Source organism: Chanodichthys erythropterus, chromosome 13 (assembly GCF_024489055.1).
Source record: "Chanodichthys erythropterus isolate Z2021 chromosome 13, ASM2448905v1, whole genome shotgun sequence".
Classification (NCBI taxonomy): Eukaryota; Metazoa; Chordata; class Actinopteri; order Cypriniformes; family Xenocyprididae; genus Chanodichthys; species Chanodichthys erythropterus.
Genome location: NC_090233.1, coordinates 30,365,086 through 30,426,033, shown reverse-complemented (window position 1 = coordinate 30,426,033; position 60,948 = coordinate 30,365,086). Strand labels below are relative to the sequence as shown.

Sequence of the window (60,948 nt, the reverse complement as noted above, 5' to 3'; positions counted from 1 at the left end):
CCTGAATACACTTTAAACTCATAAAACCTCTAAAGAACAAAACAGAAAGACACATGATTCAAAATAAATAGGGACATCTAAGAGGTTATTCACAAAACACACAGTGAGAGGTTTTCAGCGAGGTCTTCATTATCACAGCGCAGTACATATGCGTAGCGCAGCGTACAGGTTGATTTCAAAACCATCGCTAAGGGGCAGCATTGTATCATTTGTATAATTTTGGAAACTAGAGTTTTTTCTGCTTATATAACAGTTTGACAAGAGATCGTATGGCATCCTACAGTATAAAAAAATTGTCCAATAATACTATAATGATTTTGCATGGAATAGAAAGAGTATTTTTCTGAAATTATTGGTCGTAGTTTAAAGGTTTTTACTAAGTTGTGCTGAAATTTCTTCACCACAAGATGTCGCTCTTACACCTGTGCATAACTGAATGGGGTCCACTGAACAAGTATATCAAATTTTTAGATTCAGCAGTCACGACAGAGACACAATTAAAAAATGTTATCTTTAGCATGTCACCGTTAGCATCCCCTCAGGTACCCCTCTATACCTTAGCTACCTAAAAGGTGCATATACTATAATACAGCTGAACGATACTAATAATATGCATCCTAAGGATAGGTGTACCTTTAAAGGAATAGTTCACTTTCAAATGAAAATTAGCCCAAGCTTTACTCACCCTCAAGCCATCCTAGGTGTATAAGACTTTATTTATTTATGCATTTATAAGCTCCGTGGCCTTCTGAAGTGAAGCGCAAAGCGATGCGTCTGTTTAAATTAAATATCCATATTTAACAAGTTATGAAGTAAAATATCTAGTTTCCGCTAGACCGCATTCTGTATTCAATGTACGAAGAAAGTGTAAAACTCTTGCAGTTCAAAAAGCTTACGCTACGTCCTACGCCTTCCCTATTCAACTTACGGAAAAAGTGTAACTGACGCGACGCCAGTTTACACAACTTGAATATGGAAGGCGGTCTGGCGGAAGCTAGATATTTTACTTCATAACACAAACGCATCGCTTTGCTTCAGAAAGCCTTTATTATTGGAATTTAGGTCCCATTATAACCTCTCCTTAAATGATGAATATATCGCTCCCTGGTTTTTTGAAGGTTTCAGAAAAGAGAAGGGAAATGGAAATAGATACAAGTTAAGACTAAAAAAAAAAAATAATTAAGATCACTTAATAGAATATATTTAGAACTCTGCAGTACAGCATTGATATGTCTATGTCCATGCACTGTCCTCCCCTTGCGAACTTCACATCACAAGTGACTGTTTGGATGCTGTAGATGAAGTGGGAGGGAAACCCTGCTCTTGGAGCGCTGCAGGCTGATGATGCGAAAGCTCACAGAGCCACAAGTAGTTGCGAGCTTAACCTTAAACCGAGAGGCATACCCAATGAGCGCACTCGAGCACCTCCCCAAAATCTTCTGATTACAAGCGCTAGATGTTTACACATGACGTGTGCGCATAAAGACGACAGATGAGCAGTGCCGCTTCAGTATACAGGTACAAGAAAGGGATGGATCACAGACCGGCGGATTTCACACTTTGTGGATGAGCACAGAAAACATTTTAGTGCAACCGCATCCTGGAATATTGTTGCATCCACATCTCATTCTTTCTCAGTTTGCGCTTTATAAATCATATTTCTCGCGCACAAACATGTTTTTGTTGCTAAGATCAGTTCTTCTTGTTAACGTGTTCTATGCTCAATTGGAAATTGTGAATTCAATGCAGAGTCAGTTTTGCGTGCCGGTCAGACTGGATCATGTCAAGAACAGTTTAGTCGGCGCTGAAGACAACACGTTGGCGCAAAAAGTTGTATTCAAAATAAGTGCATTTGAACAAGATTTTGTACTCGAATTGCAGTCGGACTCCAGCTTCATTGCTCCAGGATTCTCAACGCGCGCCGACTCAGCTGCTCAAAATTCCGCGCACAGCGAAGATCTGAGCCGGTGTTTTTATGCCGGTGAGGTGAATTCTGACCCATATTCCTATGCAGCGCTCAGCTTGTGCAAGGGGCTGCAGGGCGCATTCGGTTACGATGGCTGGGAATATTTCATCACTCCGGCTATTAACGACACCGACCGGGACAATATGGATGCGCATGTCATCAGGCGCAGATCTAACGCCAATATGAGTGGAAACTCCACGTCAAGGTGCGGCGTGGACAGCGATGTGACCCACACCGTTGCACAGTCTTTGGCGAAGTTCAAGCACATGAAGGAACACATGAGTAACCTCACTATGTCAGTTCTGAAAAACCGCTCGAAAAGATTCGTCTCCATTCCGCGTTATGTAGAGACATTAGTGGTGGCCGATGAATCTATGGCCAAATTCCACGGTGATGACCTCAAGCATTACGTGCTAACCTTAATGTCCGTGGCGGCTAAGCTTTACAAACACCCCACCATTCTCAACTCTATCAGCATCGTGGTTGTCAAGTTTATGGTGATTAACGAGGAAGAGAAAGGACCCAAGGTTTCCGGGAACGCGGCGATGACCCTGCGTAATTTCTGCACCTGGCAGAAGAAGCTGAACAAAAACAATGACAAGCATGAGGAGTATTGGGATACGGCAATCCTATTCACAAAACAGGTAAGGTGTAATGCGCGTTTCGTCAATAGGGGGGGGGCAGTTTGAGAATCAGCGAATAGAATGATCCTGCTAATGTATCTTGTGGTAATTATATCAAGATGGCTTGCAACATGAAACAAAACTGAACACAGACGGCTGCAATTTACTTGCTCAATAATCAAACCAATTTAGACATGATTTATGATGACATTGTAATCACAGCTTTTAAGTCCAAAGGTGCACTGCATAAATATCAATATGGTGTTTTATTCATGTGTTGTTTGTAAAAAAAAAAAAAAAAAAAAGAAAAAAAAAAGTTTTTATTCTAAAAAAAAAAAGGAATATCAGATCACACATTGGTATACATAGGTTTTTCAAACTCTGAAATATGTTTTGTGTCTCTCAGAGTAATGGGCAGGCTGCAACAAGAGCGGCCTCTCCAGTTAACCTGTAGTTGCCATGGGCTTCCCATCATGTTTATAAGTGTTGTTAAGGTCATGGGTCAGGCCTGCCTTGAAGCTACTGCCCTGTATTGGCAATGCGAGTAGGAATGTGTGCTCTGAGTCAGCAGAGATACCATTCACATTTGCTGAGTGATAAAATAATTTGCTTATTGATCTCAATGAACTTTTGGACTATTATTTTTAATTGATAGCATTTCGAGCAGGATTTGACACTGGATGTACAACTTCTAAATTTAAAAAAGGGCAATGTCTTCAAATTAGCATTTGCATTAGGTCAGATCTAAATGTCACAACAACTCTTGGCTGGTTTGAGAAGATTCTTTTGGGAGAAAACAGAAAGAGTGTGAACTTTGAAAGTAAAGGGATAATTCACACAAAGATAAAAGTTGTGTTATCTTTTGCTCACCCTCATGTCATTCCAAACCCCTATGAATCTCTTTCTTTCATGGAACCCAAAAGGTGAAGAAAATCTTGGCCACTCTTCTTCATACCATTAAATGAATGGGGAAGGGTGCTGTCAAACTCCAAAATGACCTTAAAGTTGACCTCACAATTCATGCACTATTATACACACAGCAAGATTTTCAGTCAACAATTATTTAAATTTCAGATTTTTTTCATACAAAACTTCCATTTTCATACAAAACTTCCATTTGATTCCAGAAGATTTGGAATATAGTGCTAGTGATATGTAGCCTACCGATTTAATGATCCTTTTATATAATGGATTTTTTCAATTTTGTCAATTAGCCAATTTTGTTTAAATCAAGGACTGCAGAAATGAGATTTAATTCAACAAATGTATAATATTCTAGTACTTAGTATGCCCTCCATAATTTTGAATATACTGCTCTGACCCTTCTTGGCATGGAGTGTACAAGTTCATGACAAATCTGTCATCTGTCTTGTTTAACTCCTGGATGATGAGCTCCTTAAATGCCCTGATCTTTAATGGGGAGTGTTGCTCAACTCGTCTCTACAGAATCCCCCACAGATGCTCAAGAGTGTTAAGATTGAGTGCAATACATGTCCACAGAAGGTTTTTCACTCTTGGAGAATGCATATTCTCATTGTCATTTTGAAAAAATGCCCAACAATGCAGGGAATGAGGAAAGGGTAACATCTGTTTCAAGTTTGTGTATTAAATTACACAGTGGTGTTGGAATTCTTGACAGCATTGATAAAGCACAACTCCCTCATACCTTCAGCACTCATACATCCCTATATAAGTGCTTTACTACCACTGAACTTTACTGTGGGAACCAGGCACTTCTCACTGTACTCCTCCTCTAGCAACACCACAACATTTTGGATGCTGTTAGATCCAAAATGATTGAATCGGTCTCACAAGACCAGAGTATTGATTCCCAGAATCTATATTTTGTAAATATGGGCATTGGACACGGCTAACTGACTTTATTGTGCTTTGGGTACAGTAGGTAGTTCCAGTGAGAACAACAACCATGCATGTCATTTCTGCAGGCTGCATCTTACTCTGTGAGATAAACAGTCACTCTTTTCATAGCTTTTGCTGGCTCTGAGACACTCGCTTGGTATTTCTCCTGCTCTTTGTCTAGCAAAAAATCCCTCATCACTAAATGAAAGCTGAAAAATGAAGGCCTGATTATTTCAGGGGCCTTGTTACATGTCTATTGTTTTTGAATTTCTGTGTTACTTTTGCTATATTTTCACACTTAAAACAATGATTTAGTAATCCTCTTGTACCACTGTCCTCTTTTGTGCTAAGAAATAAGTCTCTCTCCCAAGTGATTCCATTGTTGTCAGCATTAAGTCTGAGAATGAATCAGTGGGCTATATAACACTTTTAATATTCAAGAAATTACTTCTCTTTAAATGTTTTGTTCAACTTACTTGATCAAACATTGCCTTAAACTTACACCAGAAATTTTTTATTTCATTATATTTTGTAACTTTTAGGAGGGTGTGCTCATTTTTGCTACATTTTATTACCTTGATAAGAAAATCTTATTTTCCTGAATAATTTAGACATGCTTCTTTGGTAATTGATTTAGCAGACTTGCTGGAATGTTATATCTCTAAAGAATCCCAACATGTCTCTCATTATGCTGTGCACTGTACATTGTCAGAAAATTCCAAAAACATACCTACCTGTACATACAAAAAAAAAAAAAAAAAAAAAATGAACACAAGTGGTAATAAAACACCAACAACCTTTATTCCGTTTCACATAAATTATGGTGGTGTGCAAATTATTGATTAATAAAAACTTATTTTTTGCATGTTTTTTGACTGAAAATGACTGACAATCTTTATTGGTTACCAAACCTGTCTGAAATTCTGCTTGTTAGTGTCTGTATTGTCCTTCAACTTCACATCTTCCTGCCCTTATTTAACGCCACTGCAGAATAAAAGTATCTCCTCACAAACAGAGCACTGTTTCCATTCATTTCAGCTGTTATCAACTGTTTTCAATGACATTGAATATTAAGGAATGGCTACAAAGCTCAGCATTCAATCCCCAGTCTGTCAGTTTATGCTTTTACTCACACAAACTCCTACTTTGCACCGACTCACCCTTACTAACCCGCATGAACTCATTTTAGGCTGTCAGCTGTTTTTTAGGAACACTTGTATTTGTGAAAACAGCTCCAAAGACGCCAGATGAGTGCAGCCATTGTATCCGCTGGTAATCTGCTACAGTTACACATGACCTGAGCTGGACATCCAGACCAGTTATGTCTGCCTAGTCTGGATGACAGCTGTAGTGAATCATTCTTAGGGGAGTAAATGTTTTATTGTTTCTTCTCCAAAGGGAACTTATGAAGCATTTTAGCAAGAGAGCACAGTTACTCCCTACATTCTTCCACTCGTTATGTTCATTACTCCCTGTGGACAGAGAGAGATTGTTGGGTTTCTCCATGGTCTTGGATGAGTCAAGAAGATTTGGAGAGGGGTTAGACTTGTACATCTGCAAACCTACATAAAAGAAAAAAAAATTCCAACCTTGAGTAAGTTGTGATTATGCAAGTCTGCATAAATAATACAGAGTGAAATATGAATGAAATGACAAATATCAATTGATAGACAGATGAATGCAGAAATGGATGATGGATGAACACTACAGCAGGTATGTCTTGAACATATAGACATACTGCAGCTATAAAAAATGTAGATTCTGCAGACATTTAAATGGAGATTACAACATAGTTAATGCGTTGGTAATCCATTATGCTAAAGGGATAAAATAGGGAGATTAACAAGCCCAGACATTTTTTAAGTGTGCAAGTTGCTTTTTTCCATTCTGTTAAAAAGAATGGGGACTGGAGCTCTCAAGCTTCAAAACGGACCAGAAAAGGATAATAAAAGTCGTTCCTATAACACATGCACTATATTTCTTATAAGTGCATAGCTTCAGAAGATTTATAACTTATTCACTTTTCTGCTCTGAAAGAGTTCATGTGAGAAGTAGCACTGTCTAACTTGTGAATCAATCATACTTTTGAGTCAGATCTTTGAAGATCATTTGAGTCAGGTTTTGAATTGATTTGATCAGGAATCAGACTGATCCAATTCTTGAATTAATGATGATAAGGACTTACATTCTGGACTTCTCCTCACACAAAACTATTATAACTTCAGGAGACTTTGAATGTATTGTACTTTATGGTTCTTTTGCATCCTTTTTAAAGTTTTAAAGTGTATTTACTTGAGTGGAAAAGTGTTACCAGTACATTATTTTATTTATTTTTTCTTTTGTGTTCATCGGAAGAAAGTCAAATGAGTTTTGAACAACATGAGGGTGAGTAAGTGATGACAGAACTATTTCTTTAAACTGTTTATTTCAGCAAGACCAAAGAGGTAAATGGAGTTTCATACAGGATTTTGGGAGATACACTAATGGGAAGTGTCCAGTTTTGAGGGGAGCTTCCCCTAACCACCATCCCAGCTGTGAGAGATTGGACTCTTTACCCCTCTTTCTCCTCCTCCCACCCCCTTCCAGTCTGTTCCCCATTACTATTTAATGAGGGAGAGGCTGAGGGTGGTGAACAGCAGAGGAAGATAGAGAGAGAAAACCTACATGCCTGCTGTTTCCAGGCCCACCTGCTGTAGAGCTCCAATCCCAGCTGCAGCCTGGGAATAAAACGACATATCTTTCTAACCACTCTGTTCTGTTGTGACCTCATTTTCTGTCAAATGATGTAGTGGCATCAAAACCAGCAGTGGATTATTGTAGGTATTTTTAATCACCAATTAAATATTATGGCAGCAAGTATGTTTTTTTAAGAAGTACATTTGTTGCAAGAAACAAGAAAAGTCTCAAAATGAGTCATTGTTGGCCAGCCATGCAGAATTGCAACAGTTCATGTTTAATAAAAACCAGAGCAATAATTGTAACTAGGCCACTGTTGCAAGAGAGACGGAGAGTCATGCTATGGCAACATGAAATGTTACCATTACAATACTGACATAAGATGGATTTCAAAGCCTTACATGCAACTTCAGCACATGAACTACAGTTTACAGTGTTGTTAAGGAGGCAGTTACAGTTATATGACTTTTAGGCAATCAGTATACAGTCAGCTAGTGCAATAACATTAAGAACAGTGTCACAGATTTCAGAACCTGTTTCAAAGAATCAGATTAACTACCGATGTTAGCCTCCCTCTCAGTCTACATTAAATCGTAATATTTGCTGTGACGAGAGACCCGGATGCCGTGCTCCTGGGACGAGGTGGGGTGGCTGCCGTCCAGGAGGATTCGCCGCCGTCCCAGCTTTCACTAGGCTCCAGCACCACCGCCTCGAGCAGCCTCTTGCGGTCTTCCCTCTCCCGTGCTGCCCGAACTCCGCAGCACCGCGATCCCCCTCAGCAGCGAGGGCTCTCCGACAGCATGTCCCTCCTTCCTCCCGGGTTTCGGCACCAGTGTAACACAGTTCGTAAACGGGAAGAAGGAGGCGGGAACCGGCGAACGTTAAAACAATAATCTTTAAGAAAATAAACAAAGAACAAAACGAAAGTAATGCCGGCAGACCCTCGCGGACGTCTGCCGGCCACACAAACATAATAAAACATAACGTAAAGTCCAGACCTGGTCCTCTCTCGTCCTTCACTGATGTCGCTCCTCCTTTTATGCCTCCGGAGCTCCTCCGTGAGAGACTCGAGGCCGGCGCGCCTCGCAGGTGACGCTCATTATCACTCGCGTCACCGGCCTCGCGCCGTTCCCTCACGGCTCTTACCCGCCCTGCTCGTCACATTTGCTTTTTGTGTACATACACTATGCAAAATTCACACATTGCTGAAAGCTTTTTCTCAATAGTAAATATATCTGTATACTCATAAACTTCACATTTCACATAGAGCATTGCTGTTATTTTATAATGCATCCTTGTGTTATGTAATTTGAGTAATTGGTAACAGCAAACCAGTAGAAAAGTTTGACTCAGCAGTTCATCATGGAGACAGAAAGTCGCATCTGAATTTTATTTGCATTTGCTAAATGTAGCCTCCATCAAAGGCATTTCTCCACTACGCGTGGAACTAATGGAAAGTGAATGATTTGTGCTGATAGCCAATGCATTATACTTTTTAAATAACTTTGTAAGTTTTTTTAAAAGGTATGCAGGGTAGTTTCCATAACATATGTGTGCTAACATTTCTTTTCTTCAAATATTTTTGCAGAAATTATAATATAGTATAATACTGGAATGCAGAAATATGCTTTAGTGGGGTCTATAAAACATAAACATTAAGGCCCGGTTTCACAGACAGGGCTTAGCTTAAGTCAGGATAGTTCAATTAGGATATTTAAGTAACTTTTATAAACATACACTAGAAAAAACATTACTGGTGTACATCTTGGTATGGTGTACAATGGCACTGACATATTTTAATATATGTCAGTATAAGTTGCTTTCAGCTAAAACAGTTCAAACATGCATTTTAGTCTAGGACTAGCTGAAGCCTTGTCTTTGAAACCGGTGGTAAATGATCTATAAGCATTTCAGCGATTTTTCTGTACAATAATTATATAAAACTATACTATCAGTACTTCATAGTTATACAAATGTACTATGCATTTGTTTCCATTCAAAAGGATGGAAACTGATAGAAAAAGACTAACTTTTTGTATCTTTGAAGGCTTAAAAGATGAATTATCCTGTGGCTCCTTCTAGCGGGAAACATTCAAATCACAGTTTGCTGTTAGCCTCCCGAGCATCATAAATTCATTAACCTAAGCTTGTTTGCTCAGATTAGTTCTCCACGTCATTTAATGTTGAAGAAAAGATTGAATGTCTAACAAACTTCTAATATCAAACCATCTTTATTGCAGTTATAATTACATTTTTTATGTTGAGATCAAAAGAAAGCAACTTTTATGCTGAGATCATGACAAAATTAAGTTGAGATCATGATCATGAGAAAACAACTTTTATTATGTCGAGATCTCAAGAAAACAAGAAATAAAAAATAATAATGCATGGCTTCTTAAGGTTTCCGTAAACTATTGCTAAAGTTACCAGCATCAAACATTTGCACAATCCACATCTGCCTTCTCAGCTATGTTCCTATGTTTTTAGTTGGCAAATTAAAAGTAACCAACATCCTTGGGCTACATAGGCCCATCTCCTATTTTTATATAACAACATATTTGGTTTGAAAATGATCACTAGCTTGGAGCTTGTTGACTGCCATGTGAGCTTGTTTTTTGCAGTTCCTGTGGTTCTCAAGTTTGTCACATGGTAGGATTCAAGAGAAACTTTTTTATTGAGCTTGTTGGGCCGTAGAGTATCAGAACAGAATGAAACAACAACAAGATGGCGAAAACTAAATGCCTCAAATAATAATTGGGAAATACACTGTTGCAATCATTAGACGAATCATCTCAATTTTGTAATTTTGAAGCACTACAATTTGATTGCTATGTGGCCTGTATTTAATTACGCGCCTGTTTGCACAGACACTCTGCTGGAAGTGTGCATCTAACCAGGTTGCTAACCATATAACCACTACTGCCCTGCAGGGGTAGGGTAAGATAGTATATCAGAGAAAGTACAACAATGATATTGATAGAAAGTGCGAAGGAAGGCAAGAGTTAGTGAAATAGAGAGAGAAATGCACATATGGAACAGTTTGGGTTTTATAAAGGCATAATGAAAGTCGTATGTTTGCAATGTTGGATGCCAATTGGGTCAGCACTGCTTGTGGAGAGTATGGGCAAGTCACCCCCCCCCCCCCATTTTGCAGATGATAAAGAGATTTCTGGCCAAACATAGAGGATGGATAAAAAACAGTGGATAGATAAGTTGCTTGAAATGACTTGGAAGTCTCTCATTTCTTATCTAACATTGTGAAAGCAACAGACCATTAGCTTAACCATGACCTGAAAAAGTCTGATTTTGTTTCCTCCACCTGGCACAAGCAGATGGCTAGAATCCAATGAAAAGGCCCATACCTCATTTTATTACTAAAGCATGTCATCTGGCACTTGGAGTCTGAACTTGGGGTAGGGGTATAACTAGGTACAATGGTGTAACAAGAAACTGATCAGATAATATCTTAAATGGCATCTGATTAAAAAAAAACAAAAAAAAAAAAACAAAAACAAAACTCATTTGCTCTTTTTCTTCATATTTCAACCAGCAGTCCAACAGATTTTAGATTTAGGTCACACAAGTACAAGTTTGTCAGGACTGGGGTCCGGTTTACAGTGTTTCTAATTTCTAAAAAGATGTTTCATATTTTCCACTGATCCAAACTTGTTTTTTAAATGTGTGTTATTTTACTCATGTAATTTTCATTTGAGTTTAGAAAACCTGCAAATTATAATAATAAATTAACACAAAACACCAATTCTCACAACTGAATTGCTAATCATATGAGCTAAAGAGGTCAACTGTGTCATGAAATTTTCTATGAATATTTGTTTATAATGGAGTGTGTAAAGGAGTCTACTTTGTGAACTACATATGACCAAAGTAATAACCTAAACACCATAACTGTGAACAAATACAATTGTTCATGTTCTTTTGTAATCCAATCAGCAAACCTGCCAGTCTGCTTTCAGATTGTGAATATTTGTAACTAGAGCAGAGTGGCTAATTTAAGCACTAATGTAAAGTTAAAACCCCTTGTGCATAGAGCAGCTGGTGTTGAGCTAGTGGTGAATGGAGTGATTTAGAAAGAGAGGTCACACCTTTCCTGTTACATGCATTTGTGGGAACAGGCCATGTTGCCTTCATTTAATATTGATAATATAGGCTGCATTTAATTTTTTTTTTTTTTTTTTTTTTTTTTGCAACTTTGCTGTATTTTCATCCTGAGTGTAGAGTAGTCTCATGGTTGTTATCTGTCTCCAAGTGTGGGATCTGCAGGTCAGAGTAATGGGTGTGCAGAAAGGTAGGGGGCATGCCAAAAGGTCTTCACAATTGGTCATGAAAGCTGCCTGTTAGGGTGTGGGGTAAGCAGGGTTGGGCAAAAATACATCAAAATGTATTTTAAAATAAAATACCAAATACCTTAATTTTAAATGTATCAAAATAAACTACAAATACAGCAGCCAAACCATGTATCAAAATAAAATACTGTATTTTTGTATTTTAAAAATACTAAAAAATACTTTTACAAGGGAGCATGAAATTTCTTTGCAAACCTTGCATCAACTGGTGTATGTGATCTATCCCATCACCATTACACTGACTCAGCTGATTAAGTAAACAATGTTTGATAGCAGCTTTTCTCTGCCCCAGTCATGCAATTAATCTGACATATGCAACCAGTTAAAGGCACAATATGCAAGATTTTTAGATTAAAATATCCAATAACCACTAGAACAGTGTTATATATATTTTTGACTTGTGTACTTACATTATCCCAAAGGTTTCCAATAATGTTTAAATCCAGAAGAAAAGCAATTTTACTGAGGACACGGACCGTGTCCGTGTATCACCTATCAATGACATCATATCCGCGTTACCCTCGATTTCCGTGGAAACATCAAAGACACTTTAATATATGAAGAGTTTCGTTGCAAAACGAGATAAATCCGTTTTTAACATTTTTGTCAAAACATGTTTATTATTATGTTATCATGTTATTATTTTGTTTTATGGTGCTACTTAGCTGTATTTTTAAGTTATGAAGGTTTAAATCAAAACAAACCAACTGCAGTTGAATTGATATTAATTGGAATGCACAACCAAAAAACAAGATTTTTGAAAAATTAAAAAAATGGATTTATCTCGTTTTGCAACGAAACTCTTCATATTATATGTTTTATTAGACAGGGGCGCAACTGTTTGGATACATTCGTTGACAGAAAACTAATCATGTTATATAGTTTAGTCTTATTGTTTAAATCTTGGTTTCTTGATTTACCACAAGTACAATGTTTTACCATGACTTATATCGATCTAGCTTACTGCAGTATTCAACAAGTGTCTCATAGCAGCTGCCGAGTGAACACACAGAGTAGCATTATAACAACTTTCAACGCACAAATGTATCTAATATGATAAAACAGCACTGATTTACCCCACATGCACATGACCGGAAGAAGCATTTCTGTTGTAGCATTGTATACCTTTTGGCATGGCCATTACGACCTGCAGCTATCCCTGTCTCTACTTCTCACAGATTAGATGTCACACAAAATTATGACTGAAGAATACACTCCCAAACACTTCTGGCAGATGCCTGACTACAAGGCAGTACTTTGACCTGTTGAATGTTTGAATGAGGCATACATCGTCAGAAGGTCTAAAAAGATTCAGTGGAATTTGTTTATGATTAGCCCCATGATGATCATTAGGAGTTAGCAGCTGGATTCTCACACATAAAGAAATGCAGAAAGGATGTGAAAACTAGGTCAAATAAAAAAAATAAATAAATAAAGAGAGAGAGAGAGAGAGAGAGAGAGAGAGAGACCAGAAGAAACCCCCTGTCCTTATAGGTTGTCTTGAACTTTTACATGTTCATGTATAAGTATATGAGCTGTAACCTAACACTCACACTGACAATGCAATTTAATTTATGGTCTAAGCTATCAGAGCAAAATTTGAGTGTTAAAGGAGTTGAATAAACATAATCTCTTCTGAATGTGGTGAAGCTTCTGTTCTCTTTAAGTGTGTTATGGCCAGAAAGGAATTCTACTTTTTAATGCTAAGGTTATGACCGCAAGCAATGTTAGTCCTTTTTTGGGAGTTGGTATAGGGTGTTGCACCATGGGATAAGATTGACCAGCAAACCTGCTATTATGATGTTGAGTCAGTAGGGCTCAACAGATATTTTGAGAAAATTCATATTAAACTGTGGTAACACAATATAGGTCAGCCGGAAATTCCTTTGGACTGAGATACATTATTTTACACAATAAAAATGAGAGATATTTTGGGTATCTTAAATATTTCCATGTCAATCAAAAGCACATTCTTCCAGCTAACTAACTAACTTTCCCTTTCATTGTGCTAGTGTGATTCTTCAGTTACATTTACCTGCATATCAGTGTTGCCCGAAAGTTTTTTTTAATCACTAATATTATTACTTTACACCATGGAATCATGCGCCAATGATTGAAACCATACACCATTGGTTTCGCCAACCATACCAATTTGTATATTAGCTAAATAAGTAATTAGATTCAGTTAACATTTAGTTTTAGATATTTACTGAAGGCTAATTTTTTTTTTCTTTTTATGTTATAATTTAAAATGACACCCTCGTATGGGTTAAATATGCGGAAATGTAATTTGTACTCAAATTGACTTATAATTACAAATCAAATTAGCATTTAAAATGTGTTAAAAATTCAGATAAGGATAATTACTACAATTTGTTTGTTTTGTTGATCTAGGACCTGTGCGGAGCCTCAACGTGTGACACACTGGGTATGGCAGATGTTGGAACCATGTGTGATCCCAAGAGAAGTTGTTCTGTGATTGAAGATGATGGGTTGCCATCTGCCTTCACTACTGCCCATGAGCTTGGTAAGTGTAAACAGATGTATAAAGCACAACAGTAGGGTTGTGGCATTTACAATCCGATTCATTTTCTCAATGAGAAACTGATTTTTAATGACAACATGTAAACATTTCAAGAGAGACCTACAGTACCATAAGCTTCAGGATTGTTAAACAGTTATTTATGCTTCTGTAGAAGCCACAAGCTAGTGTTATTGACTTCAATAAAAAAAAGTATTTTATTGCAAGATGTTCTATGAAAAATATACATTACCCATAATACCTGGCTCTCCTCAGGGGGGGGGGGGGTCACTATTTGACTCATTAGCAGTTTTCCCCTCCTTGCAGATGTACAATTACTTCATTTGCTGGCAAAAAGCTTGTTTACCTTTCAAGGAAACTCCATGCTGCATCTGACGTTGATGCTATGGGGAATGCCTCAGCGTGTCTGCATCTGAAGCACGTGTGCAACTATTCCGTTCCACAGAAGCTATAAAAGACACACAAATAATGCAGCGTTTCTGACCAACCTATTTATTATTTGTCTGTCTCATCGACCACATAAAGAACTTACACATGGCAAATAAGCTGTTTAGATCACACTACATCACGGGTGGGACACACATGATCTTTGTGTTAACTGCTTGGGAGCAGAGCATGCACGGTCAGCTCTTGAGGGGACTGACTGCACTCACTGTGAGCATCCCCCTCTTTAATGAGAAGGACACCCAAACTTCTGCCAAATGTGTCTCAATGGGTCCTGAGTACAATAGAGAAGGGGTACAGAATTCAGTTTGGTTCTCGCCCAAGATTCAGCGTGCAAGCCCAGGAGCTGGAACAGGAAGTTCAGTCTTTCTTGGTGAAGGAGGCCATAGAACGTATTCCTCATCCCAAGAGGGATTCTGGGTTCTACAGCCTGTAATTTATAGTTCCAAAGAAGGATGCGGGAGTGCATCCCATCATAGATCTGTGTCAGTTAAACCATACTCTAAGGAGATACAGGTTCAAAATGTTGACGATTCCTCTTATCGTGACTCAAATCAGATCAAAGGACTGGTTTGTCATGATAGATCTAAAGGATGCATACTTCCATATTTCCATCCTTACTCAACACAGGAATATCCTGAGGTTCGCTTTCAAGGGCGAAGCTTACCAGTATCGGGTACATCATTTTGGCCTAACATTATCCCCTTGCAACTTTACAAAGTACATGGATGCAGCTCTGGCTCTTCTGAGATTCCAGGGCATCCTTGTACTCAATGACATCAAAGACTGCCTAATTTTAACATAATTTAATGTCTTAGGGACCTGTGCTGGGGGTGTCATGTCATTGCAAAACACAACGGATGCTTCCCTTACAGGTCGGGGAGCAGTTCTAGATAGCCGCTTGACTCAAGGTCTGTGGAGAGGTCATCTCTCTTGGCACATAAATTGCCTGGAGAGGATGACTGTATTTCTAGCCCTGATGTACTTCCTCCCAGATCATAGAGGCTATCATGATCTTATTTGTACAGACAACACATCAGTAGACTCATACATAAATCATCAAAGATTCTGAGGTCATGTTCTCTTTGCAGACTGGCACACCAGATTTTCCTGTGATCACAGGGTAAGCTGTTCTCCCTGGGAGCAGTGTACATCCCTGGGTATCTGAATCACAGAGCAGACATCCTGTCAAGGCAGGGGTGGTGGTGCCCCCAGAGGGTGGCATTGATTAGGGAAAAGTTTGACCAGGCTGAAGTAGACCTGTTTACTTCTCAAGAAACAAGGAGATGTGAAATCTTTGGGTTTGGCCCCTGAGAGAGACCAACTCTTGAACTATGGTCTCTCAGCTGAGGTTGTTGAGACCATCCTAAACTTTCTAAAGTTGAGGATCTTTATGGTCCACACTTTATGGTGCAGAGAACACCAATTTTACACAGTTAAATGTCCAGTGGCTTCAGTTCTGGAATTCCTTTAGGATTGTTTTTCTGCTGGTCTAGCCCCCTCCAAGCTTAAAGACTACGTGGTGGAAATAGCTGCGATGGGTCTTTTACACCATTTAGTAACCCATGGGTTGCTACCATTTAGTAACCCATTTCCTTCATGGCACTTTGAGGTTAAAGCCTTCAGTTCATCTGAAATTTCAAGCCTGGGATTTGGCTGTGGTTCTGGAAGGGTTGTCCCTGGCACCCTTCGAGACCTTGGACTCAATTTCAGAGAAATTACTAGTACTAAAAATGGCATTTCTGTTGACTCTTACATCCCTTAAAAAAGTAGGAGATTTGTAGGCCCTGTTGGTTGCCTCCTCCTGCTTAGAATTTGCCCCAGATAGGGTCAAAGCCATCTTACACCCTAGACTGGGCTATGTGCCTAAATTGGCCATGAACATAGCACATTATACAATTTTGCAGGCCTTTCATCCTCCTCCTTTTGTTTCAGTGGACCAAGAGAAGCTCAGTCAGCTTTGCCCAGCTAGGGCCTTGAAACTTATGTTCACAGACTGCCCAGTGGTGTAAGACTGACCAGCTGCTGGTTTGCTTCAGTTCACCCAGACGGGGTTCCCCAGCTTTCAAACAGACAATCAGACTATCATTAATTATATCTTAACACTCTGAGGTCTGAGGGTATCGCCGGCGATACCACCACGTTTTTTTTCTTACTAGTGTGAAAGAGACTCAAAATACTCAGTTAATGTTGCACATACAATTAAGAGTTACACACCATTTTAATCTGTGGAATATCTTATTTTATTTGTGTACACTCAGAGTAAAAACAAAATGTTGTGCTTTTTGTAAAATAAAGAAAACTATCATGATGCGTGATCTCTCGTCTCCCTCTGAAGGAAGTCCAATCTGATAGTTCTCAGAAAATTAACTGTAACTTAGTGAATACTAATCACAAAAAAATTAGACTTATGTCTAAAAAAACGTTGAAATGTCAGGTTTTAAATCGTGTAAGTCAAATCGGAAACAAACATTCTGTGTTTATGTAATCTGTATGAAAAGAGAACCATGTCAGAAATCCGTGATTCAGCTCATTATCCGCTAATGCGGCCACGCCCACGGAGGGAGCGCTATTCAGAGGCAAATTCAATCAATACATGCATTCATCGTCTCAATCGTGTATTTATTGTCTTGAAAAGTGTTTTGAATAGCCATAGTTAGCTATCTCTGGCCTCTGTTAGTTCAGTTATTTCCTGGATTGCCTATTCTTCTTTAGCAGGCATTTGTGGACTAAAAGTGCACAGAGCGCCCTCCGTCTGCAAGTATGAATTGTAAACACAGTATCCAGCACTCATAGTAATGACAATAAATCCTGAATAAATACTCCTCTATATAGAAAAATTGACATAAACATGAGAATCCATCAATATTTCTTCAAATGTGCATGCTTTTAAGCTAAAAGCCTATATGCAATGCCATAGAGGTAACATAATTGTTCAGACACTTTGCATAGCAGAAATACATTATATTTTAAAGAATATAATAGAATACCATTATTTTAAATTGTAATAATATTTTTCTGTATGTTTGATTTACACCATGATGAGATTTGAATCATGATCACAGAGGGTTTTTTCACAGCCTACCTGACTGAAAGGCCTCATTAATATGCAAATCATTTCAGGTCATTATTATGTGATTCTTTTGTCTTCTTAGGTGAGAATCACCCATTATACATGATTATTCACGCCTCCACACATACTGTGTTTCTTGACCAAAGATGTTTTAGAAAATTTAAATCTCTGTATTGTTTTATATGAACAAGCAGGCAGCATAATTTTTACCTCATTTTGAAGCAAAAACTCTAGTCTACAACCTCAAATACCCAGAAGTCTTGTGAACAAAGTTTTAATATATATTTTTTGGTTTTATTTCAGTGACTTAAGTTTTTTGTTTTTTCAATAACTACGCATAAACGTTATTCCTTCAAAAACACAAACATATCCTCACATATTATTGTAGCCTAGTTTGTGCTGAATACAGTGTAATGACACTTTTTCCATTAATATGTTTATGAACAACTGAAAAAAGCACAAATGTCAGGGCATGTCAAAACTTCTCCAGGGTCCCAAAAATCCTCAGACCCCTGAGGGTTGATATATGACACACACTCACAACAGTTTTTCCTTAACTATCATTCAGATTATCGCTTCCAGCACAAACATAATGCTCCAACAACAAGCTTATTGCATTGCCATTTATTTTATTAGGAGGTGCTGAAATCATTTAACTGAATGCTTGCAAATGCCAACTCTACTCAATATCTGGAACTAGAAGAAGTAATTTCAGTCTCCAAAATCTTTTGAAAGATCTCCACAACATTGTCCCTGAGATGATGTTCATTCAGTTCAGATTAGCTCAGTGGAGCAGCTGAGGAAAGATAAGCTCTATTGAAGTGGCTTGTTTCCCTGTAGGAAGCCTCATAGGCGGTTTTGTAAAATTTTCCTCTCAAGGCCAGGGAGGAAATGTGGGGAGCTGTTGGAGGTATTGTAGAAGTGACTCAACATGGCTGTGGTCTGGTTGCTAAGAGGAAAATTATATGAAAACTATTGGAATGATTGATGATTTAAAAGGCAAAAATCTAAACTTACATTTGTATAATTGTTTAGAGATGGTTAATTTAAATAAACATGGAGTGCTGACACACATCGCATTTGGTTTTGTTTTTTCGCATTTTGTTTTTTCCTTTTTTTTTTCTCTTCTGCTGTGTTCTTATTATTTCTCACTCTTTTCTTCTCTCCTTTATTCCTTCTCTGCTGCAGGACATGTATTCAATATGCCACATGATAATGTTAAGGCATGTGAGGAGGTGTTTGGCAAGCTGGAGGACAATCACATGATGTCTCCCACTCTAATCCGAATTAACCGCACCAGTCCTTGGTCCCCATGCAGTGCTGCCATTATCACTGATTACCTGGACAGTGGACATGGTAAGTCAAAGAAAGTGATACTGTGCGTTTTCTGTTGGCCTATACTTAACCTGCAATATTTCAGGGATATGAGAATGGTGCATATGAATTTTGAAGCAAACTGAGGTGGCCTGAATACGGTTTGTTTGCAACGTGAATTATAAATGCCACTGTGCCTGCACTTTTGCATAATGCCTAAAACTGTTGGTTTGGCCTTTAAATGGTTACTGTATAAAGGACAAGGCAATGCCATGAAAGTGTAGAAATTACACTACTGAAATATAACACTATTTTTTGACATAGGATTAATCTATCACAAACCGAATATGTTGAAATTTGCCTGTACAAACATTTGTTTATATCAAAATGCAGTGTGTTTAGTTCAAAAATTTAATTTTAAACTATATAAAACAAAATAATATTCATTAAAAATATTTTATTTATTGACAGCATTAGTATCTAATGAAGTTGCATGTTTAACATGAGGGTTGGAGCAGCTACACAACAAGATTTTTAAAAAAAGAAATTAATGCTTTTATTCAGCAAGGATGTGTTAAATTGATCAAAGGTGACAGTAAAGACATTTATAATGTTACAAAAAATCCGTTTGACAAAAAAACAAAAACAACTAATCAGCACAACCGTTTTCAACTTTGGTAATAATAAGAAATGTTTCTTGAGCACCAAATCAGTTTAAAAAATCGTACTGTCCCCTTGTGAATAGTATATGAGTGAGCTCAGGTCTGGTTTTAACACCTAAGTGTTGGTTCTTTCTAAAAAGCTGTCTTCAAAGAAAAAGATGTCCCAAGGTCAACTTAAGTTACAGCTTGCAAAAATTCTGTGATATAAATTTTTGTTTAAACTGTGGCGACTGACGTAACTGTTTGACTGGAGTGTTTCTGTGAAGGTTTACAGTGGGGTCACTGTGGGCTTCAGAACCCCTCTCAGGGTTGATATTTGCCCTCTGTAGACTAAGACATATGGCTATACACTTACATCTCTGATAAACATAAAAATCTAAAGCAAATATATCATGCCCACGTTCCAGTCATCTATTCAAACTTTAGTTCCTTACTGATAGAAATTATACTTGTATATTTGATAAAGTAGTCATAAGAAATGCAGGTAAAATGAGTGCAAACAAAAGTCTCTGAAGTGTTGTAAATACAATTTACAAACTGTATATATGTAAATTTCTGTTATTATTTGACATCTTTGCAGGTGATTGTCTGCTGGATCAACCTCAGAAACCATTAGTTCTTCCAGACTTGCTCCCTGGTGCATCATATGGTTTAGAGCGGCAGTGTGAGCTTGCCTTTGGTGCCAGCTCAAAGCCATGCCCATTCATGCAGGCACCATGTCAGCGATTATGGTGCACAGGGAAGACCCGTGGGCAATTGGTCTGCCAGACAAGACACTTTCCGTGGGCAGATGGAACCAGCTGCGGGGACGGACAGCTCTGCATGCGGGGCACATGCATGGAGAAACAAGAGATCACCAAAACTAAGGTACCTTCAAACATCTCAGATACTGTAGATATAGGACACACACACACACACTAAATATACTAATATTTCACACACACATATTATTTCACGAGTTCACATATACATATAATTAGATAGAGAAAGTAATGCGTATTTGGCGTGCTGTCCAGGGGGAGGGCTCCGAGCTTGGAATTTTAGCCCGAACCCAGAGTACTCCCCCCGGATCTGGTTATGAGAGATAGAATTTAGAAGTGAGGAGATGGGGTGGTGGAGGGATGCTGATAAACTGTCAATCGAATGGAGGTAAGGCTGCAGTATATATACCTCCGTTGGTTGATTAGCTGAATGCTTCCACCTGTGATAATTAGTCTAATAATCTGCACCTGCTCCTCCCGAATTTTGTTAATAAAACATCATATACAGCTATGGAAAAAATTAAGAGACCACTTAACATTGATTTCTGAACTTGGAGTGGTCTCTTAATTTTTTCCATAGCTGTATATGTATATTTCTGCTGTTTTGGTCATGCTCACTTGCAGAATTTAGAATTTTAGATAAGGGGATTTACAGTTTTGCTGAATGAACACATTGAACACATAAGGAACTCTCACTGCATTGTGAAAGATGTCATTTGGCACAACAGAGCTTTGACACATCGATGCCAGTCAGTTAAATGTACTCCACTTGACCTGCTACTTGGTTTATTTGCCCTGTTGCTTAGAGAACTTGTACATGACCTGTGAATGTGTTGCGCTTTTTGTGGCCAAGTCATTTGGGGTTTAGAAGTAAAATTGCCAGTTGTCAGGATATGTTCAATGTTCAAAGGTCAAGTGAGTTCAAAAGACAACCCCCTATTCCTGTTCCTCTCTGTTAGGTGGATGGCAGATGGGGTAAATGGGGGCCATTTGGTACCTGCTCCAGAACTTGTGGAGGTGGTGTGCAGCTGTCTAAGAGAGAGTGTGACAACCCTGTGCCTCTCAACGGAGGCAAATACTGTCAGGGAGTGAGGGTCAAATACCGGTCCTGCAACCTTTCCCCATGCACTGACACAGGTTTAAAAACCCTTTCAAAAATGTTTTCTATCCAAAAAAATTAGAATCAATGGATATATAAAGTAAACAAGAATAATTTGGAATAATTTTTGTTTTTTGTATGCATTGAGTAAAATATACAATAAAATAACAATTTCAAGAATTCAAGTGCTTCTCTTACATCTGCCCCATTTTTTTTTTAGGCAAGAGCTATCGTGAGGAACAGTGTGAAGCTTACAATGGGTTCAGTCTGAACACTAACCGGCTCACCCCTTCTGTGGTGTGGGTGCCCAAATATTCTGGTGTTTCGGCCAAAGATATGTGCAAGCTGATCTGCAGAGCAAATGGAACTGGATACTTCTATGTTCTTGCACCAAAGGTGAGCAATAAAACTTTTAATAACCATCTACTACTTTTAGAAATTATTTATAAAACAATATAAAAAGAAGTTTGGGTTCAAAAGTATAAATACATGTATATTAGTTAATAAAATTATATATATATATATATATATATTATATATATATATATAAAATATTAATTAGGGGTTGGTGGTAACTTAACTTGGCATTTATTACTTAGCCCACTTTAACTACTCTGATACCACAGGCAAATGAACAGACTGTAAAAAGAAAAAATACTGTACACCAATTACAAGCATAGATAAATACAACATAAAGTTACAAATAAAATATAAGTTCTAACTGTTCATTTTCGTGTACAGAAATGTAATAATTAAATATAAAATGAAACAGTTCACTGTGTAAATGTAATATAGGTTAATCTTTGTTAAAGCTGTTTTGTTGTTTGATTTACATTATAGACAACAGCAGGTATTTATAGGTTACTGTCTGTCATGTATGTTGATTGGTTTCATGACACTGTCACTTTAAGAGTTAGACCTCATGCACGTGCACATCCGATAGATACACATCCGATTCCGAATTCTTTCTCACCTCGTTCAATTAAGACATAACCCAATGTGTTTTCGAGAATACATGCCAAGAGGGGTATTTTGACTGACATAATGCGTGTTTGTGACCATCCAAGTGCATTGAGGACTCAAAAGAGAAATTAATTTAGAGTTTAAGAGCTATCTGGAACGCGCCTCTCTCTTGCTCTTTGAGCGCGTGAGCTTTGTATGAGCTTCTGTGCGTACCATAGACTGTAAAAAAAATATGGATGTAGTGTCCGTGACGTCACCCATAGAGTTCTGAACAGCAGTTTTGACGTGTAAATGAGGCCGCGGCCATCTTAGCTGCACGTGACCGCACGTCACTCACAGATGACTGAAAATGGGCAAAGAGGCGGGATGTAGTTGGAGTCCATGCGACTTGTTGCTGAAACCACGCCCACCTAGATACTAGATACTATCTAAAATATTAATAAAGATAACAATACCATTAGAAAGTACTAAAATTTTACTGTCAATCTACGGTGATTTTTAAGATAACGTTATAACGTTAGATGCTCTAACACCAGTAGGCTAATTAATTTGTGTGGGGTGTGCAAATAACACAAAAAATCAACTGGGACTTCATACCTTTAATGAAAAGAGATCGCAAGATGAATCCAATCCGTTGCACTTGGGTAAAATGTCCATTTCAAAACATAAAAAAACTACTTTTTGTTCATGAAAGCGTTAAATCCATGAAATCTTTATATATTATCCATCGTTTGCATTACCTTCGGAATGATTTGCTCTCCATCATCTTCCTTCAAGAAAGGATGCAATCTGAGCATTGTTTATAATGTAAAACTACGTACATATATGGTACCATATATCTGTATAACTCTCAAATGTTCTCTCAAACTAATGAGCATGTGTATAATTTTTCAAAATAGTGCAGCAGTTTTAGTTATAATATCCAAGCAGTGCTGTCGGAGTTGTATATCTTCCTGGTATTGTCACTGTAGTAAATCTCAGGAACAAAACTTTTAGCCAATGCCACGACGATCCAACAACGTGTGTTCCGCATGCGAGCACATGTACACAGACTGACATCTGTCTTGAGTATGCAGCAAGCCATATATTGTATAAAATAATCCAGAAATTGTGCACAAATACGGCTGAGATGCCACATTCATCGGCTGGAATTAGCTGAGGTAACATGACGGCTCACAGACAGCAGCGCCAATCCACCTGTCACTCAAGTGACCACGCCCTTAATTATGCAGAACTTTAAGGCTTAATATAATTTAAACGGATGAGTTATAAAAAAATTCACCCCCCTCAGAGTTGTCATGAAGGGCAAAATTAGCAGTATAGACCAAAACACAATTTGAACCAGAGTGTAAACATGTTTTTTTCTGCTGTAAACTTGGCTGTTTTAACATGATGGTCAATGAGATTCTGCTCCCTTTTGTAGCCTGTCCCTAGTGGCCAGTCGATGAATCGCAGTTTAGGTTACTTCCGTATTGGCTTCACGAGAAACTGGGGGAGGTTGCCGCTTGGTGCGTACCGATAACAGCGCTGCGTGCGATACCATGTTAAATCCTCTTTTGCCTCTTCTAGCGCTGGAATGGTTTTGTATCTATTTAATGTGTGAAATAGCAAGACAAAACACGTTCAAATTATAACCTCTATTGTGGTGAAACTTGTAAATGATCCATGAATCACATGCGTACCGAACCGTGGGGCTTGATCCGAATGGATCACGGATCAACAATGATCCGTTTAACCACTAGAAAACACATTATTTTATAGGGTCTCCTACGGTATATATCCTGTCAGTGAGTACGGGAGATTATGATATAAAGTGAACCCAAGACACCTTAACACCATAAAATACATTTGTGATAGTTTGGTTCATGAATGGCTACACATGCAATATCAGAAACGTTTTGAGTTACTGGACATTCAAGAATTTATTGAAAGGAAAAGAATCATTAAATTAAAACCATATATTACTACATGCATGTAAGGGAAGAAAGTATGTTGTGAGCCTACCTGCTGTTTCATGGCTGCTTTACTCTTATGTCAGATGTCACTGCAGACAGAGTCGAGTGGTCAGGAAGATGAAAGATAACAAAGGTAAAAGGGCATATCTCTTGTGAGATAATCATGTGTGGAGTGAAATTGTGCAGACGCAAGTTACGTCATGGCTAGTGCATGGCTAGAGGTATGTTTATGAGACTGACATGCTGTTTTAACCAGGCTTTGACACTAAAACTATTCATTGTCTTAAGGAGACTGAAAAAAACTGTAATCCACTCAAGACATGTTTTGCCAAAGGCAAAAAAAGACTAGACAATACATTAATTCAGTAAGCCCCATTGCTAATTTGAAGGTGTGACTCATCCAAAACAAATGGTCAACAGAGTAGAGCCAGAAATAGCTTAATAGTAGACATAGGGGAATCATTTCTTGCACTTTCGACTGGACCCCCACACATACTGTCATACTTTGTAATCAGCCTTTTTTTGGAGCCGATAGCCTCGTGGGCAGCGCTCCAACATGTAGGGGGATTGTGCTTCGGGCGACCCAAGTTTGAGTCCCGGCTTGCGGACCTTACCCGATCCTGTCCCTCTCTCTCCCAGTTCACTTACTGTCTATACTATTCTATCGCAATAAAGGCAAAAACCCCATTAAAAAAAAATAAAAAAGAAAAGAAATCAGCCTGTGTTGCAAAGCTGCTCTGAAACTGAACACTTGGAAAAATGAGGATTTATATAATGTACAGTATATGTATAAATCTAATGCATACATCTTCTGTATATCTTTGTTTTAATATCTATAATTTCACTCAATTACAAATAAAAAAAGTGTAATTTATTTATCTTAATCATCAATACATGAATGACTGTTTTTCAGAGAAAAAAAAATGTTGTATAAGAATTGCCCTTGTATAAGAAGTCACCATAAAATGCTACAATTACACGGATCCACAAGATTGTTGGCATTTAAATAATTTTTCTTTGCTTTTTATAGGTTGTTGATGGTACACCATGTTCTCCTGACTCCTCATCAGTCTGTGTCCAAGGAAAATGCATTAAGGCAGGCTGTGATGGGAAACTGGGATCTAACAAGAAGTTTGACAAATGTGGTGTCTGTGGAGGAGATAACAAGAACTGCAAGAAGGTCTCAGGCCTTTTCACCAAGCCCATGTAAGTAAAGTTGTGTCAGACAAATAATCTTAAAGGGGTCATGAACTTCATTTTTTTCTATTTACATTCTCTGAAGTCCACTTATAATGTTTTCAAGATTTTTACCTCAAAAAACTAATCCTAATTTAGAAGTAATAGGTTATTTTCTATCCTGTTTTTGACCCTCTCTTTCGAACACTCCATTTTGATAGGCATGCCACATTCAAGACTTGAAAGTAAACGCCCACTGCTATGATTGGGTAACAGTTTTGCCTATATCAAAATCATTTTCAAAGTTCTTCAAAGTTCCATTACACATGTGGAATTGTTTTGAAAACTTGTGATGATGAAAAACATCTTGTTAAATAGTTGAAATATTTGCCAACAATGGGAAACATTTATGCGTATTACATATGCTTTATAATTCTTGGTTGTGGCAAATAAAGTTTAAGTACTAAGTTACCACAGTTATAATTGACAAAGCATGGCTTTGTGTTTAGTGTAAACGAAATAATGAATTAATGTGCCATTGTTTGTCACACTGTCATTCTTATAGGCTATTCATAGTTCATCTTATTCGATAAAGTGAAAAACTTATACATTGTCATTTGCAGTGTCATGTTTTAAATAAAATGAAACTTGTAATGTCTTACTGATGACAAAACAAAAGATCTCACTATTCGGGATCACAGCAAATGGCTTAGATCAAAACAAAAACAAAAGCTGTGTTATCTACGTGCTTTCTTCTGTATCCAATAATCCAAAGCATTAACTCCATAAATGCCAAAGAAAAGGAAAGAACATCAAGTCACAACTATTTAGTTTGATTGTGGCTCCACTTTATAAATACTCAGTACATATCAAATGATCTGTATCAGACAAAGCAATAGTGACACATGGTAAAAACATTGTTACTCACACTTGTGTGATGCAACATTACTGTCAGATCCAGTATAGTTGGCACTGCATCATATTTTATTTTCTGTCTCTCTGAAAAGTGTGCGTCGAACTGTGCCTTGTTTAAAAACGAATCTGCAGATAAATGAAGCAAACAAACGAAAAGTGTCTTACTGATGCTTTCTTAATATTAGGATTACAAGGACAGCAATGCAAAGACTGTTGGAACTTCAGAACATCTTGTATTCCTCAGAGACATCTCTATCGATTTGTTGCTGGAGTAATCCTGTGTTTGAGACTGTCTCATATCCTCTTCTACATGACATGAACGAATTGGTGGACAGTGCTAAAGAGGCAATGATGTAGAAGTAGCATTGATCTTTTTCTGCAGAGGTGGTCATTCATTGCACTATGACGTAATAATGTGACAAAATCCAAAACAAGTTGTTTTCTAAACACTAACAGGGAAGTTTTGAGCTGAAATGTACAGGATATTTTTTTATACAATGACCTCTTATATGTCAAAATTTATTTCTCAATTCATGACTCCTTTAAAGGGGTGGTTCAGTGTTTTTTTTCTAGGCTTGATTGTGTTTTGGGGGCACAGTTTAAGCTTAATGCTTCGTTTTTTTGAAAACACTGTATTTTTCATATATTTTGACTTCCTGCTTCTATTAAGCTGCTCCCTCTGAAATACGCAATGTGCTCAGATTGGTTGGCAGGTTGGTAGCTGGTCCAGTGTATTGTGATTCGCTGAAGCGTCCGGAAACGCCACGCCCCTTACCATTCGTAGTTACGCGCTAAGCTGGAAATGTAAATAATGGCGTCTATATTGCTGTATGAAATTGAGCCGAATTAGACCCAGATGAAGAGGGTCAATCGCAATCGCTGCTTGTAAAGGACGTTTATGAATGGTATTTCATTTAGTATTTGTGTCAAAGTGCTTAGATGCTGTCACTGCTGTTAGCTTTCAATAAACAGTTTTATCCTGATTAAAGCTTTACTGTAGCCGAATACATGACTGAGTAGTCGCATTTTTGTAAAGGTATCGCTATTTATAGCATGAACAACAGTTTGTCTATGAACATAGACGTTTGTTGGTGTTTGTTGCACTAGAACTTGGCTAACTGGCTAGCAAAAACGAGTTGCTCTTTGTATATGTCCTTGATGCATTAAAAATAGCAACAGAACTATAACATTACATTTAAAAGACATGTACAAACAATGAAATGTACTTACAGTTTGAAGCCAATAAACAGCAGCTTCTGCTTTTAAAGTTGGATTTGCTTCATCTTTCAGTAATAGCTTTTGTGCAAATCCAGCATTGAACTCGTGTAGATTCTGGAAGCTTTCTTCAGCGCCGCATCCAGTGTAGAAAATATCACAGATTATAATGGGTTCTATTATGTTTTGATGGTGTAAACAACTCTTCCGCTTTCATTATGCTGCGCCACATGGCCTCGCCCACTTAGTTGCGTGTTCCCGGGGGCAGTGTTTATGTTAATAGCAAGGGTTTATGATGTCACCAACCCGGGAAGAAGCTTGTTGTAGTCCAAACCGGCCGTTTTTGTAGGCAATAAACTGCCATAACTTTAAAAGACAATATCTCCGTTTGCATTAAACGTTCAGTGCTGTAACTTTGCAGATGCTGTTTATGCTCAAGCAGCAACATTACACACTAACCAAAGTTAAAAAAGTTAAATCGCATGTAACCACCCCTTTAAAACAATGTATGCATTGTGCTTTTGGTAGGCCTGGGAATCAATACAGATTTCCCAATTTGATTCTGAATTTGATTAGATTTCATTAGATTCTGTTTATTTAGGGTATATTTTGGTTATAATCTCCTTTTTTAATTATACAGGGTAGTTTCTTGCCATTATTTTTTTAGAAATGTTCTCACATTCAATACAGACTCACATTCTCATAATTTCTTTTTGATACAGACTGGTCAATTGGCATACTATGAAAGAAAAGATTATGCCAAAATCATTCTAATACTTTTTCTGACCTTTCTCTTCTCAGGCATGGTTACAATTTTGTGGTCATGCTTCCTGTGGGAGCCTCCAACGTGGACATCAGGCAGCGTGGCTACAAGGGCATCATGAGTGATGACAACTATCTTGCTGTCAAGAACAGCCAGGGCAAGTACATGCTGAATGGAAACTATGTGGTTTCAGCCATGGAGAAGGATATTCTGGTGAAAGGGAGTCTGCTCCGCTACAGTGGAACAGTTGGGTCCTCAGAGACTCTACAGGCTGTGAAGCCTCTGGGTGAAGCCCTGATAATTGAAGTGCTTTCTGTGGGCCAGATGACACCACCACGTATCCGCTATTCTTTCTACTTGCCACGGGAGAGCAAAGATAACAAGGTGCAAAAGAAAGAAGAAAAGGCACATGCTGAAAACAGTGTTCTTAGGGAAGAGGGCGGAATCAGTAAAGGTGGAAAGGGGGTAGATCTTCTCAAGGAAAAAATACCTGTGTATGTCAAAGATATTGCACCAAAACCAGAGAAGTGGGTGGCGGCAGGGTGGGATGTTTGCTCGGTTACTTGCGGTAATGGACTACAGAGGAGGATGGTTCAATGTCTTGGGGGAGATGGTGGGGCTGGGGTGGATTGTGACCCTACCCAAAAGCCCAGTGCCATTCGGGCATGTGGAGACCCTTGCCCCATGTGGGAGGTGGGCAACTGGTCCCCCTGCTCCAAGACCTGTGGGAAGGGCTTCAAACGGCGCCTGCTTCACTGCGTTACAAATGCGGGAAAGTTTCTTCCCAGGGAGAAGTGTGCAGACAAGAAGAAGCCACAGGAGCTGGACTTCTGTTCATTAACCCCTTGTAAATAATCCATACCTCCCTTTATTATTGCTCTCCATGGACCTTCTATTTTGTCAAAATGCATATTCAACAGAGAAAAGAACAAAGAAAAAAGACTGTATGTTCTGGTTCATAGTTTATATTTTCTCATTTGCCTGACAACAGAACAAAAATGAACAGCTGTGGGAAAAAATGACGAAAAAATGATAAAAGGGACAACTGAGGTCATGAGATAAACAGGCTTGAACAAAAATGCAAATAGTACTCTACCTCCAATTATTAAAATATCCATCACCTGTAAATCATCCAGATCAGACCAAATTCATAATCATGAATGGAATTATAACCTGATGTCATTAAAATTCATAGGTATTCGTACGTAACATCTACACATATATTTTTGTATGTTTAAATAAATGCCATAAAGACATACTGACAGCATCTAAAACATAAGCATTAACTATGAATTTAAAACAAAAATCTTTATGAATTCTTTATTTTTTGTATATTTGTATAGTTACATTTCACTATTATACCCTAACCCCACCTCTATCCTAAAGCTAACCACTTCTTAACAAAATGTATAAAAGGCAGATAAATGTAAATAATTTCAAATTAGGTTTGAGCATTAAAATCTGATGACATTGAACATACTCATTGCATTACAATTAAATTGCAATTAAACGTGCATCAAAATAGAGTGTTTGAAATTAAATGCAGTACAATTAACATATTCTATCAGTTCAATATTCCATGAGTCTAAATTTTAACCATTGTATGAATTTTAAACATTGTATGTCTAAGTCATTCATATGCAAAAAGCTTACATTTGAGATGCTGTTAATATGTCTGTAATGTACGTGTCTATGCAAACGGGTGAAAATTAATGTGATAGTACCACACTTAATACCTGTGATTACTAATGAGATGACATTGGGCATTACCATGCGAAGCCAAAACAACAGTGTAATTATTAAGCCTGGACTGCACAAATACATTGCTTTTAACTGAATGGATGATTTTTTTTTTCTTTTCTGCAGACATCAGTGTATACATCTCTATTTGTGTGAGCTAATTGATGTTTGAAATGGCCATTAATGAATGCCTACAATGAAGGCCAAACCAAGCACTGATATAGTCCATCTAGATTAACAGAAACATTCCACAGGGTATATAATAAACTAGCTCAAAAATGCCCTTGTACTGCATGGAACTGGCTGCAATCTACCATTTGATCTACCCCTTTTTTTCCTGGGGAGCAAATAGTTATTAACCAAAAATTAATATCAACATCCAAGAATGAGACTGGAGTATTTGTAGAAGACGTTAATATTTGCAAAAAAGTTTACTGGTTCACTAGTTTTTCACTTTTTCACATTGCTTAAGGACTGAGAGGAAGCACAGGCAGCACATCCTGTCAGCACATCCTTTGTATCAACAAACAGGCCTAAATATTATCATTTTTTCACAACTAGAGCAAGAAAGCCGGTTATCCCAATGCTTTACGTCATACAAATAAATGAAGTCATCTGTGTTGTAATGTAACTGGAAATCTTCTAACTACTTTCCACATGGGTTTTCATGCAATCCAGTGATCCACCTTTACTACTGCAGGATGACGTGCAGTAACTGCAGTAAATGGTCCATTTTGACAAAGTACAGATCATGGAAATGTTTAAGTCTTTGCCGATGTATTAGCCACCTTAAAACAAAAAACAGCAATGAGAAAGCCTTATGTACACAAGACCTGTGTTTTATCAGTACATTGTGTTAGCATGTTAGCGGTCTGGCTCTTTTTGTATGTCCATTCATCTCCTTTAAGTCACTGTTATTTAGTTCAGCAGACCTGCATTTTTTCTGGCCAGCATATTTCCTGCTGTCAGCCATGTTCTGTACTGCCAAACATATTGTCTCCTTGTCCAGCTTTCAACCAGAACATTTTTGTTTGTTTGTTTGTAATGCTGTTTATCTCTCCTCCTCTACCTACCACTGAGCCAGAGGTGCAGCTGCTATAATCATGCCCTGTCTGGTACAGTTGCCATTTTAACTAAGTTATTACTATTATAATAAATTTTAAGAACTGGTGGCACAAGGTTGTACAGTGTCGTGCCCTGTGCTTCAGTGGCAAGTCATTCTTTGTACACAGTGAAAATCCCTGTAATACGCCAACACATTACGTTTGTAATCAAGGTTCATCAGAGTGACCATATCGTCCATCTAAAAGATGGTTTCTGTATTACTTTAATGCATATTTTTCTTTTGCACATTCATACAGCAAAAGATTTCAATGTCCTGCATGGGCTTGTATACCATGTATACATCCATCTGGCTGTGCACAAACAAGTCATGTAAATACCTATTATGTCTTGTTATACATATTTTTTTCTCTTCATGCTTCAAGGTATTTATTCCAAATAAAACATTTAGAAATATTTTGTGGTGCAGTCTGTGTCATTTTTCTTTATTTTCTCTATTAAAGGCACAGTATGTGTTTTTTTGCCACTAGTGGTTGCATATTCAAAACAATAACAAAGGCGTAGCTTGATAACACTGTGAAAGAGCATGGAATCATGGGAGTTATCATCTTAAACCTCCACTACCAATGGAAATTAATCTGACGGGATGCACAAATCATGTTCATGATGTAATAATGAAATAAGGTTTTGATCACATGATTTAATTTCATTCTAATGAATTAGCCGCAGGTACCGTAATGTTTAATGCTAAATTACTACTCATACATGTCACTTTATTTGTCGAATGAAATGGTGGGGTAACGCAGCGCAGTTTTACATGTTCAAAACAATCATATTAAAAGTAAACTTACCCACAGCATTTGCAAAAAGGCTGACTTACTATTTATGTAACACATACTGTTTTTAATTACACTGCTATAGACTTGTTCACGAGACTTGTTGAACAGCGTTAGGAAATGTCACACTGATATTGATCCACGTTTTATTTCTCCTCTTGTCCAAATCTCTTCTTGGGTCATTTGATTCACCCATACATTTACATTTCTTTGAGTTATCTTTGGCGACAGAACCTACTGCAAACCATAACGAATAATTGTGGTCCATGAAGACTGTGCGACACAACAACAGAGAGGCGTGCTAGACGCTACAACTACTACTTCTGCATTTTTTCATGAGACTCACTGTGTTGCCATGGTTTCCACGGCAGTAAAAGCAGAAACCAAGGATAACGTGGACATGACACCATTGACAGGCAATGCAATGAGGAGGGATGATACACTGATTAAAATTGTGAATTTCTCTGGATACATGTGGGATAATGTAAATACACAAGTGAACAAAATATTTAACACTGTGCTAGTGGTGTTTGGATATTTTATTGCAAAAATCTTAGATTGTGCCTTTAATAATCATCTCAAAAGTCTTGTTTGGCCCAATTGCAACCTTAGTTTGACAATATAAATGTCTACACACAGGAATTTAAAAAATGAAATATTTTTAATCTCTTGAGACAACGAATGCAGAGAAAAACGGAAAAAAGAGGTAATATTTCAAGCTGTTGAATGTAACAGCTGCATGCTCACCGTCTCTGGCCTTTTAAGGCAGTCTGACCTCGCTCGGATGAGTATATAACTTGGAGAGCAGGATCAGGGCTGTGCATTGTGGGTAGTGAGACAGACTAGTGCTATTACATCAAGCAGAAAGCATTGTTCTGTCAGTGGCCAAAACAGTCTGATTTCAACTGACCTACATAAAGACAAGCATGGACTATAAAACAAGACTGAACAACAATGAAAGATGATTTATCCTCTTCTTCCTTGCTCCAAGTCTTTCCTCCTATTACCTTTTTTGAATCCTGATATGCAACACTGTTTGAAGTCCTCTCTTTATCCTTAAAGAAATATGCTGGTATCAAAAGCTCTTTGAATGCTTTGCTCATCTTTTAACACTAGAACAACATGTTTTGGAGTTCTTTACAACTTTTGGGGAAGTATGGAGGATATGATGTGTTGTTTTTTAATCACTGTTTGTCAATTATCCCTCATAACCACCATCTTTTGCTCCCTGATGTTACGTATCATTAAGAAACAAGAAAAGGAAATATAGTCTTGACAGTACAACGCTGTCTTAATATCCTGTCTGAAACCAAAAAACCTTTGACCCCATCTTTGGGGATCTCATTCTCACCCACATGTTAGATGGACAGGAGATCATGGAAAGTGGAAGCTATGGTAGAAATTCATATTTCAACTGGAAGAACTGATGTTTTCCTACGGCCATGATAAAAACCACAACCAAAATTATTTGGAAAGGACATATGTCCTCAGGAATTTCTGTGCTAGAACCACCACAAACACCTCAAAAGAACTGCCTGATTAAATTAATGATTTAATCATTTAACAGAGGCCTTTATCCAAAGTGACTTACAAATTAGAAGAATTTAAAACAAGCAATTTACAGGAGCTAATAATATTAGTACTACCACAATACTGAGTTTCCATAGAACAGTAAACCATGAAGAAGTTTGAGCAGGGAAAAGAGAGAAAGGAGGTGCTAAGAGAAGTGTAATTTATAGACAGTGCTCTTGTTTTTTGGTTATGGAAGTATTGTGTTCTTAAGCTAATTCTTGAAGGTTGTGATGGCCTGAGAAGATAAGCAAAGCAGATACTTTCATTTGGTTATTTTGCAGAAATCAGTAAAAAAAAAAAAAGTCTTCCTTTAATGAGTCCCAAAACATTTTGTTTATAAAGCTCTGAAATCAAATTTTGTCCAGTTACAACAAACTAAATGCCAAATGTGTTCTCAGCCAGGTCCCATATGGTGAGTCATACTGCTGTATGAGGTGAAAGTATTGAACTGTAGGAGTCTATTTCACTGCCATGTACAGCCACTACAGCTGCTTGCTAAATGTTTGCACTAAATTCACTGTACAAACTATACTTTGTTCTTTTCAGTCTATAGGAGAGCAATAACAAAACTTGACAGAATACCAACTATTATCAGCCCAGTAGAGTCTCTCATCATCTTTATTAAAGCAAGAACAGTTCTTGCATAACTCTCAACTGAGTAGACAGGAAAAATCAAAATAGAGCTTCAAGTTTATAACATCAATCTCTGTATAATCTGTTTAACTTGGTAGCAAAGTTTTGAGCACATTAAGATGGCCAATTCACACCCACTTAGTGTTTGTGGGTCTCATGATGTTGCAAAAGTGCTGTCACAGATCTATCATAGAGCTATCATAGATCTGATGTTCTGTGATATACACTGACAATAGAGTAATGTTGGAGTGATGAAGTCATACTTTGGTACTATAATGTGCATGTTTTAGTTGTGTGAGTAAAAAAAAAAAGTAAAAAGTAAAAGAAAAAGTAAAAGTAAAAGAAATCTCTTGCATCATGTTACAAACTGGAATGTCAGAGAGAGTATGTGGTGTAGTAGTAGTGCATTTTATCTCACTATCATCTCTTCATTGTCAATCTACATCAGTCTGAACCCAAGAGCAGCTCATTATTAAAAATGACAAAATGACAAATATATCCAACCCCCATGAGCAAGAGAAACAACAAGAAAAAAAGAAAGACCTGAAAACAGACCTCAATATGGAAACCATCTAACAAATTTATTTTGGACAAAGGTTTGGAACAAACACATGCTAATCAGGTTAAACAAGACACAGGTGTTCTACGAGTGTCTGCGAGTGCTCTTCAGGAAAAAGCCTCTTCTATTCCGGTGTTGGTGTGACGGCGCTGCAGTGGTGGTTGCAATCTTCCAGAGCAAATTTCCTGCTGTTTAATACAGCCTAAAAGAGTTTTATGCACACAGCAAGCTGCACTATTCCCTGCTAGCTGTGCAGCGGCCATTTCCCCTGTGAGTCTCAAACTCTTGAGGTTGGACGATTGGTATCTCTGGCCAGCTCGGGCTGGTTCTCAGCCCAACACTCCAGTGCAATTCTTTCCGGAAGTGCATGAGGAGGCCACTAGATCATGGACGGCACCTTTCTCTGCTCGAAACCGGTCTGGTACCTCCTCCGTCCTCAATACCCTCTATGGTGCCAAGGGGTATGTGGTAATCCCTTGGAACAGCACGCTGTTGCGATGCAATTGTGTCCAAAGAGCACTGCCACCTGGGGGGGTAACTGTGTCTCCCATCCAAGGCCTGTAAGTTCTTGTCCATTCTCACGGCCAAGGCTTGCAGAGCCGCTGGACAGGCTGTCTCCGCCTTGTACGCCATGGCTTTCTGGCAAGTATACCAAGCCAAGGCAGTAAAAGAGCTGCACAAGTGTAGTTCTGACCCAGTGCTGATGCAGGAACTGTGCACAGCGATGGACCTTGCCCTACGAGCGATGAAAGTCACTGCGCGCTCCCTTGGTCAGACGTTGACCACACTAGTGGCATCCACCTAGGCAACAATGGGGAGCTGGCCACAGGAAGACGGTGCCACCAAACAGAGAGGCTAGTGCAAAAGCAAGAGGCCCTGAGATGGACGACCCAGAGATAGAGGGAACAGCTCCCTCCCCCGGAGGAGGGCCGGGTGGAGAATCTTTTGTTCAGCAGGCAGCAGGGCCCAGTTCAAGAATGCTATACCTTCTCCCATTCCCCCTGCCCAACCGTGGAGCCAGGCAACTGTTGCACCACACACTCAGACCCCAATTTGGGATGCTATGCCTTCTGAGTTGGGTCCCTGTGCTCCACGATGCTCCACTGTGGGTACATCTGTGTTTCCTCTAGTCCCGCTTGCATGGCCTCTGGGAGCCTGGCTAGCACTCCCCAGCCTATCTCGCTGGCTCATTCGAACCATCAGACTCAGTTATGCGATTCAGTTTCTAGATTTACCGGTCCAACCTGACCTAGTTCCCAGAACTGATGCTCCTCACGACAGCCCCTCCCTGGCAGATTCCTCTGTGGAAGCACCCACGTCCAGACCTTTGGAACCTCCACGTGTGGTCTCTAGACGGGACGTGGAGGTCCTAGGTGATATACCCCAGGCGATGGTAGACACTATCACTTTGGTGAGAGCACCCTCTACGAGGTATACTTATACCATATGTGTATTCTTCAACGGTATGGTTCCCCTGTCACTGAGCCTGTGTCTTTCCCTGGGCAGAGTCCACCGTCACTGCCGGTGTTGTCTCCCTCCTAACTAGGCCGGAGCCACCTCAGAGATTAATGCCCAGTCCATATGTGTAAACTCCACACGATACCTCCTTGCAGGCAGGATGTGGATTCTGCTTAGTGTCGGGTCACCGGCACCGGCTCTCAGGCGAGATCCTGATTCATTGGTACGTTCCAACATGATGTCTTTCTTCCCTCCTTCAGGGAATGAGGGTTACATACATAACCGAGACGTTTCTCTGTTTCAAGGCATGTGATTGGCTGTTCACAACTGATGTTACACAGATTCAGAGATTGAGTTGAAAGAGAAAGTTGATGATTAGTATCATGGTACCAACAAAGCCTGACTGATCTGGTTTGGTTTTGTGAACTTGAAACTAATCCTGTAACCCTGAGTTTGATTAACTACCATCATGGTATAGTCCCCTGTTTCCTGTGGATTAAGTTTTGTTGACCTGTCTTCATGAATAACCTGATATTCTAAGTTCCTGTTTGAGAAAGATTTACCTGTAAATACTTACCTGGGTTGTTCCTTGAATGACTGTTTAAAAGACTTGTTAAACTTGCCTGCAAACTTACCTCACGCTACACACCAGGTTTATCATCTTGTTTTGCAATTAACTCCCACAACTGGGTTGTTCTCCATCTTCTGTTGTTGTGTCTTTACAATGTACAGTTACATTGTCTAAATGACAACAAATCCACAATAAAGCCAAACCCTAAATTGTATCTATAAATTGCATATTGCATACTGTCTGGATTTAGTCAGATTTACTGACTAGAAAGTGCTCTGGGTTCCTGAAACTGCATGTGGAAGCCCAACATATTTCAATGTGTTCAAACACATTCGCTATGAATGGCAAATATAGTCAGTATTACACGGCACTGTGCCACTGATGCTTGCAGTGTAAATATTTAATATGTGCTGCCTTTGCATGTGTTTTGAAACAGTCCTAAGGCCACATCAATAAGATACAAATGAAAAAATATTGTGATGCCAAAAAAGATCCTTCCTAACTTCACTTCACATGAAAGTTAGGCTTCTCATTATTTTTCCATGCTTTGGTTTGCTTTCCTGGAGGTAATAGAGAACCATTTTCCTTAAAACTGATTTGATACAAAATGTATCGTGAATAGCACTATGCAAATAAAATTGACATCTAAGAATCAGCCAAACGTCTTGTATCATACTTATCTGTCCGAAACATCTATTGCCAAAACATCTCCAAAGGGTGCAAGAGCTTTCAAAATGTATCAAGTGATTTTTAACAAAAAGAGAGAAATACTTTTGTTGTTATAAAATGGAGACATTTGAGAAGGCAGTAAGCCCTAAAATCATTTTGTTTAATTTCCATAAACACATTGCAGTTTGAAGTTTGACATATTACTGCCCATTGCTGCCTTGGGATTGAGAACAATGTGACAAAACAAAGAGAAGAAAAGAAGAATCAGAGGACAAGATGGATGATGAAGCTTCATAAAGATCTGAGAAGTGGTTAAGTAATGAGATTGCCAAGAAGAGACTTGATATCAGTTGGCTTTCACCTGAGCAGCCGGGCGATGATGACATAGATGGTGATGACGACTCGAGAACTAGACCTAAACATATTAACCCGCCTCAAGAGAGGTTTGACTAAAGATCATAACAAAAATATGCTGAAATCACCCAAAACATATCCATAACGTCCTGCTGTTTCTATGGTTGAAGTACTTACATTTGTTTACTTTTTAGTTTATTGACTCTCTGAAAGAAATGTGAACTGATACTATACTGTCATCTAAATGTTCATTTGCACTTGGGGTTTCGCCTCATAGCTTGGCTTTCTTTAGCATGCGGTTTGAGAGCAGTTGGGCTCTGGCCATGTTAATTTGCCTGCCAGACCTTGAAGACTCGCTTGATGGCTTGCAATGCAGGACATCTTAAGGGAAGCGTACCACAAAATGAAGAGGGGGGGGGGGGTGGATGAAGTCATATGTGCTATAAATCCCTACAAGTAGAGCTCTCTGCAGGAGTGAAGTTCATTACAACCTGACACAGTTAGGGGATTCCTGCTTTCCCAATTTCTCTCAGATGGAAATCTGGATTCTAAACACAAACATGCAGTTTTCATTTTGAGGCTCTGAGTTATGCACTTTTATGGTGAACAAACAACAACCAGTTAGACTTAATAAACCTGGGCCTGGGGGCTGCACTAATAAAGGTAATGATTTTTTACACTGATTATATGTTGACTGATAAACGTCCAAAAGCTCCAGAACTTTAACATAATTAGATGCTAAAACATAGACTAAAAAGAATGACAGATATTTAATGAAAAATGCAAACACTAAAGAAAAAAATACTAAAAACATTAAATTATAGAAAATAGTGGATAATTACTTACATGGTAATAGAGAAAGTAACAATCTGCAAAATACGCTACAAAGCCAATTCTTCAAGAATGCCCAATTCTGATTGGTCATTCGGCACATTCAGTGGTCAGATATTACTAACTATTTGCAGTTGTCCATGTTAACACCATATATAAATCGGCTGTCGAACTGAAACTGGCGATACTTTCATATCTCTCGTATCACTGCACATTTGCGCTCTCTTACAAAACAGCTATAGTGATCCTGCATATCAATAATAGATTGTATTGAATATTTGTAATATTGTTTTAGTGTCTTTAGCATGTTTCGAACATTGTATTGAGCATTCTTAGAAAGTTGTCTTTATAGCACATTTTGTGGACTGCTAACCATGTAGTGTTTTTTTTTTTTTTTTAGAGGAAGATTTAAGAAAATAGACGTTAAATTGTATTTCAGTTCAAATTAAAGTTTCATATCCATGTATTTAATTTATAATAAGCTGGATAATGTACAGTCAGCCAGTCGTTATTGCAAATTAAACCCCTTTAGGGTGATTCAAGACACCTCAGCTTACATTTATTTTCTCATGCTGTTTAATGGGACATATTCTTCCAAAAGGGGGTTATAGAAACTATATTTCCAATAATAAATCCATGATCAAAAAATAAATAAATAAATAAAAAAGAGATTTTATAGACTTTATGCCTCAACTGAACTGTGACTCTAAACAAATAATCTAATACATCTACCCCCGGTTTCACAGACAAGGCTTAAGCTAGTCCCAGACTAAAATGCATGAGCTGTTTTAACTGAAAGTAACTTCTACTGACAGATCTTAAAATATGTCAGTGCCATTGTTTTTGTAACGAGACAGGACTCAGGCAGAGATCCATTTGCGAGCTTTATTATAAGTAAGCGTGGTCATACAGGCTGGGCCTAAGCAGGGGCAAACAGGAACAGCAAGGGCTAGGCAGAATCGTGGTCAGGATACAGGCGATGGTCAGGACAGGCAGATATCATTCACAGGTCAGGAAACAATGCAAAGTCCAAAGGCTGGCAGCAGAGGATCATAAACAGTACACAGACAGGTTCAAAGACAGGCAGACAATAAACACAGGAAAACGCTTGAATTGAACACAAGGGTGAATCAAGACTTCGCAAAGGTGGTGTGTGAGTGAGTCTTAAATAGTCCAGATAATGTGCTAAGCTGTATGTGGCAACAGGTGATTGGTGTGGAGTGTGCATGTGACTGGCAGGGAGGATTATGGGAAGTGTAGTCCGGAACTGACAGGATTTGTGACAGTTTTGTCTCAAGACAGACACCAGTAATGTTTTTTTTTTCTAGTGAACATTTATAAAAGCTAATTAAATGCCCTTATTGAACTAAGGCCTAATCCTGGCTTAGCCTAAGCCCTGTCTGTGAAACCGGGCCATAGTTTAATAAACTTAGAGGGGTAAAATTCTCATTTTAATAATTCTTGTTAGAATAGAGATGGATTTCCTATTTAATTTTGGGATTTTGTTTATGAAAGTAAAAGTCATAAACCATCAGGAAATCCCCCGTTTAGAGATAAAATAAAAAAGAGAGGAGCAGGATATGTACAGCCATTAATTAAGTACAGGGATGCTGACACAGACGATCAGGGAGGTCTCAGTCAATGAACTCAGTGGGCCTCATCAGTATTTACACACAGTTTCTTGGCTCAAAAGTTTATTTGTTCCAGACATAGGCCTACATGCAAATAAGCCACTTGACTACTCTTGGAGAGAATGGTGCGGCTTACACAAAATCAACCAAAAAGCAAATGCAAACATCATCAATTAACTCATGCCTCGTCACACGAGAGGCTGGGAATTCATTTCTATTGAGTTGAAGTGCGTTCTCACTTCAGCTCTTATGGTGGGTGAGGTAAACCCTGAGCACAATCAAATAAAGAGTCAGCTTTGTCTCCATAACTTTGGCCAGTGTAACAATTCATTACTTTTTCTTATTGAAGAATAACACTGACTCATCAGAGTCTCAGCTAAGGCCAGAATGAAATTCAGTCCAAACAGTAAAGAACTGTATTATCTGTTAGAGAGCATGACTAAGTCTTAACCAAGTTCTAAGCTATGTTAGTGTCTATTTCTGGAAATGTATACTTAAAGTGCCCCTATTATGCTATTTCAGATATTACCTTTCATGCAGTGTGTAATATAGCTGTTTGTGAAAGTAAAAAGTCTGCAAAGTTTTAAAGATCTAAGTGCAGATAAATGGAGTTATTGTCTCTCCAAAAAAAGAAATGATTCTGAACTGCCGGAACGAGGTGTCAGTAATTCCATCCTAACTTCCTTAACTTACATAGGTAACAATCTAGCAAATTTGCATAATGACCACCTATGGTTTTCATTGACTGTACGCGAACGTTTACTTTGACCTGCTCTTAAAAATGATAGCTGGTCTTTGTTGTCTACATGTCAAGAAGACGGCGTTTCTGTGCTGCAAAACTAAATTCTCTTTGTATACACTTCCAAAGGATGAGGATGAGGTTATAATTACCACAGTAATACAACAGCAGTAGACCCTTTTAACGATTGCTTCTCAAATTGAAAGGTCTAAATGGGATTTACAAAATGCTTATCTATTAAAGATGGTACAGTACACACTTCTTTTGGACCAACTTGCTCCACAGAATAACAACATGTAAGTATGATTAATTATTGATGTATATATTTTCTACCAGGTGTTCAAAATACATCGTTTTGTGTTTTATATTGTGTAAAGCCGTGCACACATTTAACGATTGTAAGGCCGATTATGAATGTAATTTGATACTTACGTCTGATCATGTCCAATCGCACTGAGTCAGAGCCAGTTGCGTTCAGTCGGTGTTTACAGTTGGTGCTTAAAATCGTGCAGTGTGCTGCGTCTAACGATTCTAGTCATAGAATTTTAGAAACAGTCATTGCCAGTCCTCCTCACAAAGATTCTTCTCAAATTTGATAATTCCCACTTCTGAAGTAGTGATTACAAGCAAATCGCATTCAAGTTTCGAACTGGGGGGGCGTTAAATTTTTTTCAAGGAAAGTCATCTTTACAATAGCGATGAGAGCACGTGAAGGCAGCATAATATTTGCGACCGATGACGTCTCTGTTTCCTTGGAGACTGTGTCCGGCGATTGTAAACAAGCGACGAAATGGCGTCAAAAGAGTTTGCAACATAAAAACACATTGGACAACCGGTATGGAAGAAAAACTGGTTGAACTCTGGCAAGAGTACTAATGTCTATTCAACATATCTTCGAAGGAATACCATAATAGAAGCGATAAGGAAATAAGCTGGGCTGCTATTGCGGAAGCTTTGAACGTGTCAGGTATCTTACTGGACATACTGGACCGGATTATCCATAGACGGGATTGGGCTTTGAGGTCGCATTGTGGTAGTATACTTCTGTGTTAATTTAATGGTCTGTACAGTGCCGTTTCAAGTCGAACAAGCTTCATTGAGGATCGCAGCTTATCGTTGCTTAACAACGGCCAACACCACTGGAGTACAAGCTCTAAAAATTGATTAATTTAACAAAGTTTACTCACCACAAAATTTTTCTGTAGAGAACAAAGTCCATGTTGCCTCTCCAGCCAGGACCTCACCCATATCCTGTGCGTTTTTCCTCTTTTTTTTGTTATTTTCCGCACAAATATAGCTGCAGATGAAGAGCGCCAGCTGTTTGTTTACATCCATTTTCAAGATCCTGCACACAGTGTGTTGCTTAGCAGCGGTCTCAATCGTAAACGTTTGTGTTCTTCTCCGACTGTCAACAATTAAACTCGGCTCTAGTCGAAGGAAACAATCGGTATGTGTGTTCAGTTCAGTCTTAGAATGTTTCAGCTAAAAGTTAGGTGTGTCTCTGGCTTAACTCACCATTGTCTTACTGAAATACTTTTTCTATTCAGCTGTGGGCCCATTATTACATTATTATTGTCAATTAAGGCAGATTGTCTGTTTTTCTTTCTACTTTGAATAATGATAAAGGATGGAGCAAGATTTTATGACAAACATTAACCCTTAAGTGCATAATTGTTTTACCAATCATTATTACATATCCAGGTCTTTGGTGACCTGGATCTATATCTAAAATGGATGGATCTCTAACCACCACAATAGCATTATTTCATTACCTTTTGGAACTCGCAAGGGTTCGATTTGAGCAGATGCTTTTTACCATCATCGTCACAGTAAGAGCTATTTTCTCTAGTAAGCATCTGGTGAAGACCAGATCCACTGTCAAGTGACACTAACACTAATATTTGATTGCTCTGCAGTAAATCGCTGAGACATTTTAAGTTTAGCTGATACTTGCTTATTCTTTTGTTTTAAGTGAAACATCACATCATTCTGAATCAGATATTGCCACCTTGAGGAATAAAGGTGAACTGCACTTATTGAGTCATCAGAGATTCAATTATTGTTATGCAGAAAAAAAAACTTGCACTATTACATACCACGGGTCGCTTGTGACCCTATACACTTTCTACAAAAAATTAATTACAAAACAGAATTTTTTTATAATTTAATTTTTTTAATTAAATTATTATTATTTAAATGTTTCTTGTTTAATTGTTTAAAATGAATAGATTGAGGAATACTTAAAAGAATAGTGTCTAAATTGAAAAAAATTAACAAGGGGGAGGGTAATGAATGACATCTCGGGTCGCTAAAGACACGAAGTATGCGTTTAAAGGTCCTTTCAAACTGGACGCGATTTTGACGCGCGGATTATTCGCACGATGGTTTTGTTTTTTTCCATCAGCTGTTTGTGTAATGAGTGCTTCCACACCGAACGCGAATGTGCTGCTGCGAAAAAACAATGTTTATTTTTTCCACTTCAATGTCGATTTTTTTTTCACATTCGAGGCGGCAGAAAAGGCTTCAACCAATCAAATACAAGGAAACAAAGGTGATGTCACAGCAACAATGACAGATCATCTGATAGCTTGTGTGTCTACGCATTTACAATAGAAAACTACCTTGTGAATGTTTATTTAAACTATATGTCTAGTAGTTAACCTTCTATCTGTAGTCCATAGGCATACAATTTCCCCATTGTGGGACAAATAAAGGTTTTCTTTAGACAGAAGCCTATTTATAGCCTGGGCTACTCGCAGTATATGTGAGTGGGTTTCTTTTCCGTAAACGAAATGTCCAGTAGATGTCACTAGCTATTAAATCAACATTAACCTTTGACAGGTATCGCATTTCTCACGAGATTACAGCTCCTGTGGGAGTACATGCAAGTCACTGTAGGTTACAAGGATAACATAACCTTCTGAGGTAAAACTTGATGATTTTTTTTTTTTTTTAAACCTAAATTGTGTCCGTGACTATGGAAAGTGAATGTGTTGTTGTTAAGACTGGATGCACCCAAAAACTTCTTTTCGGTCTTTGAAAAAAAAAATGAAAAGATCATCTTCACTGGATGATGAAGTGTCTATGTTGTTTGTCCAACAGGATAAAGATTATTTTGTTGAAATATTTATATATATTTTTCATTCAGCTGTCGCCGAGAATGTTTTGGAATCTTTCAGAGCACAAACATCGCAAATTCGCGTCGCGGCTGATGAGAATGGTTTTGACGCAAACTATTCGCACGCAAACTATTTGCTTTTTCGTTTTGCTTTTCCGTTACGCGTCCAGTGTAAAAGGGCCTTAAGGGTTAATGTTACATCAGTCATTCACATTAGAGCTCAGCTATCATATGCACTGTTATTGATACCGTTAATAATACAGTTCTCACATGTGCACCAAAATAAATTAGAAATATACACATCGGTTTGTTGATGGACACATTTGTTATTAAAGGTGCCATCGAATTGAAAATTTTATTTATCTTGGCATAGTTGAATAACAAGAGTTCAGTACATGGAAATGACATACAGTGAGTCTCAAACTCCATTGTTGCCTCCTTCTTATATAAATCTCATTTGTTTAAAAGACCTCAGAAGAACAGGCAATTCTCAACATAACACCGACTGTTACGGAGACAAGAGCCGTCGTTATTTTCATTATTAAACACTTGCAGTCTGTATAATGCATAAACACAACTTTCTTTATAAATCTCTCCAACAGTGTAGCATTAACCATTAGCCACGGAGAACTATCAAACTCATTCAGAATCAAATGTAACATCCATATAAATACCATACTTATGCGATTAGACATGCTACATGACGAACACTTTGTAAAGATCCATTTTGAGGGTTATATTGGCTGTGTGAACTTTGTTTATGCAATGATAGAGTCGAGAGCTCGGGAGGGGGCTTAGAGCGCGAGCAATTAAAGGGGCAGCAGCCTGAATCGGCGCATTTCTAATTATGCCTCAAAATAGGCTGTTAAAAAAATTTATTAAAAAAAATATATGGGGTATTTTGAGCTGCAACTTCACAGACACATTCAGGGGACACCTTAGACTTATATTACATCTTGTAAAAAACGTTCGTTGGCACCTTTAATGCTGATGGTGAGGAAGTACAGTTGCAACATCTCATAATGTATGACAAACTGAGTAGCGCATCACTGAGAAACGTCCTGCTCAAGTCGTTCTTGCGATTGAGGTTCGGGTTGAATAACTAGTTGTTCCAGATTTTATTTATACATTACAAGCATACCTGCAGTGTTTTTATACAGTGATGACATTATTAATTTGTAGGCTACACAAGTGCTTTAAATGACATTTAGTGAAAGGCTGTTTTAAATTTGAACTGGGTGCCTTTTTCTGTTTTCATTTATATGAAAAAAAAAAAATAAAAATAGGCATCAACCCACCAAAACCACTGCACCTGCTGTCCTGCTCCAACCCATTTCAAATGATCTCACCACATTTTGCTCAACTGACAAGACTTTGGCAGATCTGTATTGTTGATGTGGTCTGGAGGTGAAGAAAGTAAGGAATTTCCTGATTTTTCAGTTTTATGTTGTTTACCTAAATCCAGCCATTTGCCAATGTGCGTGTAGCTCCAATTTTAACATTATTTTCACCTGAATTTGGGATTTAAAGTGACTGTAAACATTACATTTGTGCTGTACAAACCAAGACATGAACTGACACTGGGCCAATTTTAGAAGGTGAAATTGATTTTAAGCTGGCTATTCTGACAGATTTGGGGGCTTTGCATAAAACTGATTAACTAATTGCTAAAACTTTGCTTAAATAAAAGACTCCCCTCCAAGAGTTTAGAGAGAACAAATCAAATTAAGAATGAGATCCCACCCCGCTGTTTAACCTTAAAGAACCTTTCTCTCCCAGCATCTGCAGCTAAACAGATTTAAACCCAAGTGACCTCTTCTAGGCTGTCCCACCCTTGACTGTAACCAATAAAAGCCTTCAGTTTTACAGTTTTCCCCCTAAGCAAATCTTACCCCAATATACTAACAGCAAAGGCATATAGCAGGCCCTCGTCATGCCGGTGCACAATGTTGTAAACTTAAATATTACTCAGAATCTAAAGTGAGGAGGCCTTTGAGCTTTTGAGAACTGTTCAATTATGACACCATAAATGACATGGAATTGAAGTCAGGTGGGCTTGTGTTCAATGATCACTTACACTTATGCAACTGATGAGCCTCCACCCAAGCCAAATCTAAAATCATTCTCTGCAAAGACTGTGACTGGTAAAACCCAAACCCAAAGATTTCGAGGCTTCAAAGACTGGCAACATATTTCAATATTTTGTTCTAAATGTGAGGCAAGTGAGCAGCATGATTTAGCACAGACACAAGCTGAAGCACTCAAAGAGAGACACAAGAAAAAAATATTAGGACATAATCAGCTAAAAAGGACACTGCTAACCACATATCTTAACTTGAAAGAAACCAATAACACATAAGACCTCATCAATCTCATTTATTTTGCACAAGGGGTATGGGCAATATAAAACCTAAAGGGATAGTTCACTCAAAAATTAAAATTCTGTCATTTACTCGCCCTCAAACCTGTAGAAATTTCTTTGATCTGTTGAACACAAAGGAAGATATTTTGAAGAATGTGGGAAACTGAACAATTCTGTGGCACCACTGACTTCCATAGTATTTTTTTCCTATTATGGAAGTCAATGGTGCCCCAAAGCAGCCTGGTTTCAAAATTCTTCAAAATATTTGTATCTTTGTATTCAGCAGGACAAAAAAAAATTTATAAAGTTTTGGAACAACTTCAGAGTGAGTAAATCATGACAGAATTTCCATTTTTGGGTGAACTATCCCTTTAACAAAGGTAATTATTTACACTGACTAATGCTTAGAAAAACAATAAAAAGTAATTAACTGCCAAATAATCAATCAATATCATGCACTGTTTACATTACAGGCTGAGATATTTTACTAACCATGCCCACCTTGCTACAGTATTTGATTGATTTCTTCATAAGTTCCTTGTCTCCTGCTTTATAAACAAATTATAGAACATTGCAAGTTTTCAGTGAACTTGAAATACTTCAACTGGACCCCCAAAATGAGTAAGTCAATCAGAGCCCAGATAGTATAGATACAAATATACACAGATGAGAAAATAAATGAGCCTGTTTATTTTTTCATTGTGATTAAGACTCTGTTTTCTACATTCGTGCAAATAAAATTCGTGGTTTTAATTTTTATTTTATATTTGACTGGTCCACCCGTTTGTCTAGAGACTCACCCAAATGCAAAATCATACCTACGCCTCTGCTAACAGGCCTATGTTTTTTCCAGCATCTGACATCACATTTAATAAAATTGCACTTGGCAAATAGTTAAAATAAATAACAAATAGAAAAACGAATGTTTATTTTCCTCAAATTTAATAAAATTTCTGTTATCTGTATTTCCAAGCCTACTGTCATTTTGACTCTCTGCCAGCCTCAAAAAAAAAAAAAAAAAAAAAAAGAGAGAGAATTGCAGAGCAGTCTGGGAAAATGATTTTAAATTAATTAATTTAAAAATAATAATAATCATTATCATCAAACATTCATTTAAAATTTTAGATTGTGAAAAACAGCTAGGAGGCCCTTGGGCATTCAGGGTTTGGATAAATGAAAAATAGTCCAAAATAATTTAGGTTTTATTAGAAACATCTGAGCCCAATGAAAGTGCTCATAAAATCTTCATCTCCCTGATTGTAACCTCTGATTACTGTCTGCCATTACTAAATTATTGCTCTTATGAACTACAGTACCCTGTTGGTTACATTATGGGGTTCAGATATTTACTCACCTTGCTATTTGATTTATTTCTTCTTACCAGTTACACACTAGAGTATATACTTAAAATGTTCAAGTGAATCCTTGAACTCTGAGCATTAATAGCTGCTCTCAGACAGCAGTATCCTGTTTTATAAACAAATTATAGAGCATTGCAAGTTCAATGATCTCTCTCAGCCGAAACATTTGTCTTTATCTTAAGCACTGCTTGTGTATTGAGGGAGGATAACAAATGGAATGGCTTATAAGAAAAAAAAAACTGAGCAAAGTGTTCACAACGACTATAAGGTTGCAGTGTAAAATATATTTATGCATTTTGTTGTGTGCCATTGCAAATTGCTACTGTTAATAGTGTTATTCATACTGTACAGGTTCATAAAAGTCCATAAATCAAATCTGTACTGTGTTGAATGGTAAATATTTCCTGGGGAAAAAAAAAAAAATGGACAGATGGAATAAGAAGTGTGGGATAGCTGAGGTCTTCCTTTTTCCTTGCTTGCTTTTAGGTTCTAAGAAACACAAACAAGACTACTCATACAACAGCCATCATACAAGACACAAATGAGAACACTAGTAAAAGCCAGATTGGCCTTTTAGTTGTTTTGGACATTTAAGAAGTCCTGCTTATCTAGACTTGTGTGTTGGATTACCCTCCAGAGGAATCACTCAGTGCAGTTACTTTCTTTTCAACCGACATGTTTTGAAGGCCTGATTTATGATTGATCACCAAGTTTAAATTAGGTCACGACCAGGGAGAAGTCTCCAGGGTCAATGTCACAACCCCTCAATCAAGCACAGAGGGAAGAATTCCAACATTCAGCATGAGACTAAATGTAGCCACCAAACGCAATGAGTTCATAAAGCTGTATGTGCTGGCAGACACTATTCAAGTACATTGCATTTACTGTGGATGTGGTGCTAAGTAACTTTTTTGTAGCTGTATAAGCTCAATTTTGGCCATACCACATACATTTATGTAATCTACAAGGACATGGCATGTCCAAGTTATAGAGGGCCTAAGCTGAACAGTAAAGCACTAATGGAAGGATGCAATTGAAACGGCCTGCTTAATTACAAGAGAGGGACAAGAAATAATGTCTGAAAATTAAACACTATGCTAGAGGTAGAACACAAAGGAAAATAAAACATAGTATACTATGACAAATTACTCCATGAACTTTATAACCTTTTTGCCACATAAACTACAACAATAGCTTTAATCACAATACCAACACACCATAACAGCAAATCAAAACACAAATCAATAGACTGGCAAATGGAAACTCTAAACAAAATAGGCAAAGAGCAATGATTTACATCTGGAATAATGGGAAGAATCACTTTGTACACAAAAAAACAAAAACAAAAAAAGCATTAAGTACGCCAAAAGGTTCAAGAATCTTTTTCTTGGTGGAGTCCACAAAATGTTCAAATGTTTGATATACAGTATATAGGGGTCACATATGGTACAACAGGTAATTGGAATATCTATAGGGTTTGTAGAACAATCATTTAATGCATTTAACACATATTTACACTTTATCTAGGTCAGGAGGTACCTACATCTATAAATATGTCCCAAACCTCAGTCATCACCTCTACTGTAAGAGAGAGTCTGGCTGTCTCCATCCCAGCAGCACTAACATAAAGTTTGTGGTCCTTTGATTAAGATGTTCCTATATCAAGACTATCACTGTAGCCCTCCGGGCTCTTTCAGCAATTGCCCAGGTCTGGAACAGTGCAGTTAAAACAGGTGTTAACATTGAGCAAAACTGATGTGGCTGATGAAAACAAAGCCGTGTTTGTGGTGAGAGAATAGGACACATATGCCTAGTATGCTGTGCATTTAGGCTAGTGAGGCTAGTCCTTGAAGAGTATCCAACTATCAACAGCAAACCTTTATTAGCTAAGATTGGTTAAGCAAGAAAGCAAATCAGGAAGAAGTTAAGTGCTACATGCTAGCAAGCTTCTTTTACCCACATTATTTTATCCAAACTGTCATTATAATAAAGATGTTTCATCATTTTGCTAGACTTTTGTTTAACACAACCTCAGCAAACACGTTATTTCAGCTAACAGGAATGCTAACAGCATGACTCCAGGCAAGTACCGCTAGTTCTGGTATCCAGAGCCTGAGGCAGTTTGTTGCCAGGAGTATTGATAAGACATTCTAAAATGGAAAGATACAAAAAAATGCAACACATTTACACACACTTTTAAAACAATGAGAAGAAAAATAATGTTTCATTAAAGTAATAAATTTTAATGTTCTACCACAAATAATGCTGATCAGAGTAAAATAAAAAAAAAACTTGGGTTGTTTTTGGCAAATGCACTTGGATCTGCACACCAACTTCCCTCATTTAGTTAGTTTGGATTAATATGGATAAGGAAACGATTGAGAAACAAGCCAATCTCCTGCTCTTAAGAAAAGTATAACTTTCAGTGATTTGCAGTATTTTAATGGAAAGCTGAGGGTCATGATTACATGTGATACCTTTTAAGTAAGGTTTTGATTTTAAGAGCATTTTGCAGTTTTTTTAATGCAGTTTACTGGCTGATACAGAGAGCAAAGAGCGCCAAGCTCAAAAAAGCAATATGACTTGTGCATTAAATTGACAGTTTTTTTAAACAATTTGATTGCTTTGAGTGAAAAACAGACCAAATTTGGAACTTAAATTCTTTTTTTTTTTTTTTTTTTACACAAAGCTGTTGTGTTGATCCAGAAGATTTGCAATGTAGTGCATAAATCAACTGAACCACTTTTGCATTGTTTTATGTTGCTTTTTTTTCTTTTTGGAGCTTGACCACCCCTGATGACTATGCTTTCACTGAATCATTCATGTCCAGCAGACTTCAAACTTTTTAATGGCACAGAAACCCATTTGATTTGACCCCAGCAGGGCTTGTGGTAACCATCCATGTGTGTTTTTGTTTTCAATTGAATTGAACCTAATTGAGAGCAGAAAGAGAAAAATAAACTGTTAACAATGTGACTGGACAAGTCTCAAACATGTTCCTATTTCTGGACTCAACAGGACTATAATCATCTGTCATTTTAGCTCCAGATGGATAACACAATGTCTAAAATGTTGAAATAAGTAAAACAAAGATCTGATTAAGAAATGTTTGTTGGTGTATTTGATCAGATGAAAAGAGTTTTACGCAGACCTGTTGATCTCCAAGGCCTATTCTATTCTATTCTATTCTATTCTATTCTATTCTATTCTATTCTATTACAACATTGAACAATTTTTGCAATAGCTGAGAGCCTAAATGCTGCCACAGATGTTTCTACTTGTGCTGAAGATGCAGACACATGATTAAACTCAACACATGGGAAATTACTGTTTGTTGTATAAAGCTCACTTATAAAGGACAGACATTTAAAAATAAATGACTCGATTACTTCTTTGCATCCCTAAACATTTGCATTTAGCTCTTGATCAGATGATTTTCACTGAAGACATTCAACATATTCTAGGGAAGGAATGTGCAGTACTCCACTACAAAAGAGTCCTGGACCAATTAAAGCAGGTTTGATGGAGCTTCTTAAGAGATCCGCTACCTCTCTCCTTCTCTAACTTATTGGAGAATGAACTGCCTTGCTTCACCTGCTAAAGTCATTAATGACCTGTAGATTAGTTCCACATGTAAAAATGCTCCGGTGCACAATGTCAGGTCCCATAAAAGTAGAACGTTGGGCAAGAAACCATGTGAGAAAGTGATGTAATATTTAAAGGCTTTGGGTTACAGTGCATTTGAAAGCATGAAGGTTATGACCCATTTTAAACAAATAAAACATTGGATGAGAAGAAATATTTTGCAGATGGCCACAAGCAAGTGTTTACATGCATGTGTACATTTGTATCCAATAGTACGAAACAGCCTGTTTCTTTTACATGCATTTTGCTTATGGTTTATAAAAACCCACTCACAAATAAAACATTTGCATCAGTGCATCAGCTATAGCACTGCGAGCTGGACTCTGAATAGTTGCATATGCACTTGATAGTCATGGTTGGATGGTGGGTCCAACTATGCACGCTCAAGCAGGCCCCCTCTGTGCACACACACACACACACACACACACACACACTGGATCCACTCCAGCAGGATGAGTCATGGCCTGGTGTGTGGTTGTCTAATGTGGAGTCAGCGCGACTGTACCGGGAACTCAGTTTAGGAGCTGAAACCACAGCCACCCCGAACTCCCTTGGATCCACCCCTAAACCCTTCTAAAATGCAACAGATTCACACACACAAACATTATGAAACTGCTTGGCTATCGAAGAGTGGCCTCAAATCCACTATATTACTGAAACTTCTTTCACTGCTCCACTGAGAGACAAGGAGAGAAGGAACTCTTAATGGCATTGCATTACTTCTTTTAGCTGTGTAATCTCTTTAAATAATTGTATGTGTTTGTAAGTGCATGTTGAGTATGTGTTTGTAACTGCAAGTTGAATAACAAAAGTACTCTTAGTTAGCTCAAAAGGACACCAGTTCATCAAACAGAATACAAAGAACCAGACAAAAACACAGTTTATCCTAGAGTTCTCATATGTGCTGAATTTCAGATAAATGAATCTAGAGAGTTGATTCAGACCTTCGCTTGCTGATGTGGACAGCAGGCCAACATCCAAATAACTCTTTCTTGTATGTTCAGACCCAATCGAACCAATAGCACTGATGTCCTTAGTTAAAGAAATAACATCACTGGCACTAGCTCACACAACTTAAGAATAAAAACAACAAAGGTTTTGTGTAGCATTTTACAATAAGGTTCAGTTACTTATTTTTTTTTTTAAATAGCTTTTTAATATTTTATTTTATTTAGTTTTTTAATTTTATTTTTTTCAGTAGCTTTTATAGACGTGCATTGGAAAACATTACTGGTGTGCATCTTAAGGCAAAACAATGGCACTGACATATTTTATGATATGTCAGTGCAAGCTGCTTTCAGTTATAACAGCTCAAACATGTATTTTAGTCTTGTCTGAGAAACTGGGAGGTAGACTGTATTTTGAGAGAGAGATCAACTAAGTGAGTGTATTACCTGTGTCTGATACAGGGTTGCCAGGTTTTCACAAAAAAAAAAAAAAAAAAAAACGCCCAATTGCTACTTAAAACTAGTCCAAAAGTAGCCCAATCACATTTCGGGGGGTTCCCCCGTAAAAATCGTGTTCTGGGGGGTAAAATCCGAGTTTTTGGCGGGGTTCCCCTGGTAAAATTCGCATTCCAGGGGCTAAATATCATGTTATTTGGGGTCGCTTCAACCCACGAAAAATGAAAAACAACTCGCGGCAACAGAGTTAAAGTAGCCCAATTCTGCGGAAAAACTGCAGGCTTGGCAAAACTGGTCTGATATAGCATTCATTCTTCAGGTCAAACTTATATCCATAATAAAAATTTAAAAACAAAAAAATCAGTTAAAGGTATTTCCCATGACAGAGCTACTCAATGCATTTGTCAGTCGAGTCTTATAACGTGTGGTTTACAGTAAAAATAATACCCAACAACCTTGTTTCAGTTTTTCAATATAAAAGTCTTTGCTACTGACTCACTGATAAAGACAGTCTTTGGCGCCATTTAATGGCGTAATAATGTAACTTTGAAGTCGAAAATCACAATCACTAATGCCGAAAATAAAATATTTATTGAACAATAATATTTAAATGAACAACAATAGCCATTATAAAAGTATAAGAAGTACTTGTGAGAGGAAATATCACATATTGTGTATTGTAAAAAAATTGCACAGCATATGAGTCATTCCAAAATATTTATAGTACATGTAGAAATTAGCATTAACCAGAGTAATAAATGCTTTAAAAGTATTGTTCATTGTTACTTCATGATACCAAATGCATTAACTAATATTATAAATTATGAATGAATTGAGCATTAATGTAAAGTGTTACCTAAAGTTTTACTTCTGGTATTCTGGTGAAAAGATCAAACAGTTTTAATAATCAGCTTGATGCCATTAATGATATTTGTTTGGTTTGGCATGCTGAGGTTTAGAAAATGTGGTCTTGCTTTTACAAACATTTCCTCCTATAGCCTGCAGAAATAATCAGCAAGAGACAGGCATATTATCTCAAAATAAACAGCAAACAATTTCCTTAAGCTGGAATTTACTGAGATTATGTCTCAGTACAGACTAAGGGGTCTTCAACAGGAGGTCTGCTGCATCACTACAGGATGTCCACCAATTAGGCTGACCCCTTGATGTCAAACTAATTTCAATCATGACAACTCTCAGAATAGTTTTAGCATGTTATTGAATATGGCAATGTTAATTAATTTGGTCTTAGTGAACTAGATCTGTTACGCTGCTGCTTCTGATTATTGCTACTGCTACTGTAGAGCAAGTATAGAATTGCTACTGCTAATAAATACACAGACACACTGCTGTAAGCATGTAAGATATGCTGCTGCTGATGCATAAATAGACAGACATAAATCCTGTTGCAGATCTAGGCAGGTGGTGCTGGGGGAGGTGGAGGTCTCAGAGAAACTCTGCTAGCATGCTGAAAGACTAGCTTACAGCAAACAATGTTGAGCAAGCAATCTCACTGGCTGCAGGATCAGCAGAGGCCAATCAGTTTGTGCCATGCAATAATGTGACTGCATCCTCCAGAGTTTCATAACTAGATTTTTTTTTTTTTTTTTTTTTTTAATGAAAAAGTGAAGCATATACGTCTCAAAATCAATAATGATAACTTTAATGGCTTTGTAATGTACTTTACAATTTCAAAAGTTTGGGTCTGTAAGACTTTTAAAAAAAAGAAATTAATATTTTTATTCAGAAAAATTTGCATTAAAGTGATCTAAAGTAAAGACTTTCAATTATTTCAAATAAATGCTGTTCTTTTGAACTTTTTATTCATCAAAAACTCAACTTTGCCATTACAGGAATAAAATACATTTTAAAATATATTAAAATAGAAAACTTATTTCAAATTGTAATAATATTTTCACAATATTACTGTTTGTATGGTATTTTTCATAAAACCGACCCCAAACTTTTGAAGGGGAGTGTAAACATCATAATAAAATATGCAAATACATTAATATGTCACCATACACATGCTATTATAAGCCAGGCTTGAAATGCATCGCTTGCACGTTACATGTGTTTTTCTTATGCTCAGTTTCTCTCTCCACCAAGGGGTCCTAAGATATTGAGCCCTGTAGAGGTTCTTGAGTAGCGTGACGTGAAAGTTTTGAATGTTTCTCTGTTAATTTGACAGAGGAAATAGAACCCCACCCATGCAGTGTTTTATAGAGAGCCAAACAGGCTTTTACTGGAATAAATTTCTTGGCTGGAACCATCTCAGCAAAACCAGACTCTCCCTTTCCAAGCAGCTAAAATCCACCATCCGAAAGAAAAGTAACACTTAATTTCAGTATATGGGCCAAATTACCCTTCATCCTTATGTATTTGACAAAAGATAAACACAGAATATTTTGAGATATTGTGCAAAATAATTAAAGACTGTATGTCTAATATATATATATATATATCTGTGTGTATATATATATATCTGTATATATATATATATATATATATATATATATATATATATATATATATCTGTGTATATATATATATATATATATATATATATATATATATGTGTGTGTGTGTGTGTGTGTGTGTGTGTGTGTGTGTGTGTGTGTGTGTGTGTGTGTAATTTCATGCATGTCATTTCCAATACTGTTACGTTAAGTTTCCGTCTTGGCTTTAGACTTATAGTTCATGAAACTTCAGTCTGTCCAAATATACTTCCTGTTATCCTGTGTACAATGCCAGAAAAGCCAACAGCAACTAATAAAGTCTATAGTACCCTTAAAAAAGAGCACACATGATCAAGGAACGTGACATATTAACAACACAGTGCGGTCTGTTGGTGATTAGCGTCGCTGTGTCAACTGCCAGGGTCGGTCAAGTCTAATGGCACGATTAGATCCCTATACACTAGCCAGCTGTATTCTGCCAAGGGCCAGGCTTTGGGCACGGCTACAAATCTGATAAAAGTTATGGCTGTAGGAGCTCTAAAATCAGAAAAATGAGAAACTACAATTTATCCCGTCTATTTGATACTGTGATGCACTAATCAAAACAAGAGACTGAGAAGCAAAAGAGAGTCATAACAATCATTCAGACTTATATCTGAATATGCTTAAGTGTGCACATTGTAAATGTCAAAACAGTCTTGTAACAGCTTTTTAGATATTTTTAATATGCAGACCTCACAAGATATGTTTTTTTGGACAGGTTCTTGAGCCTGTGTCTTGTCTGGACAGCATCAAAGCAGTCACTGGCTCTTATCTAGCAATAATTCTTGATCATCTTAGATTTGCTGCAGGGTCTCATCGTGCAGTTTGAATGCATTCCAAACAAAAAAGTAGATATAAACAGAAAGATATGCAACAGAACTTCTGGACTAAAGTAAATTGCTACAAATAGCTTTGATATAGCTTTAAAAAAAGTTTGTGGTCAGTAAGATTAAAAAAAAAAAAAAAAAAAAAAAAAAGAAATTAATACTTTTTATTCAGCAAGGATACTTTAAATTGATAAAAAGTGACAGTGAAGATTTTTACATATTAACAAAAAAGTATATATATATTTCAAATAAATGCTGTTCCTTTGAACTTTCTATTCATCAAAGAGTTCTGAAAAAAAAAAAAATTCAGTTTCCACAAAAATATTAAAGGAAAAATAATTAGCTCAACTGTTTTCAACATTGATAACAATAATACTTAATAGTTTTTAGCACCAAATCAGCATATTAGAATCATTTCTGAATGCTCACACTGAAGACTGGAGTAATGATGCTGAAAATTCAGATTTGCCATACAGGAATAAGTTACATTTTAAAATATATTAGGAAACCGTTATTTTAAATTGCAATTATATTTTACAATAATTATATTTTAATAATTTTTCAGTAATTTTATATATTTACAGTAAGTATTTTTATGAAATAAATGCAGCCGTGGTGAACATAAAAGACTTATTTAAAAAAAAAATATTACCAACCTCAAACTTTTAGAGGGTATATTGTACATTGCCTATAGAGCTAGCATTTGTACAAAAGCTGTATTTGAAATATATTGGCCAACCATTAAAAGAATTTTTGCAGAGACTTTTAAAGCAGATAAGTGTTAAGTTTATTTACTCTGGAATCACAATCTCAGGAGACAATGTATCATGTGCTCAAATGTTTATTACAACTGGCTCACCAGGTGCTCCCTATGACCAGTCCATCCATCTGACACTGTTGTTTTAAATAAGATCCTTGTGTTACTCGTGGGAACCGCAGTCTTAACTACAGTGGTTACACAATAATAAACACAAGAAAGTGACAGGTTTAAAGGGTAAGTGCACCTCTGATGACATGTAAAAAAAAAAAAGTAAAGAAATGCAATAGTTAGCAGTTAAACTCTATAATTACAAAAAGTCAAAGGATTTTATGAACCACCACATCAATCCGAACAATCAAAAGATAGGCCTACTGAAAAGAATCTGTGATGCACACTTGACTAACGTATGTGTGCATACTACACAGTGATCTCTCGAATATTTTAAACTAACATACACAAGGCGCATGTTGGAATTACCATAAATACGAGATTCTGAGGCCTCATTTACACTAGTGCGTTTTTGTTTTAAAATGAAAATGATCCTCATCTACACAGATGTTTCCACAACGTTTCAGAAATGATCTCCGTCTACACACTACATGGCCGAAAACGCATGTCATATGACTATTCATGTGCACTGGGCATGCACATACAAGTGTAAACAGTTGCCTCTTGTGCATGTAGGCAGCTGTAGTATTAAAAAATGCTGAGTTTAACTGTACAATGGCTGCTAAAAATTACAAGTAAGCCAGCAAAGATTGCAGTTCTCCATGTTATCATTTACATGGTCATCAAGGATACGCAGAGCGAATGTGGGCAGCCATGCCATTGTTTTCAAAAGTCTCAGTTTTGGTTGGTTTATACTGAAACGCAACCCAGGCGTTTTCAAACTAAAACGGGGTCTGCAGCATTTTCGAAAGTCTCAGTTTTCGATGTTCGAAAATGCCACCGGAGTGTAAATGACAGGCGTAACCGTAGCAAAACGTCTTGGGTTACGAGTGTAACCCTTGTTCCCTGAGTAAGGGAACGAGACGCTACGTCAGTGACGTGATGGGAATCCTCTGCATTTTTGTGTTCGTGAAGCACTATTGTATCCAACCAATGAGAGAACGTGACGTCAGAGGCGGGCGACGTCGCGGACCGGAACCTATAAAGCATGCCCAGAAACAAAGAACGCTAGCTTCTGTGATATGTCTGAAGTAAGCGCTCCAGGCATGCTGGAGGTACGGCAACGTGACGTAGCGTCTCGTTCCCTTACTCAGGGAACAAGGGTTACACTCGTAAGCCAAGACGTTCCCTTTCGTGGGAACTATCGACGCTACGTCAGTGACGTGATGGGAACGCTGTCCCCACTACGCCGTGCCTCCGAGTGCCTGGCTGCTATCTTGTAACACCAAAGCACCCGGAGTACTACTCACATTAAGATTATAAAATCTGATGAAGGTGTGCTGGGATGACCATCCAGCAGCACCACAAATATCCGCCAAGGAAACTCCTGACATGTGAGCTCTTGAAGCAGCCATACCTCTAGTTGAGTGTGCCCTAACATCCAAGGGGCATGGACGCCCCAGGGCTTTATACGATAATGAGATGGCCTCAACCACCCATTTACTCATCCTCTGCTTAGACGCTGGGCCCCCTCGACTCGGGGACCCATAACATACAAATAGTTGGTCTGATTTTCTCCACAGGGCAGCTCTGTGAACATAAGCGTCCAATGCCCTCACAGGACACAGCAGATTAAGTTTTTCCTGATCCGGATCAGTAAACGGAGGGGGATAAGAAGCCTCCAAAACGATAGGACCTGGGACCCTAGTCGGGACCTTAGGAATGTAACCAGGCCTTGTATGTAGAAAGGCCTTAACCATCCCTGGTGCAAACTCTAAACATGATGGTGAAACCGAAAGAGCTTGAAGGTCACCTATCCTTTTCAAGGATGAGATGGCCAGTAAAAACATAGTCTTCAATGTGAGCATTTTATCTGACACATCTTCCAAAGGTTCAAAGGGCGCCTCAGCCAACCCTTGTAACACGATGGCTAAGTCCCAGGTCAGAGATTTTGGGCGTACTGAAGGCCTCAGCCTCAGTGCGCCACGAAGGAAGCGAACAACTAAGGGGTCTCGACCTACCGAGACACCACCGATAGGAACATGATAGGCTGAAATCGCAGCCACATACACTTTTAATGTGGAGTGAGTTAAGCCTTCTGAAAGCTTTTCTTGGAGGAATTGAAGCTGACAGATGAGTGGACCGGGTCCACCCTATGATGGCTACACCATGTAGCGAAAACCTTCCACTTATACATATAAAGCTTCCTTGTAGATGGAGCTCTGGACTGAAGGATGGTTTCCACAACCTCGGTTGGGAGACCAGATTCTATGAGCCTTGCCCCCTCAGGGGCCAGGCCCACAGTTTCCACATTTCTGGACGGGGATGTAAAAACATGCCGCCCGCTTGGGACAGGAGATCCTGTCTGACTGGAAGCTCCATCTGAACCAACACATGGTGGCCCCTCAGGTCGGGGAGGAAGTGCTTCAGAGCCTGAAACACTGCCAGCATCTCCAGCCGATTTATGTGCCAGGAGAGCTGGTGTACCTCCCAGTGACCTTGAGCTGAGCGACCACTCATGATCGCTCCCCAGCCCGTGAGGGACGCATCTGTCGTAAGCATTACGCGACGACATGAAGTTCCCAACACGGGTCCCTGGGACAGGAACCAAGGCTTTTTCCACATGACCAGAGCACGAAGGCACCGCCGCGTGACTTTGATCATGCGAAAAGGATTTCCTCTCGGAGAAAACCCCTTGGTCCTGAGCCACCACTGTAAGGGTCTCATGTGCAGAAGGCCAAAAGTAACAACGTTGGACGCAGCTGCCATCAGACCCAACAGTCTCTGAAACTGTTTTACAGTGAGTGACCGGCCTAACTTCACCCCATTCACGGCCCCGAGAATGGAAGTCACACGAGCGGGAGTCAATTGCGCCCGCATCGTGATGGAATCCCAGATTACCCCAAGATAGTTGGCAACCTGACTCGGAACCAGCACACTTTTCTTGGCGTTGAGCCTCAGCCCAAGCTTCTTCATGTGCGACAACACAACATCTCGATGTTGAGCTGCCAGACGTTCTGTTTGAGCTAAAATCAACCAATCGTCGATATAGTTCAGCACGCGGATGCCCTGGAGTCTCAGCGGAGCCAAGGCTGCATCCACGCACTTCGTGAACGTGCGGGGTGATAGTGATAGGCCGAAGGGAAGAACCTTGTATTGGTATGCTTCGCCCCCGAAAGCAAACCTGAGGAACTTCCTGTGAGAAGGATGGATGGAAATGTGAAAATATGCGTCCTTTAGATCTATCGCCACAAACCAGTCCTCGGATCTGATCTGTGGAATAATCTGTTTGAGTGTAAGCATCTTGAACTTCAACTTCTTTACAGATCGATTTAGTATACGAAGATCTATGATCGGACGCAACCCCCCATCCTTCTTTGGAACAATGAAGTAGCGGCTGTAAAAGCCCGACATTTTGCTGGGAGAGGGAACCCGTTCTATAGCCCCTTTTTGCAAAAGCGTCGTAACCTCCTGTTCCATTACCAGAGACTGCTCTGGAGCTACCACTGTGTGAATCACTCCACTGAACCTGGGCGGAAGAGAACCGAACTGAATTCTGTAACCCTGTTCTACCATGAGCAGCACCCATTTCGAAATATTCGGAAGAATTTTCCATTCCCCCAAAAATTCTACTAAGGGAACCAGCCTCTCGAGACTGGTCTCTGGTGTTTTTTGAGCACTTGGCTCGTTTATCTGGCACGGCGCACCGGCAGATAAGCGAATCATGTGCTGGCCGACCCTCCTCGAAGGATCGACGGGGACTGCTGCGCCCTGTCGCACACTGGGTGGCAGGGTTGGCAGAACAGCCCCCTGAGGGCACAGATGGGGAACGATAGA

General features: G+C 38.2%; 1 protein-coding gene across 1 annotated transcript; it reads left to right on the top strand.

Moving 5' to 3' along the window:
* Positions 1 to 1,485: 1,485 nt before the first annotated feature.
* On the top strand, positions 1,486 to 31,612 carry adamts15a (ADAM metallopeptidase with thrombospondin type 1 motif, 15a). The gene is made up of 8 exons (XM_067408426.1): positions 1,486 to 2,610; positions 13,884 to 14,016; positions 18,737 to 18,904; positions 20,105 to 20,391; positions 21,245 to 21,422; positions 21,605 to 21,780; positions 25,333 to 25,508; positions 28,410 to 31,612. Exons 1-8 carry the CDS (start codon positions 1,567 to 1,569, stop codon positions 29,224 to 29,226), a joined length of 2,979 nt encoding a protein of 992 aa, XP_067264527.1. The 5' UTR covers positions 1,486 to 1,566; the 3' UTR covers positions 29,227 to 31,612.
* The last annotated feature ends 29,336 nt before the right edge of the window (positions 31,613 to 60,948 follow it).

Excerpts from the sequence above, each read along its gene's own strand:
- adamts15a (XM_067408426.1), top strand. The coding sequence starts at position 1,567 with ATGAGCACAGAAAACATTTTAGTGCAACCGCATCCTGGAATATTGTTG. Across the intron at positions 20,392-21,244 it reads AAGAGATCACCAAAACTAAG|GTGGATGGCAGATGGGGTAA; the intron begins GTACCTTCAAAC and ends CCTCTCTGTTAG. Across the intron at positions 21,781-25,332 it reads TCTATGTTCTTGCACCAAAG|GTTGTTGATGGTACACCATG; the intron begins GTGAGCAATAAA and ends TGCTTTTTATAG.